At 35.9% G+C, this 72,089-nt stretch overlaps 1 protein-coding gene and 1 long non-coding RNA gene across 2 annotated transcripts; both read right to left on the bottom strand.

Moving 5' to 3' along the window:
• Positions 1-14,766: 14,766 nt before the first annotated feature.
• On the bottom strand, positions 14,767-17,338 carry LOC149811813 (homeobox-leucine zipper protein HAT4-like). Its single transcript, XM_089993234.1, has 4 exons — positions 17,050-17,338; positions 16,537-16,829; positions 15,806-15,885; positions 14,767-15,159 (listed from the first exon to the last, which is right to left on the bottom strand). The coding sequence occupies exons 1-4, from the start codon at positions 17,177-17,179 to the stop codon at positions 14,874-14,876; spliced, it is 789 nt and encodes a 262-aa protein (XP_089849360.1). The 5' UTR covers positions 17,180-17,338; the 3' UTR covers positions 14,767-14,873.
• Positions 17,339-26,371: 9,033 nt separating this feature from the next.
• Positions 26,372-27,867, bottom strand: LOC149811814 (uncharacterized). Its single transcript, XR_016428598.1, has 2 exons — positions 27,771-27,867; positions 26,372-26,947 (listed from the first exon to the last, which is right to left on the bottom strand). It is a non-coding gene; the product is annotated as an uncharacterized LOC149811814 (long non-coding RNA).
• Between the last annotated feature and the right edge of the window lie 44,222 nt (positions 27,868-72,089).

A 72,089-nucleotide genomic window follows, 5' to 3' on the forward strand; every position in this document is an offset into this window, starting at 1 on the left:
CTCTTGTATCATAGGGAATATGACCATCGAGTATGTATTGCTCGATCTTAGGGCAAGTCTGAATATACTGTCAGGTTTCCTTTATGACACTTTTGGGATTGGGGATTTAAAACCCACCACGACCATCTTACAGTTGAACGACATGTCTACCACGCTTCATTGGAGAATCTTAGAAGATGTGTTAGTCAAGGTCAAAGACTTTTATTTCCCTGTTAATTTTCTCGTTCTGGACATAGAGGGTAGTGATATCGCTTACTAGACCCCCATTATTCTTGGCAGACCATTCTTGGCCACTGTCAACACTCATATTGATAGTTGTACTGGGTAGATGGATGCTTCTTTTGACAACAAGCATTTGCGCATAAACATTTTTTATGTTGCCACTAGAGCGATAGAAAATGATGAATGCTTCCATGTGACGGACGTCAAAGGGAAGCAATCTGATCCATAGCTGGATGCTTGTATGGGTAGATGTTTGGTTTATGACTCACCATTAGATGAGAATAGTCTCCACTTGAAGACTAAGCTCATTCTTAGCATATGAGAGAGCGATTGCAGGGTTCAGAGAGGTAGAGTTGGAAAAAATATTATAGGCAGGGTCACAGATGAAACCATTTTTCTCAGACCTCCCGATTGAGTATGACTTCACGTCCATTGATCTCATGGATGTTGAAGGGTCACCAAAGATCCGTTTGGTTGAAGACATAAAATTTAGCACTTTATGGGAGGCAACCCATATTAGTGTTATAATATTAGTAGTTTTTTTGTTTTGCTTTTCGTTTTGAGTTATGTGTGTGGAAGATAGATCATGTATGCATTGCATTTTTGTGCATATAAGATTCAACAGTGTGGATCATGTGACTTCTACTACTTTTCTTTTATTTTTTTTTGTTTCTTATGTGCATTCATATAGTTTCATGCAAGCATGGGAGAGTGCCACTGAGGACAGTGTCATTCAAGCATGGGAGAGGGTGTAGTTTGCACACCCAACTTTTTTGTTGTCTTTGTACTTGCACATTGATAAAAACTCATAAAAATTAGGCTTTAAGGAATGAGTTTGACCTTATATGAATGCTTTACATAATCTAATATTTTTAGAAAATTTTTAAGCACCACGAAAAAAATACATTTTTTCGACAGTAATCTAGAAAAACATGGTCACTTATCTAAGTTGATATTTGTGGCCTATTTTGTTTGAGCAAGTAGAGCCTGAAGGGTGTTTACACCAGGTGCTCTAAAGCCATCTACCTTGGGAGTCACCGGCCCAAAAGCCCGTTAAATGGACTTTATAGAGAGCCTAATAGATGTTGACATTGCACATGACAAGAAGCAAGCTATACGTAAACTATAAAAATGAAAGGTCTAGTGACTTGAGTAATTAAGTTCGAGGGATACTTTGTATCTGGTGCCCTAAGGTCGTCTGGCTTGAGAGTCACTGACCCAAAGCTAGCTACACGGGTCACGAAAACTAAAAATTTGAAATAGTGCGTAATAAAAAGCCAGAAAAAGTGTAGAAAAACTAAAAATCTGGAAAAAAGAAAAAAAAAATAAGAGCAAGAAAGAAAAAGTTCACTGCTTAGGAATAAATAATGAGAAAACCTGTGCAAAAAACATATCAATGAGAAGAAATAAATAATGATGTGTATATATTTGATTTCTTGAGAATAAAGCATAAATGATTGTGATATTTAAAAAAGTAGAAGAAAAAGTTTTATTTTGTGGTGGCATGTAAAAGTCTCTAATTATGTTTTGAAAGTGTAATGACATGAAATATTTGTGAAAACAAACTCCTCAATTACCTAATACTTTTTGAAGTTGATTTTTTATATATACATGACTGAGATATTTGTGTGTAGCATCGCTGCAAACCCTCACGAGACCTTACTCGTCCATTAGGGTAACCCAGGGGTTTAAAGGGTTTGTTGCATACGCTAAATGCAACCGTTATTCCTACAAAAGTGAGTTAGGTTTTTGTTCTTTTTAGTTTTTGTTTGTTTTTTTTAGGCCAGTTTGCTCGAGGACTAGCAAATGATAAGCATGAAGGATTTTGATCATGTATAATTTCATACGTTTTCATGCATGATCATGTGCAATAATTGATTAAAAATGCTTGTTTGTGAAAAGTTTTATTGTTTTTCATCAAATTATAATTTGAGCAAATTGAGCCTCTTTGGAGTATTTCAAGGAAAATAATTGAGTTTTTAGAAAATATTTTAAAAAGAGAGGTCTTTTGAAATATTGAAAACTTTTCAAACTCTTTTTGAAAGATTTGCTAAAAACCTAATTAGCAACTATAAAAAGGAATTTTTGAGCCAGAGAAAAATATTTTTCTCTCTGTAGCTTGCGTCCCTCTCTCTCTCTCTCTCTCCTCTTTGTGTCCCCTTCTTCCTTTCTCCCCCTTGTTCGATCGACTGGTTGCCTACCCCCGTCTTCTTGCTTCTTATGCTTTTTACTCTTTCTTTTAAACCTCATCGTTGCCAATTCTTCTTATCCCCTATGTCAGAGAGAGAGAGCAGAGTTTGTTTGGTTGCACAAGAGAATGTTCAGACGTGAAATAAGCCCCAAAATGAGCCCCCAAAGAGTCCTCTGATGTCTCGAAAAGGTCCCCTCAAAAGGCCCTTTAGGCCCCTTAGAGCCCTTAAGGGAGCCATTATAAAAATCATAACCGTTTAAGGAAAGGACAAGAAGCTCAAGCATAGGACATTTTTTTTCTTTATTTTAGATTAGGATTATTATTATTTTTTTATTAATTTGGGTCTATAATAAAATCATTTATTATTATTTTGTAAGCCCTCCGCAGAGGGTATCACTCCCTTTTATTTATTTTAATTAATTAATTAATTTTCTTTTCAAGGCAAAAAACTAGTATTGTGTGGGGTACAAAAGTGCTTTTCCCGTTCCCTAAGTTCAACCCAGACTTTACTACTAGTGTGAAGCAGTTTTTATTATTTGATGCACAATTTACACAAACATTTTTATCGAAAATATTGTTTAAAATGCTTTATCGAAAAAGTTGCATCACCTTTTTTTATTACAGCTATTATCATGACAAAAATGCTAAGGAACAGAGTGGACAGTCACACGAGTGACTGTCCCAGACTGTACCAGTATGCCCCAGTGATTGAGTCATAGCTGAGCCATCTTGACTCCAACAAACCTGATTTTTGTTTTGTTGTAACCAAAACAGTATTTTCTAAAACTTTTATGTTTGGATCTTCTACAGATTCCTTAAGAATCATCCTCGTTCTGGTGCATCTCAACTGGGTTGTTCCAGGAGTACCGGGTTTTAAAACCAGTCAATTATCCTCTTGTCAGAGTTGTATCTCGACTACTTGTGGTCAGAAAATTGCAAACTTAGGTTTGTTGGAAAAGAAAAAGTGTCAGTTTCATTTTTTGTGTTGTCACCATTAGCAGACTAAGCACATAACTAAGTCTAAATGACTCCAAACTGAATCCTATCAAAATATAGTTTACCTATTTATAGCTTCCATGCATGAGGATCCATTTGGATCTTGAACCGACCTGCAGTTGATACCCCATATATATATATATATATATATATATATATATATATATATATATATATATATATATATATATATATATATATATGGTTCTTAGTTGATTTTAGTATAGTTAGTCATTTATTTTTGAAAAGAACAAAAATTATATTAGTTTTCAAAGTTTATTTCTAATTTAAGTTTTATTAGTTCTGCATCGTACATGTACTCGTGTTTGTGAGACCGACTCTAGTTTGGTCTTGTCTATATCAGATGAGCTCAAAATAGGTATGAGATTGGGCGATCTAGGTCTTAGACTTGGCCCAATGTGGACTAGAACTAGGCTATACCGATTAGGCTAGGTTTAGTTCTACAAGGATTTCGACAGGGTGAGGGTGCTAGGAGAGAGAGTCTAGATCTTTTATAAGGGGTGGTCCCCTTCATAGTTTTTCTAATGGATTCAGATATGTTTTCTGCGTATCTGAGATCCATATGGATAGATGGTTCATATTGAATTGATTCAAATAAAGGGCTAGAATAAATTCAAGGCATGCTGCCTTGAATAAAAGTTTATTTTTGTAAATGGGATTTGGAAAAGTGATATTTCAATTTATTTTTGAAAAGTAAGTAGCACAGATGATGGTTGAATGCACTTTAAGAAAAAAAATGCTCAAAATCCGTTAACGACAAATGAATTTGTCATTAGAAAAGGCATATGATGATATATTCAGCATTAACGACAAACCGAATTTTGTTAACCCATTAGAGAATGACAATAATTTATGTGAAGTGATAGCCATTAACGATTGTGAATTGTGTCGTTAAGGGATGTTGATGTCACAACTCAAAAGACAGTGGATGTTGATGACAATTCAAAGTATGCTGACATTAATTTAAAGTGTGATAATGACAAATGAATATGTCATTTTCACCCTATAACTTGTTTTGGTCATAACTTTGGATTTTGATTTTGGTTTGACTTGATTTTTGGTGTGTTGGAAGTGAAAACTTGCTCTTTAATTTTTCTTTTGGTAAAAAACCCTTTAAAAAGTCATTTTAAGGGTCAAATCAGATTGAACTCAGCTTTTGTGGTGTATTTTTTAAGATTTTGACATAGGAGATATCTTGGTTCAAAATGGGGTGTCTATAGAATGCCCCTCTTTGTTATCGAGTATGTAAAGCTCGATCGATAACAAAAAAGTAGACACATCAATTTTGAAAAAAGTGAAAAGTTGACTCGGACAAAGTATTTTCAAAAAGAAATATTTTTGACAAAGACAAAATCATAAATGGCTTGACAATGCAGGATGATAGTTAAAGGTATATATGTAGCTTAATGCGAGGGCCTCTCTATGATGCCTATCATATAGGTAGAGAGGTTTGGCCAAATGAGGCCAGTCTGCAGACTAAGCAAGTACCTTATTTCATAGGAGAGTGTTTCCTTGAACTAAGTGATGCGAGCAAAAAGGTTTGAATGAGATTAGATAAAGACAAAACAAGTGCCTTATCACTTGAAATCACATGAAAGACGATTGATGATTTTGATAAAGATAAAGACTTTATTTTGAAAAAAGCAAGACAAAAAGGAGCTTTTTTGGGGCAAAATCATCGAAAAGGGACTTATGATATTTTTGGACTTTTTTGAAAGACATGAGATGATTCTACTTTAGAAAGGTGCCTTTGGAAAAAGATTGGGTTTATCATGGTTTATGCGCTCATTAATGGATTTTAGATTACTTCATCAATTTGTGAGACAATCTATGAACCTAATATCCATCTATCTAGATGATGCACCTAATATAGAATTGAGTAGGCTTTTTCTAATGGGACATAGGACAATTGGGTTCCTAAAAACTACGTTAGTTGCAATAAAACTTGTTAGTAACATACAAAAAAATGCATGACACGACATGATGAAATGCTTTGATTTAACCTACTTTGATCAAGATGATCTTGAAGCAAGTTCTTAAGACAATTTTTTTGACTCATGAAAGATCAACTTTTTGAGAAAACAATGCAAAAAATGCTTAACATTAGCTTCCGTGAAGTTACTATTGTCATTTTTTATAAAAAAAATGGTTATGTTGTTAAAATGCATTTCTAGACATTCCTCACTCCTCGACTTAATGCTATTCTAAGTGGGAGGGTCTTGTCGATGACCAACCATCAATCTCAAGATAAAAAAGAAACATTGTTTCACACGAGGGTCTTCCCCACGCAATGAGTAACTGTTCAATGTGGAAGGTCTTGTCGATGACTAACCATCTATCTAAAGATGAAACAAGCAAGACAAAATGTTGTATTTTTCTTAATCATCAGAAAATGAAAATAGTAAACAAGCAATCCCAAATATTTTCCAATGGTTATTCTTGACTTTTGGTGATTGGGTACATGCAAACCAGTATTAAAAGTAGTTGGGATAAAGCGTGATAATGACCTCTCTCTGACACAAGCTCGCACACGTGCGCACACACACACATGTCAATATTGGAGCTGTAGGGTTCTGTTTTATATTTAGATATCAAAGATATGTTCGTGGTCCAATACAAAAAATTTTGTAAAGCATTGGCATGCGCTATATTAATTATTCTTTTCTCCAATATACATTCTTTTCAAAAAAAAAATTATCTGAATGGTTGTAATGAAGTTTTTGAATAGGAAACTAAATTAGTAGCTTATCATTGTGCAGCTTAAGTGAGGTTTAGATTTTCAAAGTTGTCAGTTGTAAGAGGCTACTCTATCTATTCTTGTTTTGGCTCTTTGTGACAAGCTTCTTACAATTGGGTACTCAGCTTTTGTCTTTTATTCCTTGTCATTAAAATGGATTCTGTGAATGAGATATTTATGAACTCTAAATAATTGTTTAATTCTATATTTGTGATTGTTTCTCAATATTTGCTTCCGTTTGGTTGTTTTTGTTTAAAAAGATTGTGAGGCTTTTAGCAAACCATCAAAACTTTAGGATCACATTTATGACTGCTGACAGAAAAGCTGGTCAATCGCTTGGATCAGTGTCTCCTCACTTGATTACACGAGCAAGATACTATTGAAACTAAGCTTAGACTCACTTTTGTTGGGGCTAACAACCATGAATTTTACGTTTTTACTTTTTTTCCATATGTACTTCACTCGTTTTTTTTATTTATAATATTTATATCCTTTGTTTGTATGTTTATCTGATTGATTTCAAATTGTAACTTCTTGCTACTAGTGTTATTGAACTGCAGGCTAATCATTGTTCAGATGATCTGGTTGGCTTGCCTGTGTTAAGCCTTATAGCTTCAAGTAAAGGCATGATTGCGAGCAACAGGGGAAACATTTTCAATTATAAGCAATTTGAACTGAAAAGGAAAACTGGGAATTTATGCCTTCTGTTTTTTACATAGTGTGGCTGGAAACTGAGACCTATATTTTGGATAGGCTGTAAAGTATGGAGATTCTTGTAAGTTATGGCACACTCAGGACATTTGTCCTTTGTAGTGTATAAGCCACACTTGCATCATTTGTGCGTTATATGCATTACATCACCCTTCATTTCAACTAATATATTCTGATACATGCTCAAGCTTTCAATATTTATACATATGATAAATGTCATCTTTTATGAAAGTAATCAGCCTCATAATATAATTTTCTTTGACCTAGGGATTCATGACTACTCAGATCTATCACTTGAAAAGTGTACATCTTCATGCTTAAGAGAATAATACTTAGATACTTATTGATTAAAACTGCAGGACTTGCCAGAGCTAGTTGTTGTCAAAGATGCTAACTTCTCTGAAGTTGATGCTGTCAAAGATGCTAATTCACATTTTATGTACCATATTTAGTCGTACCACAGCATTCTATTCTTTTACATTTTTGTCTGGTGGTGAACACTGCGAATCTTATTTATTCTGGCTGGTAGGCTTGTTGCTTGAAAAGCTACTGATATTCTCTTTGTTTTGTTTTATTGGTATTGGTATGATTTTAATTATCATAAAGAAGTTGTATATGGATTAACAGAGATTTCAAGGGAAGAAATCTGAAAATCTTCCTTTGCTACAGGTTTTTAATTAAAATTATGAGAAAATTATCTTTACTGGCGCCATATTAGCGCCAGTAAAGATGTAAATATTTTTTAAATTAAATTGCGGGAAAATATCTTTATTGGCGCAATATTAGCGCCAGTGAAGAGATCTTCTTTACTGGCGCGAATAAATTTTTCATGCCAGTAAAGATGAAATATTTTTTAAATTAAATTGTGGAAAAATATCTTTAATTTCTGGTGCAAACATTTTTTGTGCCAATAAATATGATATCTTTTTTTATTAAAAATTTGATAAAAAATCTTTACTGGCACAAATTTCGCACCAATAAAGATATTTTCTCATATTTTTATTAAAAAATATCATCTTTACCGGCGCTAAAATTTTGCCCATAACCGGCACGGGGCAACTCTGGCGCACTTACTCACGTTTCGCCAGCACCAGTAAAGAAGCTTATTGGCACTTTCCCTAGCTCTACTGGTGCGATTTTAGCGCCAGTAAAGATGTTCTTTTTTGTAGTGTGAGAAAGACTTTTTGGTGCAATAACCATCCCCATACAGATGCATTGTTGATGGATCTTTAAGTGGAAGTCGTGCAAACTGGTGGCAAGCCAGATAAACATTTCAAGAAGTCAACAATGACCCGAGTAGCTGAAGAGATCCGAAATTGTTTGGGCTTCATGGTCACCACAGATAATGATAATGTGAAGAGTAGATATTGAAAACATGGGAGAAAACTCATGAAGTAATTAAAGAACTCCTTAATGTTAGTGGTTTTGGCTTTGATCCCGAGAAGAATCTAATCACTGCTGACAATGAAGCTTGGAACAACTATATAAAGGTAATCTTGTTAGAGTTATATTCTTTGATTGCACTTAATTTTAGGATATCAATTTGGAATAACTACTTGCATTTTTCTCTTTGTACAGGTAACTACTTACATTTTTCAAGAAAAGAAAAAGTAGGGACCAAAGCTGACCTGATGTTTGGGGCAAAACATGACCGACTTTAAGGAAAACTTGTTTCTTTACCTCTTGAAAAAAAGGCAGTCGGATGTCGCTGAGTATATAAGATAAAACATAACAGTGACAGGATTATAGAGAGATACAAGGCCAGGTTGGTGGCTAAAGGGTATACTCAGACTCAAGGTCTTGATTACGATGAAACATTTGCTCTTGTTGCCAAAATGAACATCGTCAGAATTCTCTTATCTGTTGCTTGTAATTACAATTGGTCTCTTTATCAATTAGATGTTAAAAATGCTTTCTTGCAGGGAGACTTAAAAGAAGTGTATATGAAACTTCCACCTGAACATCCTGAAGAAGGAAATACGGATAGAGTATGCAAACTACATAAAGCCATTTATGGCCTGAAACAATCTCCCAGAGCATGGTACCATCGAATGAGTAGTTGCTTGAAACAACATAAATTTGTCAAAAGCAATGCTAACAATTCAATGTTTGTCAAAGGAGAAGGTAATCACTTGGTTATTATCTTGGTATATGTGGATGATATCATTGTGACTGGCACAGATGATGAAGGTATTCAAGAAACAAAGAGGCTTCTGCATAACACCTTTGATATAAAAGATTTGGGCAAACTTCGCTACTTCTTAGGCATTGAAATAGCTCATTCAAGAAAGGGAAAGTTTTTATCTCAAAGAAAATATACGTTAGATCTTCTTAAAAGTGCAGGAAAAATTGGGTGTAAGCTCGTTGAAACTCCGTTGGAAAGCTGACAAAAATCTAGTATCTCTCCTAATGATGTAACCGTTAATAAGGAAGGATACCAGAGATTAGTTGGAAAACTAATCTATTTAACTATTACTCGACTAGACATTACATATGCCATCAACCTCGCAAGCCAATGTATGCATGCTCCTCAGGACTACATTGGAAAATCATAAATTCAATATTGCAGTATTTGAAAGGAACACCAAGCCAAGGATTATGGTACAAGCAGAACGATTGTCATCAAATTCAAGGGTTCATAGATGCAGACTGGGCAGGAAGTTGAGACAGAAGGTCTACCATGGGATATTGTGTTTTTGTTGGTGGCAATATGGTTACCTGGAAAAGCAAAAAGCAAGGGGTGGTTGCCAGATCTAGTGCAGAAGCCGAGTATAGGGCCATGGCAACTACTTCCAGTGAAATAACCTGGGCTAAAACTCTCCTAACAGAAATGAAGATGTCAGTCGATCTACCTATTTCCATGTTCTGTGACAATCAAGCAGTAATACATATTACAGCAAATTCAGTTTTTCATGAATGGATGAAGCATATAGAAATCGATTGTCATTATGTTCGTGAAAAGGTTCAAAGAGGGGAGATCTCTACTCTATATACTAAAAGTGCAGAACTTGCTGACGGTTTCACCAAAGGACTGAGTCGAGATCATCATCGTAACCTTCTCGACAAGTGGGGTTGTGCAAACATCTACACCCCACTTGAGGGGGAGTGTTGACGATAACCTCTCTCACCTCTCTCTCCTTGATTTACGGGATCTGATCTTGACGGTTATAGAAAATATCTCGCGTATCAAGTTGGTTATGGAAACTGTATATCGCACTGCTATGATTGTTTCCAAGTTAGTTATATGCTGTGTATTATAAATATTGTTTCCCTGATGATTCAAATAATAAGAGAAAAAAGGAGAGTGAGAGTGTTTGCCATGGATGTAGGTCTAATATGACCGAACAATGTTAATTCCTTCTTGTGGCAAATCGTGTTCGTGATCCATCTGGTACACTGTGTAAATCGTTACACAGTGATACCTGCAAATCGCTTCCTATCTACATATCACTACATGGTGTGTGAGTCATCTCAATAAATTGCTACATGGCGATATCTCATAAATCGCTACATGGTGATCTCTCATAAATCGCTACACGGCGATATCTCGTAAATCACTACACTTAATCTTTGGATGGAATTGCTAAGTGAATCTCTTGATTCATGGGTTCTATATATGAATAGTTTGTGTAGGTGTGGGGCTTAGTTTTACTGGATAGGCCAAGGTGGCCAGCACTTTTCAAAGCAAGTTGGCCAGCCTTTTGAAAATGTTGCAGAAAATGTGGTTTTTCGTTTTTGTCCATTTTAGCCCATATAAAAACTCAACACCATGGCCCATTAGATTCATATTCATAACGTTTTTATCCCATAAAAGACACGCAGTGAGAATTCTCACATTGATTTCATGATAAAAACAAACAGGGACAAGAGAATTTTCAATGGAATTTTGTAAGCGTGCTTGGGTTATCCAAACAAGAGAATTCTTACTATTGAGAATTCTCTTTGTTTATATTTCTATGGAATGATAACTCTCTTTCCCTAAGAATTCTTCTCAAGTGTATGCAAACTCACTCTTCATTTATAGATCGAACCCATATTGGGTCAATTCTAGCCTCCTCATATGTGGATGGCTCCTTAATCTGAGAAATGCAACTGATGTAGGCTTTGTTAGTCCTGCTAATTTTGTGATACCCAATATAATTTTCAATAGGGTACATAACTGAGAATGTAACATAATCATTTAAATGAGCAGGAGTTCTGGATTGACGCTCTGACCTTCTTAGCAAAGGTTGATTTTCTGTTTCAGAGTTTGCCTCTTGCGATAAGTCCAAAGTTCTTCCTATGCTGGTTGCAATTTCTTTATATGAGTCGGTCGCAAGCAGAACTACTTCTTCCTGAGAATAGTTTTTCTCAAATATGTCTATAGATGTTGTCTCCCCGTGGCATTGATTTTGCTGAAAGTATGAAATATTTTTGTTGAATTCGACATCCCTGGTGATAAAAAGATGTTGCTCTTCTATATTATAGCATTTATATCCCTTTTGAGACGCAGAATGCCCCAAGAAGATACATTTGGAAGCACGACTGCTAAGTTTATTTGATCCTTGTTTGGCTATGAATATAACACATCCAAAGGTTCTCATGTAATTTAAATTGAGTTTATGTCCCTTTAGAATCTCAAGAGGAGAGTGTTTTTCTAAAATCCTGCTAGGCAGACGATTTATAATATAGCAAGCAGTCAGAACAACATCACTCTAAAATATTTTTGGAACATTCATTTGGAATAACAGGGCTCTGGTAACTTCAAGCAAATGACGATTTTTCCTTTCGGCTACTCCATTTTGTTGATGAGTACCTACGCAGGTAAATTGATGGTTTACAACCTTTTATTTTTCAAATTCGTCAAACTGAGTATTCTTATACTCAGTGCCATTGTCAGATCTTAGGATCTTGATTTTTGTATCATATTGGTTTTCTACCATAGAGAAAAACTCTTTAAATTTACCAAGGACTTCATTTTTTGTCTTAAGTAAATAGATCCATATAGCCTTTGAAAAATTGTCAATGAATGTTAGATAATATCTAAAACCAGAGTAAGACGTCATAGGAGAAGGTCCCCATACATTGGTATGAATTAGATCAAATGGTTTTTCAATAATATTATCTGATCTAGAAAATGAAAGTCTAGTCATTCGAGTATATCTACAAACATCACATGAATGGCAATCAAATTGAAAATCCGGAAACAAAATGTTCAATGACTGGCTTGATGGATGTCCTAGGCATTTATGTCACAGACATCCTTCATATTTTTCAGCAAGCATGGCCCTTTCGTGTCTTCTAAGCACATAAAGACTGTTTGAAATTTTTTCTTCACCAATCACTTTCTTCGTCGCCCTGTCCTGAAATATCACATTATATGGTGAGAAAGTGATATTGCAATTAAGCTCATTTGTTATTTTTGACACAGATAATAAGTTGGCCGATAGGCTTGGGACTACCAGAACATCTAGTTCTTTTACACGATCAAACGACTGAAATCTATTAATACCTATTACCTCAACTTTTGTTCCATCTGCAATTACAACATGCTTATAGTCGCAAATTGGTTTTAGCCTAGATTTATCAATTATGGTCGAACACATATGTTCACTTGCTCCCGAATCAATGATCCAATTTTTATCATTGTGATGAGTAGAAATATTACCTGGATTTGAAGGAGAGGATGTGGAGGCCGTCATAGCTACTTGATCATTTTTTTGACAAACGATTTTAAGCAGCTCGGCAATATTCTTCAATTGAGTAGACAAATTTTTTGAGCTAACTTTATCATTCGAGTTTGAAGTGGTAGCCACATGACTAGATGGTGCGGCTTCATGGGGACGTCGAACTGAAGCAGTTCCTGGTTTACCGTGAAGGTTCCAGCATCTATCCCGGGTATGTCCAATTTTTTTACAAAAGATACAAGAAATCTTGTTTATTGTTTTGAGGCCTGATGACTCATAGTTTTTTGTTGCACAAGCTACAACATTAGAAAAAAGAGCTCTATCAGATGCTTCAGAGAGAGACTTCTCTACATTCATTACTCGACGGCGAGTTTCCTCTTTCATTATGATAGATCATATATTGTTAACCGATGGTAATTCGGTTGATAACAAGATCTGGCTTCGAACTTGATCAAATTCATTCCCAAGCCCAACGAGCAATTGGAATGTTTTTTTCTTTTCACGAAAGTTTTTAAAGGAAATCATATTTGTGTATGTGGATGTATATGACTCATATTCATCCCATAGACGCTTCATTTTCCCAAAAAAGTCAGAGAAACCTTGAGTATCATTATTGAGGTTATGAATCCCGTAGGACAATTGATACATACAAGCTATATTGTTTTGCTCGCTATACATTTCTTCAGCAGTGGTCCATATTTCTTGAGCGGTATTTAAAAATAAGAAACCCTCAGCAATTCAATTTTCCATTGAGTTAAGAAGCCAAAACATAACAAGGTCATTGACAAACCTCCAATCACGATATTTGGGTTCATTTATGCTTGGCTTAGTTATGTCTCCATTAATATATCCGAGTTTAGATCTACCGCTTAAGTATAAGAAAACCGATTTGGACCATGAAAGATAATTTGTACCATTCAATAATATCGATGTGATTTTTGTATTAGGTACCTGATCCTGAACGAGGATTCACTCTGTTGATGATGGAGATTGAGGTTGTACTGATGAGCTGTTTGCCATGAAGAGGAATCACACACAGTTGCTAGAAACACTTGACAAAAATGAGAGAAAGACACAACAGCCAGAGATCAACTATGCTTTGATACCATGTAGCGATTTACGAGATATCTCCGTATAGCGATTTATGAGAGATACCACCATAGTGATTTATGAGAGATCGCCATGTAGCGATTTATTGAGATGACTCACACACCATGTAGCGATATGTAGATAGGAAGCGATTTGTAGGTATCACTGTGTAACGATTTACATAGTGTACCAGATGGATCATGAACACGATTTGCCACAAAAAGGAATTAACGTGGTTCGGTCATATTAGACTTACAACCATGGCAAACACTCTCGCTCTCCTTTTTTCTCTTATTATTTGAATCACCAGGGATACAATATTTATAATAGAGAGAGGTGAGAAGGGTTATGGTCAACATTAAGACATGAATAATTTGAATGAGAAGTCTAAGCATAGCTACCACACAGGCACCAAAAAACTGATGGATATCATGTAAAAAAAGCCAAAAATAACCTATCGGAGTGATTGCAAAACCATAAATTACCATGGAGAAGTAGATAAATGGACACCATGCATGATACAAAATATTCAATAACCAAACGATTTTAGAAACCAACACGAGTAAAAAACAACAGAACTTGGGAAATTAAGACTCCTTTCTTTTACAACAGTTATTCATCGAGATATATATCAGTGGGTTTCCATTAACTTGCAACGTCACATCATGTGGTGACATGCACAAACTGCTCCTACAGACGACTTGCGCCCCCATCGATAGGTTTGGCCCCTAGTTGGAATTCCGATTTTCGTGCAGGGTTTTTTCACTAAACTCAAAAATCAACGGTTGACAAAACACAATTTTGTAATTCAAAAAATCATATTTTTTCTTGAAAAAAATGCAATCCAAGAGTCTATTCTTATTAAATCGTCCATGATGAATCCATTTATAGGGTTAAATTTGATAAAAAAACAAATTGCATTATAAGATTTAAGAGGGGTATGAAGATCGGTGATCACATAGGGGATGAGTGGAACTGAACTGTTTCGTGTGGCCACTAATTGGAACCTGGCTTTTGTGCTCTCTCTCTCTCTCTCTCTCTCTCTCTCTCTCTCTCTCTCTCTCTCTCTCTCTCATGCACATGCACAAAGTCGCATACTAAACATTATCTTCTTTTGCTATGGATTCCACAGATGTAGAATTTGAATTTCTTAATTGCACTCGAGAAGAAGAATTAGCAAACAAATTACAGAATGGCCGTATCTTGGTTAGTAAAACAACTAGCATTGAAAGGTGGAGGTTCATGATCTTATCTGCGGCCGAAACGCCTGTGTTTGATTGAGATTACTGTTGGCTAACTGCCATGGTGGCATCACCGCTGGTGGCCGGTTTTCCGGCATGGCAACTCGCTCGCAAGACGGACACATTGTGAGTGTTGTTGGGGGCATTTGCATGTAGAACTGTGGTGAGTGCTTAAGGGCTCTCAGTTCCAGCAGTTCCCTCTGAAGCCTCCTGTTTTCCTCTCTTAGATTCTCACAACAGCTTTTTAAGAACTCACAATCAAGTTCAGTCTGCTTCAACTTGGTCCTGCAGCAAACAAAGATTACTTGGAAGAAAATTGAAATTCTATTTGATAAAGCAAAAATTATGTTCTCTCAAGCATGTGGCATACAGTAGTCCTCTATCCTAAATCAGAGATGGGACTGCCAGTGTGATGAGTACAGATGCGCGCCTGATACATATAAAGACCAGACGCGGACCTGCCTGGTGGGTCCAACAATCTTATCTGGTCCGATCCATTAGAAGCCAACAAGATTATGTATGACGACATCAGAGACTATTGAGTTTGTTCCACTTAGTCTAAGTTTTCATCGCATATGATAACACTCGGGCATGAGCTGTCAAGGGTCCTACACATGATGCTTTTTTTTTATCAAATAGTATGCCAAAAGTCCCAACAAGTTGAGGCTTAAACCTTTGAGTTGAGTCCTAATTATTCAGTCAATCAATTCATTGGGGGCTCTTTAGCCAAATAGACCAAATTCGCACACAAGGGCTCTGCACATCTGGGTAGGTAGATCGGCATAAGACATTCAAATTGAAGTATGTCACGAGTTCAATATCCAGGATGTGCATCCCTTGCCTTGTGGCCAAAGATGCGTTGGACACAAGCAGGCAGTCAAGTACATGCCCTATTACAAGCAAAATTGATTCTATCTTTTCCTTTTCTTACCTTGCTCTGCGGTTCTGAAACCAGACTTCAACTTGGCGCGGTCGGAGATTCAGTTGCTTTGCCAATGCAAGCTTCTGCTTCTGAAAAACACAAAGATAATAGCGTTTCGGTTAGAACATTGGTCTTCGAATACCACAACACTTGGACGAGAACTCGAGTCACTCCGTTACTACAAGAAACTATGGGGGCCAAGTTAATGAACCCTTCCAGTGCATCTACTGGTATTATTTTTTCACTAGTAGGAGTAACCGGAAACATTAGTGGGGCATGAATTAACTGGGCTATGTTTCAAGTGAACCACTATACACCATTAAAGAGTAATTTGCCTGGAGGCAACCAAGCTTGAAAATGGATATGATTAATGACCATCCCCCTAGAGTGGAAGGATCCAAACATTGGCATACCCATTAACCGTCTGTGGTGCAAATGTCCAACATCCAATCCGTACATTCACAGGATGTGGTGGACTGCAAAGTTTTGTGGAACCCTCTCCTACAACTGAGTATCTATGTACAGACAACAGCTCAAACGATAAGATCGTGGATTCTCAGGAGATGCAATCTGAACCACTGATATATTAGATTATTTTTTTCTCATGTCATCCGAAAAAAACCCAAGGACTGCATGATCAGGCCCATCTTTGAAGCAAGCAAAAGATGTCTTTTTTACCATTCTCAAAACCAAGTTAACAAGCAAGAAAACAAACTAAAGAAATGGAGACTTGTACATACTGGATTGAGTGTTTGATGCTCCTTGAATCTCTCCTCTAGGATGGCCGACTGTTCTTTGGACAACCTAAGCTTCTTCCTCCCTCCTTCTTCTTCATCTTCGTTATCATCCCCATTCCTCTTGCATCTCTTTCCACCGCTCAGACTTAAGCTCGAAACCGCACTGTTGTTGGGAGATGAGACCGCCGCTTCTTCTTCCTCTTCACCATTCATCAACCACGGGATCTGGTTGACATCAATCCCTCTGGGTGATGATCTTCCCTCTCTTCTCTCGTTTTCAGATCTACTGCTTGCCGCTACATAATTAGCAATTAAGAAAAGAAAGATATAATGCCATTGATTAGGCGCTCTAGAACATACAACATTATCATAATGAGATTCGACTGTTCTTATCAAACTCAAAGTTTTCGAAATCATATATATATATATCAGCATGAGGGTCTAACTTTCCTCTCAAACTCAAGGTTTCCCAAATCGGTTTTTTCGCTTTGGCAACGAGAGAGAGAGAGCAATTACCAGTAGTACTGTAGGGCGTATTCCGGCGTTCGCAAAGCCCGCTTCGCTGAAAGATGTTTGAGATCGTCGTCGTCTTGGGCCTTATCTCCATTCCAAGGCTTAAGCTCAAACCCAGATCTTCTCGGTCCATATCTGCTAAATCCTGAGAGATGTCTAACTTCCCAATCACCAAAAAAACTTCAAACTCCAGTTACGAAGACCTATAAACGAGTAGGAAAAGGCCGGGAAAATGGCAGCAAAATGGTGGTGCTCCTCAAATTGGTTGATGAGCTAGTGTGTAGGTGCTCTATAGGGACACTATCCTTATCTCCTATATAAAGAAGAGAAGCCAGGACCCATTAGGGTATGTAGAGAGAGACGGATCGAGGGTGGGGCTGCTTAACCATGTCCACTGCCAGGGATTAGCAAGGCTAACCATGGCTGGTTAAGGAGGAGGGTGCTGTTGGTTTCCCCTCATGATTGAAGAGGATGAGCCCCGTACGGACGCCATGATTTCCAGGCTCCCCCAACATGTCCCCGGCACTTGCACGTGCGTCCACGTGGCCCGTCGTGGGCGGGGGAGGGCATCCACCGCACGTGAAAACAGCGTGTCGTGCCGGCAACGCGTCGACATGCCACGCATGTGATGACGGCGGCCAGTGGTGCCACGTTGGACCGTATGATGGGTGGGCAGCATCGATGATCATTCCGACATGTGGTGGCTCCAATCATTTGTTGTGCTAGTTAAAATTACCAATTACCACTCCAAAAAATAAATATAAGCCTTTTTCCCCCTAAACTGATAAATAACCTCCCTTTTGGCTTGAAATGGCCTTGATGCCCGTTAGCCTTCCCACCTTTTCAGTTTGGTTCACATACATAGGGGTTCCTGAATCACTTGTGTATGAACGAGTCATACACGTAGCCTGATTGCAAGTTGGATATGGACCATTTCTGGTGGGACACCACAACGCAAGGCCCAGACTTAAGATAAATATATGCTTGCACCAATTTAAGGTGTACTTCTAAACGTACGGTTCTCACCCATGTTGGAATATCAAGCTGAGTAAATATATATCTATATACTGGAAGCCAGAGGTTTGGATCTGAGTCGCATGTCTAACCAAATCAGATTCCATTTAGTTAGATTAGGCAGTGAAGATATCATCCAAATTATACTTGTATTCAGATTCATTTTAGAGTTTTGCATGGTGAAACTGAGTCCAATTACTTATAAAGGCATACAACTGGTTAGTTTTAAGCTAGACACAAGCTAGATTCAATAGTAGCTTCCACAATCTGAATCCAAATCTGATTAATTAAGTCATATCCAATTATCTAAAAGTCTTGTCTAGCTTGATCTTTATTGTACAACATGTTAGAATCAGCTGGGCTTGAGTGAGGATACAAGCTTTTAATGCCCCATTTCATTAGTCATAGTACAAAAAAAAAAAATCTAATTAGCGACGAAAATTTGTGACGAATTTTTTTCGTCGCAAATTTACGATGGATAAGATAGAGAAAACTATCTGTCGCTAACATTTGAATTATTTGCGGAATTTCATCTGGAATCCGTCGCGAATTAGCGATGGATTCACGACGGAACAATTCCGTCTGAAACTCCATCGCAACTTCGCGATGGCTCAGCAGCAAAAAAAATTTGTCGCTACTCCGCCGCACATTTGTGATGGTGTTTGCGACAAAATTTTGCCATCGCAAATTTGTCGCTAAATTTCTCGTAAATCCCTAATGTAAGCCCATTTTCCCTTTCTGTTTTATCAGTCGCCCATCCGTCGTCCGTCGACCTCTCGTCGCCCCCCCGCCACCTGACGACCTCCCATCGCCTGCCCGACCAACGCCCGTCGACCTCCTCTCTCTTTCCCCTCCCGTTCTCTCTCTCGTTGCTCCCCTCTGTGTTTTCCGACGAACCCCGTCTGCAGGTAACCCTCCCCCTTTCCCCTATGTTGTAGCCTTTCCCTTCCCCCTATGGTTGTCGGAGGGTCAGCAAAGGCCCAACAGCCTCTATCGGGCCCTCCCCACCCCTCTGTAGTCAGTGGGGGCTGGCAGAGGCTTTGATCGCCTCTGCTAGGCCCTCTCCTGGCCCCGATCTTCGGCAGAACTGGAGACTTCACCCCTGTCCTTTCGAATGCCGACAGGGGGGGGGCTGTCCTCTTGACTTCTTCTGCAGTGGGGCTCCGCCCCGCTACTAGAGAATGATCGGCTGGGGGAGAAGCTCCCTGTCCTTTTGTTTTCTCTGGCAGGGGGTGGCTTTGCCTCCTGTCCTTGATAATTTTGACAGAAGGGCGAAGCCCCCATGCCCCCTTGTCTTTTTTGCCCTGCAGGGGGCGAATCTCCCTGCTAGAAAATTTTGCATGGCAGGGGGCGGATCCTCCTGCCGAAAAAATTTGCCTTGGTAGGGGGCGAGACCCCCCTGCCTCATGATTGATTCCCGGCAGGGGGCTCAGCCCCTGCCTCCCGATGCTTCCCTTCGAGGGGTCCCACCCCCTGCCTCCTGTGAATGTTTCGGCAGGGGGTTTCGCTCCCTGCCTTGACCTTACTGTCGGTAGGGGCAATAAAATATTTCATGTTATTTGTTTCATGTCGTTAGATTTCAAGCTAGTATGAACATGATTTCATCACATATGAGCATGATTTCATCACTATGAAAGTTTGGTTGTCTTATAACATATATATGCATGATTTCATCACTTTTAAAGTTTTTTTACTACATTAGAATACATATAAGTGTGATTCTATCACTATGAAAGTTTTTTCACTACCTTAGAACACACATATGCATGATTGAATCACTATGAGAGTTTTTTTATAACCTTAACACATATTTGCATGATTGAATCATTAGGATTCTTTTTCTGCCAGCCTTAGAATACATCTGAATTTTGTTAATATCCTTCACTTTATTGCTAGCTAGACTATGTGTAATTCACTTATGTTACTTTGATTGCCTTAGCTTAGGTGCATTGCATATAATTTATTTCATTATATTTTGTTTATCAATACTAACCTTTCTTTTCTCTTGTAGGATGCTGGAGATAATCAGCGTAGAGGAGCTGATAGAGGCATAGATTAAGGGGCAGATCGAGACAATGAAGAAGATGACACACAGAATCTTGGCGATGATTAGATTCATGTGTTGAATTTATTGTACCTTTTTGTTGTTTCAAAAGAAATTATTCACTTGTATCAGCCTTCAATTTAGCGATGAATTAGGGGCAGATATTTATCAATTGCAAAACTGAATCAGTCGATGTTTTATATGACAGATTGTAATCCATCATGATTTTGTCGCTACAATAGCAACGAAATTAGCGCCAGATTCATATATGTCGCAAACCCAAATCTTTGCAGATTAACGACGGCCTTGCAACGAATTATAGCATCTGCTAATTCATCGCAATTTAGCGACAAAAGTAGCGACAGATACGTTCCGTCGCTAATTAGCGACTAGAAATTTACGATGAAAGTTACCCATCGATACTTCATCGCCAAACTCTACAGTGAGGGATTAGTGACAGAATGCGATCGTCGCTAATCCACAGATTTCTTGTAGTGAAACCAGTTATCATATATCAGTTGGATATTGCCACAAGGTCCACGAAGACCATCCTGCCTAGGACTATTAACATAGTGATAGATAGGTAGGAAGCTACCAACTATAATTCATTGGTGTTGCACCCCTCAAAAATTTTGGAATCAGTATTGGGCCTGATTGTTAGATCTGGATTGAAACAAAGAGGTACTTTAATTGGAGTAGCTTTAGGGAGTTTGGGTCAAGGAGCTGTAACCGGGGTTCAATGAAGTTTGTCAGGTTTGGTGATAGTGGTTTAGTATGTGGTATATAGTCTAGACAAGAGCTGGTCTACTGGAAAGGTCATAGACAATCTAGAGATGTCAGATTCGTCCAACGGGTAAGTCAGGTTCTCTGCGATTTTGGTTTTCAGGTTCCAAAAAAGAGGTAGAGGCTTAGCTATGGTTGAGGATATGAGTTTAAGATTAAAATTATCTATCTTAGATTTGATGATGCACCAGGTGAAATGAACCAGTAGAACCACAACTAGAGATCGACACCATGCTACGCTTTTGTAGAAGACTAGGTGGCATCAAGGTAGCGCCAGGGGTGAAGCCTAGGAGAAAGAAGAGAAGATGCCAGGGGGTGAGGACGTATGAGGAAAGAGAGGAGAGATAAAGAGAGATCTAGATAGAGAGATGAAAATTTTATTCATGAATTTCACAATTGCATAATACCAAAACACGAGACCCAAACCTCTATTTATAGTGCTTGACATGGGTTTGGATCCAGCTCCATTCTAAAAGTAAAATCTAAACTATAAAACTCATACAACCTCTAATTGCCAAAATAAGATCTAACTAGTAGTCAAAACTAGACTAAGAAGGGAGTCACTTGAACTGACTAGAGTCTCTCCTTAACTAGATCCTAACTAGTAATTATTCCTAAAAAAAACTGAAAAATAAAATTATTGACTTTTGCTAGACCTTATTTCCAATTCTCATAATTTGAAAAGTTAGTAAAGTAGAAGAAGTTCCTACCTTCCTTTTCTTTCTTCTTTCAAATTGGTGCCCCCTATGGGCTCCACTAGTTTCATTTTTCTTCCTTCTAATTTGGCACTTCATGGACCTCACTTCCCCTTTTCTTCTTCATTCCAGTGTGAACACATGCCCATTAACTTTTTTTCTTGGGAATGACCTATACATCACCTCTTTAGGTTCTACTTTGACTTGAGGAGCCCCTTGACTGGATGATGTAGTGTTCGGATCCTAGAGCAATGGATTGGACCGTAACAATTGAAAAAGAAGGTATGACATTTCTGCAGCCCAAAGATGTTGTAAACCCTTGATTGGGTTAACTTTATCGACCGTGAATCGAAGAACTACGACTGAGGTACTCTTTCGCAAGTGTTTGTTCAAAGCAACAAACATGAATCACAGGTTTGACTTGGTTAGTATAGGCACACCCTAATGATGAGTATCATAATCGATATTTTAAAAAATAACATGCAAAAGTGATATTTTGCTGTCGATTCTAAATTTTAAATTTACAATAATAAGTGGAAAATATCATAGTTATTGTTAAATGAAAATAACATGATTGACCTATATATATATAATGATGTGTAGCTGCTCACTAGTTAAGTGCTCAAACGAAGGTCACTCATGCTTAGTGTTAGCGCTAAAATAGCACTAGTAAAAGTTTAAAAGTGTTTGTTTAGACTTTTCATGAAAAATCTTTTTATGCAAAACATATATATATATATATATATATATAGAGAGAGAGAGAGAGAGAGAGAGAGAGAGTAATGGGTCCATGGTAAACTCATTTGGGGTTAAACCACATGCTAAATGGGTTTTTTAGCTTCTCCGGTGCTTTTTATGCGGTTCCGACCCTATAAATGTGTTGGCCATGGTCAATTTACCAAGATTCTATATCGAGATAATGTGTTTTCGATAAAAAAAATAGTGTTTGTTGCCTCTAAAATTTACAAAAAAAGATTTTTGATTGTTGATTTTTCAAACTTTATGAAAACCCACCCATGTATTGGAATCAAATGCTTCAAGAGCTGATCTCTATAAAATTAATTTATAGATCAGATCTGTACGTTCAGAATTAAAAAAAAAAACAAAAAAAGCCCAAAAAAACCTATTTAGCATGGGGTTTAGCATCAAATGAGTTTGTTACTATATATATCTATCATGATTGCGTATGACCGTTTATATTCTTATCAACAAAATCTCACCTCAATTAAATTCTCATAACTTTTTGTCATTATGAGGTTTGATGGTCCTTTAAGGTTATTTTTTTATCATTGAGAGCATCCATGATTCTGCTCATCTAGGGACTTCATGGTCTTTTCATTATTTACTAAAAACAAGTGCTGTCTATCCCGCCTGGAACCCTAGGTGGACTCATGACAAATTATTTCAAAGAATGCAATATATATTAATTAATTTTAGATTTATTTATTCTCCACAAATTATGGCAAATAATTGGCCGACAAGTACATGATACTTGCTTGAGGATTTGTGCTCCAATTGCCAAAGGATACTCATTGGACACAAGATGGACGGTTTTGAGCTTTGAACAAAGTTCAACTATGCCTTATCATCCTATGAGGTACCCAAGATACCCACCCACCCTCGGCTTCAATCCATAGTCATGTTGACTTGCTGGCTCCATTCTCATTCACCCAACTGACTCAAACCAAACCGAACACGTCAATATCTGGCTCGATTCTATTCATAATTCGTGTCCAAAGTCCAAACTTGGGAAAACCATAATATCTTTAGTTAACCTAGTCTTGGTTTGGATGAACCAAGATTTTAAGTGGAAGTTGTGATTCATGGAGGGCTCTAACCAAAAAACAATTAAGCCTTCATCAAGTTACAGCTTAAGGTAAGCTTCAATTGCCTAGAACCCAGATCTACCAAGTCTAACAAGATCTTAGTGTCATAAGATTGCTTTTAGAACTTAGGGCTTGGATTCGGCTTGCAACATTAATGTTGATCCACTAGTCAACTATGAGTCCACTAAGTCTTGATGCTTATCTTCCCTTGGGCAGTCAAAGGGTACTTATACTTATCAATGTGGAGGGAATGGAGGCTAGAATAGTCCTTTGCTCTCTCTCTCTCTCTCTCTCTCTCTCTCTCTCTCTCTATATATATATATATATATATATATATATATATATATATATATATATATATATATATATATATATATATATATATATATATATATATATATATATATATATATAAAGTTCGTTTACGTGAGAGGTTTGGTAAATTGGGTTTCTAAGCATCATTATGAGTTCATCGAGTTGCTTGCCACTCAGCTTAAATAGTTTATATAAGAGCGAGGCACACGTGCGTCCCACTTCTTGTGAGTGAGCATCAATGGGCGCGCCCGTACAACTCATGCCACCCGTCCCCACGTGCGTCCCCTACTCAAAACACACGGTTGAATTAATTTTATATTGCATCTTTAATGTAGTGATTATTCATGGGCGATTTAATTAAAGGATCCTTAATGACATGGGTGATTTAATTATAAGATCCTAATAATGGATGTCCACCTCAAGGACATGGATGAGTTGGCCCTCATGCCAAGTGGGTTCACAAAAGTGACTTTAGACTTTAACCAACCTTATGAATCCAAGCTCAAATCATTAATCAACCAGCGCACACTAATTAAGGCACAAGGACTTTCACTATTTTGGTTTGAAGTAGTCAAATTAAGCCACCGGCCTAGCTAGTGCAGGTTTGACAAAGCTTTTACAGACCAATACTTCTCCAAAACAAAAGCTGGACTTGTACGCATCCCATTTCTTGGCCAATGTTTCATTGACCTTGACAACCTGAAATTTGAGCCAACGCCAAAGGCTCATCAGGTGCGTGTGCCAAAAGGGGTGGCCTTGTCATTGACTTGGAGAGGTGAGGAGGTTGTGGTAATTGTATCTTGATCAACTACTCCACGTCCACGTGTGAGGTATGAGCAACGAGGCCCCCCACAATCATTGGGTTCCTTGTGCACCAGTGGAGCACTTACCGTGCATGAGTATACGTGCCCACGTGGGACAACTTATCTCCACGTGCACACCATCCCCTTTCCTTCACCATTAAAATAGCGATGCCAATCAGGACTCAATATTTGAATCATTTTTAGGTCCACCAAACTCAACTCAATTTGGAAATGAAAACGAGTTAAAAACTCAACTGCTGACCAAACTTTTTGTTAAAGGGCGCAACTACAAGACCATGCACCCATTTTCAGTGCCTTTAATGTTAGTTTTAGGGTCGTTCCTGCTTTTGGATTAGGAAAAAAAAAATCTTTTGGAATTTGTTTCCTCGCTATGCCAAAACCACTGGAAATAGAACCCTCAGCAAACCCAAAACAACCCAAAAACCATCGGTTTCATCATTCTTAAATATGTTGGATAGGAAAAAAACAAAAACATGATTCTTTCACTTTCATCTTGTTCTTGATCAATATTAATCGAGGCATCTTTTTCTCTTGTCTTCAACAAAGTTTTTTCTTTATTTTCTTGAATTTTAACTCATTTTGAATTTTTTTTTTTTAAATTTACGAAACATAAAATATGAGAATCAATTCAAGATGAGAAAACGATTCACATTGTGAACCGATTTTGACCCAGTCAGTGAATGTCCTCCACCGGACCACACCCCCTCAAACGCATTGCAATCTCTCCATTATTATTACAATGACCATATATTAATAACTGCAATGTTACGACAAAAAAGTGACCATATATAATAAAAGCCATGTTGAGTATACTTTTGTATTGATAATTGGGACAGATAATTAATATTGGGGGAAGGTAAGGACGATGGGGGCACATTCTCCTACTTGGGTGTGGTCAAATTAAGCCTCGGGTTTGACATCCCATGTGGGTGGGCATGTGCACCCTGTAGTGGGAAAGAAAGAAGAGACAATTATGAGCCCTCTCCACCCCGGCCCCATTTTCACTAGCAATACCTAATTTGTTTATAATGTGTGTACTTCATTCGTATTCCATTGGTTTCGATGGTTTGGGTGGACATGTTGACAGATCAGAGTTGGTTCTGATCGTGTCAAATTGGATCAGATCCAAATCCAGATTCAGATTACAAGTCCTAATTAATGTAGACATGACCATATTTACCTGTAGCAGCTGCAGATCATTTTTTATTTAGTGGAGCAGACAGCTGTGGCCCAACATAGGCCTTTATCAAATCCAACCAATTATTAGTGATTCCATAACGTGGAGCATCCTATATTGCAGTCATTACACTACTTTGACTCTATTACTTATATGGCAAAAAATGTGTATCAACGGATCCATGCCTATTTATTGCATCCAAATGCTACAAAATGTAGATAAATGTATCTGACCATTAATTATATATGGACGTGTCATCACATCGATGAGTGGAATCTCACCTGTTCATGCATTTCTCAGTTGTACATAAAACCATTCATTTGGACGGTTCGTTTAGCAATTTTGATTAAGCTTTTTTTTTTAGGTTAAATTTTGGTGTAGTCTAGATCTTTCTTTTTATCCTTCTTTGAAATATATTTTCATATTTAAGCTTGTAGGACAAAATATATATTCTAGAATATAGATAAACCATAATAAATGTAGTGCAATCAGAACATCAGATTACTAAAAAAAGTATACGAGTTATAATCAAACTTTTCTTATTGATAGCAAATTGTGGGGTACATATCTCACTACAACAAAGCAGTAGATTAGCGACGACCACATTCCGTCGCTAATCCGTCGCTAATCCGTCGCTAACCATGTTAGCGACGGATTAGCGACAACGCGGCGACAGTATGCTTACGTCGCGAATATTTCGACGCTAACTGGCGACGGAATAATTTCGTCGCCAAGTCCGTCGCTAATTGCGACGGAATAACGAGCGCTATATTCCGTCGCCAATCCGCTGGTACTAAACGGCGACCACGGCGTGGCGACGGATTTAATTCTGTCGCTAAGCCGTCGCTAGATTAATATGAATAGCGACGGAATCATCCGTCGCTAATCCGTCGCAAAAACGAAAAAAAATCAAAAAAAATTTATTTAAAAATTAATTACCGAGAACTGTACAATTTATATTTCCTGTACAATTTATATTTCCTGTAAATAAAAAACAAACCACACAAAAAAATTCATATAACAAGTATCTATAATAATTAATCGTTCCACCTTAAAACTAAGAAGTTTAATTATTTAAAATTCAACAATTACAATTAGGAAAAATAAAAAAAATAGAACTTCTTCAACACAGTCCTCTAATCATCGCCAAGATTTTGTGCGTCTTCTTGTTCATTGTCTTTATCTGTCCCTTCAGCTCCACTACCCTGATTATCGCTAGCAGCCTACACAAGAAAAGAACAGTCAGTATTGATAAACAAAATATAATGAAATAAATTACACACTATATGTGATTCTATCATGTGCTCATGTGTGATCTAAGGCAATAAAAAAACTCTATATGTGATTCTATCATGCTCATATGTGTGCTAAGGCAGTCAAAAAATTGAATATGTGATTATAGCATGTTCATATGTGTTATAAGGCATATAAAAAAACTCTATATGTGATTCTACCATGCTCAGATGTGCTTTAAGGCAGGCAAAAAACTATATATGTGATTCGATCATGCTCGTATGTGTGCTAAGGCAGTAAAAAAATTGAATATGTGAATATAGCATGCTCATATGTGCTCTAAGGCAGGCAAAGCCAAAAATTTTATATGTGATTCTATCATAAATGATATATAACATGTTTATATGTGTTCTAAGGCAGTTAAAAAACTTTATATGTTATTATAGCATGTTCATATGTGTGCTAAGGCAGTCAAAAAACAGAATATGTGATTATAATATGCTCATATGTGTTCTTAGGCAGTAAAAAAACTGAATATGTGATTATAGCATGCTTATGTGTTCTAATGCAATCAAAAAAACTTTATATGTGATTCTATCATGCTCATATGTGCTCTAAGACAGACAAAAAGTTAAATATATATATATATGTGATTCTATCATGCTCATATGTGTGCTAAGGCAGTAAAAAAATTGAATATGTGATTATAGCATGTTCATATGTGTTCTAAGGCATCTAGAAAACTCTATATGTGATTCTACCATGCTCAGATGTGCTTTAAGATAGTCAAAAAAACTATATATGTGATTATACCTGAGAGGGACCTGGAATCGAAGATCCCCTATCCTGAACAACGGCCTTGATCTCATTTCGGAGAAAGGGGGCGACGGTGTATTGGAAGTAGTTATTCAGTGATTCATTAATGATCGCTCGTACATCATCACCGGAAAGAATAGTCGGCTGCTTGGAGCTTATGTCGGCGCAAGAAGTTGGTGAGCCGTAACTGGAAGAACCAATAACTGGTGAAGTGTTCATATTACTCCCAAACCTGAACACGCGACCTTTTTTGGGTTCACCTGCTGCAGTCACCCATGCTGTAGGATCAAATGATGGATGCTGAGTAGCGTCTTCGCCATATCGCTCTACCATTTGTTGCTCATATGCCTCCTACAAAATAATGTTTAAAGTATTCATTAATAATTAATGATAACATTATGATGACTTGCATATATATTGCAATGATTATTAATAGAATTAATACATACCGTTGTCGTTCTCGCCTTCTCTGATACGAAGACTCCCGTGGTCTTCCGTTTATGTGTTTCTACAAACACATCCTTATATGGTACACTGCCTCCTTTTTCTGCTTCCTGCGAAGTTAAATGACAAAAGATTTAGTACACAAATTTGCAACTATACTTATAAAATTAATATTATATATTGATGAGTTACCATTTTCTTTAGGTGGCTCCCAAATGTCTTAGATCCACCTGTGTGTAGATGGGCTTCGGGCATCTTCGATCGATTTTGTGAAGCCTTCGCAGAGCGATTTTTAAATGCATCCCCCGTCCACATATCACACATTTCATCCCAGTAATCTCTCCTGATAGTAATAGGACCATGGCCCTTCCACAGTAATGGATCATCTACTACGCCAGATGCTTTTTTTGCTGCAGTCTTCATAGTGTGCAGCATGTCTGCAAATCGATTGGCAGCCACCTTCTGCCACACCTTCCTTGCATCATTTTCTTCCACCGTAGTTGCAAAGCGATTCGAAGCCTACAAATATTTTCAGAAAGTTAGTAGACATTGCTTAAATAAATTAAATATGAAACACATTAACTATGAGGAACAACTGTATACCATGAATGAGGACCACAATCTGTCTAATACCTCCTTTGGGTACTCTTTCCATTGAGCAACTGGTCCTGGTAGATGTTGAAGAAGTGAATTCTTAATCTCCCGTACTACTTCTTGTGGCTCAAACCTCGTGCTGCACATGAATTGTTACACAGTAAATATTAATATAAAATATTTAAAAGATATGCAATAATTGAAAACAAAATACTTACGGTCGATTATCGATATACACTATTCGAATGAGTCTTCTTGTGCCAGCCTGAGAAGATCCTGTTTCCTGTGTTGGCTGTTGACTTGTGCGATCAACTGGTGTAGGTGGGTCGTGTACAGGCGCAACATCATCTGTAAAAAAATACACACCAAGTTCTCAGAATGTGCATTTGAACTAATCAAGCATCTAATTAGTTATATGATATACCTATCACAGGAGCCCGTGAAGATGAAGGTTGAGCCTGGCTACTACTGGATGAGCGACCACTATAACCTCCACGAACCATATTCTAACAAATAACATATGTCATATAATACATTCAAATAATTCACATCAAGTATTACAATGCATTCAAGTCATTCACATCAAGCATTGCAATGCATTCAAATAATTCAAATCATTGACATCAAGTATTGCACTAATTCAAATCATTCGTTAATTGCATAAATTATAATACATTCAGATAATTGAAATCATTCACATCAAGTATTACAATGCATTCGAATCATTCGTATCAAGTATTACAATACATTGAAATAAAATTTTTAATCATTCACACCAAGTATTGCAATACAACTCACATCAAGTATTACAATGCATTTAAATAGAGGTTTGTAGTATAAGATTTTGCTCACTAGCTTGAGAATTCTTCCTCGTCACTAGTTTGACTTTCTTCTTCTTCTTCTTCTTCTTCTTCTTCTTCTTCTTCATTGTTTGCCCATCCACTTGGTACATCATTTGGATCACATTCCTCTATGAATGTTTCATCAGCCAATGGAGATATGACATGCATATCATGCGCAACATCGTGACCATAAGCGAAGTCACAGACATCATCTGATTGATAGCAATCACTGTCTTCAGCTAACTCATCTTCTTGTAACTGATCATACTCGGGGTATAGTTTGGATTTCACCTTGCAAACTGCCCACCATTCATTTCTATCTGACTTTTTTATACTCGGATATGAAGTATAATAAACTTGTTGAGCTTGCGAGGCTAATATGAATGGTTCATATGTTCCAAACCTGGATTTATGATTCACCTCCACAATGCCTGAAGCTTTGTCGAGTCTTGTTGCAGTTGGATCAAACCAATGACACTTGAATACCGTAACCCTGTTATTCATGCCTAAGTAAGTCAACTCCATTATTTCCTCTATAACACCGTAGTAATCATGTTCATTTTCACCGTAGCTGCTACCCTTGACACACACGCCACTATTTATCGTTGATTTGTTTATACCGTAGTCTTTTGTATGGAATCGATAACCATTTACGATATACCCGTTGTAGCATTGCACAACTTTGGTCGGACCATTTTCTAAATCACATATTCCTTGATCTTTAACATCACCATGGCGAACCTACGCACAGACATAAACAATTATTGTGATCACGATCAATTAAGTAACTTAGTGTTGTTTATAAGTACAAAATTTATGTTAGCTTCTTTACCAACTGTTTCAACCACTCCACAAACTTAGTTTCATGTTCTTTTTGTACTTCTGCATTAGTGAGATGTGAAACTTTGCTTTGCAACTCCAGATCAAATCGTCTGCAAACCACAAATACTTATATTACCGAGCCATGTATCCACATATAACTGTTCATCGTCAATCTTCACAGCCCGAGCAATGTTAGAGACATATCCATCTGGAAATCTCAGTTGTCTCAACCATTGACATACATGTTTTATTTGATCAGGTCCGAGCACGTACTTCGCCTTTGGTTTCAGTACTTTGCCATTATACTCTTTGAGTTCCAATTCTGGTCTTTTACATATTAATTTTAAATCCATACGGGCCTTCGGATTATCCTTCGTTTTTCCTTTAATATTCATTACTGTATTGAACACATTATCAAACACATTTTTCTCTACATGCTTCACATCCAAATTATGTCGTATCAATAGGGTCGGCCAATACGGTAGTTCCCAAAAAATAGATTTTTTCGTCCAATTGTGTTCCTTCCCAAATCCACGGAAGGGTGTAGGACTGCGGGCATCTGTTAATACATCTGGAAAGTATCGCAATCTTCTTAAAATCTCTATGCCAGACAATCTTGAGGATGGACCTTCCATTTCAGTTGTGCCTGCTGTAAATGCATTCTTTTGACGTCGGAACGGATGATCGCTGGGTAGAAATCGACGATGGCAATCAAACCAGCAAGGCTTCCTTCCATGCCTCAATCTAAAAGCTTTGGAATCCTCCATGCAGTACGGACAAGCCAACCTCCCATGTGTGCTCCAACCAGATAACATACCATATGCAGGGAAGTCACTGATTGTCCATAGAACAACGGCCTTCATGTTGAAATTTTGTTTTTTGTAGGCATCATACGTGGTAACACCATCATCCCACAGTACTTTTAATTCATCAATCAATGGCCTTAGATATACATCAAGATTTTGGCCAGGTGAGGTCGGACCAGGGATCAACAGAGACAAGAAAAGATTTGGACGTTTCATACACAAGCTTGGTGGAAGGTTGTATGAAGTTACAAATACTGGCCAGCATGAGTATGGAGTTGATCTACCCCCAAATGGATTAAATCCATCTGTACATAGACCGAGTCTAACATTTCGCACTTCCATTGCGAAGTTCTGATGAGTACGATCAAAGTGCTTCCAAGCTTCAACGTCAACAGGATGCGTGATCTTGTTTTCATCGTGTCGAACTTTATTTGCATGCCATCTCATGTGTTTAGCTGTCTTTGAAGACATATACAATCGCTGCAATCTAGGAGTGATAGGAAAGTAGCGGAGCGACTTGTATGAAACTTCCTTTGATCTCGTGCTACCATTGCCTCTTGTCTTTGGCTTGAACCGAGGATGCCCACATGACGGGCATGATATGTCATTTTTCTGCTCCTTTAAATACAACATGCAGTGATTTGGACAAGCATTAATCTTTTTGTAACCCATACCTAGAGCGTTGACCATAACTTTCGCACGATAGAAATTTTGTGGCAATTTCTCATCTTTAGGCAACATACTCTTCACAATCATGCACAAACGGTCAAAACATGATTGACTCAAATTATACTTGGACTTCAAATTCATTAGTTGAAGAACTGCAGACAAGATAGTGTGACTCTCACAACCGTTCCAAAGTGGCTCATCAGCATCTTTAAGTAAATCATAAAATCTACTAGCTGCATCGTTTGGTGATTCTTCATCTACGACAGTTCTTACATCACTAGAACTCATAGCAGAACCCAGTTCTGTTCCTGCAGCATCAAATATCAAATTCGTATATGGATTATCGTGCACCACATTCACCCGTGCATCAAAATCGTTTCTAAATTCTTCTCCATGAAACGCCCAGTTCTGATAATCACTCACAAAACCCTTCCTGTATAGGTGATGTCTAACGCCATGAGGTTCTACAAATCGATTATTCTTACAAATCTTGCAGGGACACCTAATCCGACCTGTGGGATCTACCGTACTGACACTCGCCGTTGCAAATTCAATAAAACTATCGACACCATCCATATATTCATGCGATAACTCATTGTCCACTATCCTACGGTACATCCATTCACGGTTTGCAGTCATTCTGTCGTATGATGTTACGAATAGTATCCTAACGAATTAAGAAAAAAACAATCAGAATGCGACGATGAAGAAAATATCAAATTTATCATGCAATATACTATGTCAAACAATAACAAGAATTTTGATGCATGCATTGATAACTTAATATTTTCATGTGCAAACTATTAATGACATGATACAATCATTTGAAGCATGCTTTTATTATAAAATTTCACATGGAAGTCAAAATCAAATTGAAAGTAACTACATGCAAGCATGGATACAATTACATCAAACATTGCAATACATCATAATCATTCATATCAAATAAATGGCAAACATGTACCTGCAGCAAACACACTTCAATATCTCACTAACTACTACCATGCTTAGCATGGACTCCGTACTCCAAAAATAAGAACACTTCCATATTTCTACATTAAAATCATGCTCAGCATGATCTCCGAACTCCAACAAAGCAGTCCTAGATATCAACAACTAAGTGAGTGTGTGAACAATAAAGTGCTGCATTCAATAAATTAAATAACATGTGATACGTTTGCATCACTTACTCACCACGGGTATTTACCCGATTTGCATTGTTTTTGTCATTTACTTACCACAGGTGGCCGAGCACGAGTTGGTTCCGTTGAAAAATCTGCACAAAAACAAAACAAATTAAGTAACAAACTAACTAATCATGAAACAAGATGAAACACTAACTAAAAAAATTAAAACAAATTAAAACAACTCTAACTAATTGAAAGAAGAGAAAAGAAAAATAGTATATATGTTAAGCCAAATCTAACTAGAAGATGCTAATTTAACAAACCAGCTATAACATGTTGAACCAGTCGACTAACATAAAGTCATAGACAATTTCTAATCTGAACTACTTAGCAAAGGAATAGTAAATCAATCAATTAGTTTACTAGAAAAGATGTGAACTCCGTTTAACCACCACTATCATAAAGAATTCAAATAGCCCTAATCTAACTAACTGATTGTGAGAACATTAAATACCAATCTATCTAAGAAAAATATAATTATAAAAGACTAATAGATTGAAATACTCTAACTAACCAGATTTCAAGAAAACAAATTGAAGTAAAACTAACTACCAGTAGACATTAACAAACTAACAAATTGAACAACATGGACAACTTGTATATATACATTACAAAAAAAATTTCAACTTAAAATCCATATGGACAACATATATGCAAACTACACTTAAAACCATATGGACATCTTATATACACATATTACAATTTTTTTTTCAAGCTAATCACATGGACAACATAGGGATCACATAATAACTTTTTTTTTTTTAAAAAGAGATCACATGGGCAGCATAGGTATCCATAACAAAAATTCTTTTCAAAACAGATCACATAGGCAACGTAGGTATCTCATAACAAAATTTTTTTCTTCAAACAAACACATAGGCAACATAGTATTCCTACTAAAGATTTTTTTTTCAAACTGATTTACATAGGCAGCATATGCATTAAAAAATAGATTTTTTTGAAACCAATTCACATAGACAGCATAATATATCTCATAACAGAATGTTTTTTTCAAAAGCAATACACATCGGCAGCATGTTATTCCTACTACAGATTTTATTTTTCAACGATTCATATAGGCAGCATAGGCATTCAAAAACAGAAATTTTTTATTTGACAAGTCACTTAGGCAGCATAACGCAGGGGGTCGACCCCCCCTGCCGGAAAGCACGGCAGGGGGTTAAACCCCCTGCCGGAAAGGCAGTTCCGGCATGGGGGGTTGACCCCCTGCCGTGCCTTTACGGCAGGGGGGTCGACCCCCCATGCGTTTCCGGCAGGGGGTCGACCCCCCATGCCTTTCCGGCAGGGGGTCGACCCCCCCTGCCGGAAACGCAGGGGGTCGACCCCCCCTGCCGGAAAGCACGGCAGGGGGTTAAACCCCCTGCGTTTCCGGCAGGGAAGGGGCGTACCCCCTGCGTTTAGAAGAAGAAGAAGAAGAAGAAGAAGAAGAAGAAGAAGAAGAAGAATATTACCTGCGCTTCGCCGGACGGTGGCGGGAGGTTGACGGGGAGCGGCAGCTGGCGAGCGCCGGCTGGCGAGCGGTGGACGGGGAGCGGCGGCTGGCGAGCGGCGGTGGCCGGACGGTGGCGAGAGCCGACGGGCGGCAGGAGGGAGCAATACAGCGAAACAGGGAAAAGAGAAAGAGGGATGGGATTAGGGATTTACGCGACATTTAGCGACGGAAAATTCCGTCGCTAAGCCGTCGCGAAACCCAAATACCAAAAAAGCAACGGAATATATTCTGTCGCTACTCCGTCGCTAATTAGCGACGGATTAGCGACGACAGAGTTCCCTCTCTAAATCCGTCGCTAAAATGGTGTTCTTGTAATAAAAAGTAGCGACAAAAACATGCAGTCGCTAATCCGTCGCTAAGTAGCGACAGATTAGCGATAAAAGTCGTTTCCTCGCTAATCCATCGCAAATTAGCGACAGATTCTATCTCTAGCTAATCTGTCGCTAAGTAGCGACGGGAAAAATCCGTCGCTAATTTCCGTCGCTAATTAACAATTTTCTTGTAGTGTCTCTAAACACCCCAAATTTTCACTCTCATTAACAAACACCTACCTCTCGCTACTGGGACCCACTCTCTGCAGCTTTCAGGGAACCAACTGGTCGATATCTGAGTCAGGGATGTTCATAACCCAAATTTTACAACAAATTCCAATATTTCATCTTGCAATCAAGATTCAATCTCCTTTTTGGCTCAATTTCAATCGTCAAGTTTTGCCTTCAGACAAGAATTCTTAATTTTTTATCTCTGCCAGGGGTCCGGGACTTCAAATCCCTTATTCAGAGTTTGCATTTTGCATATCATCGCATGTCATTTCTCATCATTTCTTATTATTTCTCATCATTTTATAGCATTTCATTGCATTACATGGCATTGTATATTTTTTTCGAGATCCAACACTCTAATTTGCCAAAATTTTCAATCCAGATTCGAGTTTTAAAACCTTCTTTTTAAGATTGATTTCACAAACCTGGGTTTTGAATCAATATTTTTTATTTGTTAACCCCTAGGATCTTATTTTCTTTAAAAAAATAATCTGGATTTATTTTAAAATCATTTTTTAACTGATTTCGATCCTCAGATGAGACCCAGCTAGGTGGTGTCGCTTCTGGATTCCTTCATTTATCAAATTTTACAAAATGTTAGAGTCCTAGTTAGATCAGGACTCCATCTTTTCATCTTTTTAAACATTTTCAAAATTTTATTTTGATTTTAAACCAGATGTAATCATATCCCTTGTCCACTTCTATCATTTTGGCCAAAATCTCAGAGTCTCAGTCAGATTAGGACTCTTTTTTAGAGCTTCAGTCGGATCAGAACTCTACTTTTCACTTCTATTTTTATCTTTTATCGAGAAAAAGCTTTGAAAATCTTTTATTTTGGCTAAAATTTTAGAGTTTCAGTTGAACTAGGACTCTATCACAGACTTTCAATCGGATTAGGACTCTATCATGATTTCATCCTTTGCTCTTATTTTTCACTTGTTTTCGAAAACCTTCTCACTTGACTTTCAAAAAGACAAAAATTCTTAGAGTTCTAGTCAAATTAGGACTCTTTCTCAAAGTCCTAGTCGGATCAGGACTCTGAATCTGACTTCAATTTTTATCTTATTTTCACCTATTTTTTAAAACCCTCTCATTTATTTTCTAGAAAACCCAAAATTTTAAGAGTTTTAGTCGAATTAGGACTTTGTCTCAGAGTCCCAGTTGGATCAGGACTTTAATTCTGATTTCAGTTTTCACCTTATTTTTATCTATTTTTGCGAAAAAGCTTCTAAAACCTCCTTGTTTGTTTAAAATTTTGAGAGTTTTAATCAAATTAGGACTCTGTCATAGAGTCCTAGTTAGATGAGGACTCTAATTCTGATTTCAGTTTTCACCTATTTTTGCAAAAAGTTCTCAAAATCTTTTTGTCTATTTTAAGAAAAATCAAAATTTTTAGAGTTTCAGTTGAATTAGGACTATGTCTCAGAGTTCTGATCTGATCATGACTCTGTTCTAATTTCTGTTTTAACTCCCATGTTTACCTATTTTTAAAATCGTTTCGCTTGTTTTTCGAAAAAAATCCAATTTTGTAGAGTTTTAGTCAACTTAAGACTCTATTTCAAGAGTTTCAGTTGAATTAGGACTCTGACTCTAACTTCATTTTTCAGCTCATTTTATCAAATTTTGAGAAAACCTTTTTAAAATTCCTTTATTTATCTTTCAAAATTGCCGAAAATCTAGAGTTTTAGTTCGATCAGGACTCTGTCCCAGAGTCCCAATCCAGTTAGAACTCCATTTTGATTTTTGTTTCTACTTCCATTTTCATTCTCTTCACTTGTTTTTCAAAAATTAGTCCATTTCACAGAGTCCCAGTTGATTTAGGACTCTATGCTAGAGTTCCAATTAGATTAGGACTCTGACTCTGGTCTCATATTTTATTCATTTTCGCCAATTTCTTAAAAGATCTTTCAAAACCTCTTTGTTTTCTTTCAAAAACCCCAAAAATAAAGAGTTTTAAATTTTTAGAACTCTGTCCCAGAGTTCTAATCGGGACAGGACTCTATTTTAAAACCTCTAATTCTCATTTGGTGATCAACTCTGCTTCAAAACTCTTTTCAGTCTTTATTTCCACTTTTTCAAAACCTTGATGTGGGGCCCACACAGTTGGCGCCACCTCTGGAAGAGTCCCAATCCATTTATAACTCTATTTGGTTTAGAATCTCGATTTTATTGTCAAACTTTCCTTTAAAAACTTCCCTTTTTAAAATCCTTCATTTCAAAAACCTGATTTCCAAATCAGCTTTCAACCTTCTTCAAGCGAGACCCACCCTGTAGGGATGAAAAATCCTAATTTTTAATCTCATATCATTTCATGTCATTCATATCTCAAAAATACAAAAAAAAAATACTTAGCTTAGATGTTCTTTTGAAGTTTCTAAGAAAAAAATCATTTTTAACCCTTTATTTTCAAAAATTTCAAAATCGTTTTCTGAAAAATCAAGTGGGGCCCACATTGGTTGGCGTCACACTTGAAAGTTTTGGTTAGTTTAGGATTAGCTTAGTATCCTAGCTAGGTTAGAAGAGTCAAAATTGATTTTAAAATCTCATTTTCACTTTTCATTTTAACCTTGGTTTTTGAAGTTTTAAATTAGAGTTTTAAAAACCAAGTGTAGGCCCAGAGGGGTTGGCGCCATATTTGGATTGGTTTTATGGTTTAATTAGGACTCAAATAGGTTATTTAGAGTTGAATTAGGTTAGGATCCTTCAAAAAAGTCATTCACTTTAATTGATTTAATTAGAAAGAGTTTTAAAAAATAAAAACTTCTTAATTAACCCAAATTATGGAGGTTTTAAAAAACTATAAATAGGGGACTCTAGGGGGGTCAACCCATGTTTTTTCTCTCCTCTCTCTCTCCAAAAATTTGTGGTCCTTTCTCTTCTTCAAGTTCCAGTCCTTCCTCCATTGCTGCCCAAGGCAAGTTCTTCATTTCTTTTATTGTTTTTTTATCATTTTTTATTAAAAATTACCATTGTTGCCTCTTTTAGCATGCTTTTCTTTTGTTTTTATTTCAAAAAAATCATGTGAGAGCCTCAAGATGATGATCAACTGATGTTTGATGGTCTCTTACACATTTTTGATCCATTAATAATATTTATTTTTCATTTATTATGTTAAAGGCCTGAAAAAGATCGAGATTTGACCGTTCGATGGTCGAATCCCTCTTTTAGAGGCTAAATCAAATTCTAACCATGTATTCCCTGATTTTTTTTATTTATTTATCATGTTCATGGTTATTTTACTCATTCAAGCATTAAATCCAAATTCGTGATATTATTTGCATGTTTTTTTTATTATTTTTCATGTTTAGATTATGGTTTTTCATGTTTTATCGATAATATGCGATTCTCGATCCTGGGCATGCGGAAACAATGTTATTTTATATGCATTTTTTTGTCAAAAAATTTGATTTTTTTTTAAGGTTAAACCGTGAATATGTCAGCGTCATCTCATAAAAATTTTGTGATATTTTGAGTTTTGTAGCCCTGATAAAAAAATCGAAAACCGAACCATGATTATTGAACCATGAAAACGCTATGTGGAATCAAGATCAACTTGTGTCAATCATATCTCTCCCATCAGAGATTCGATCTATGATCCGTAAGTTGCAGTGGCTTTGTCTTGATGTCTAGTATTTCTTGTAGAAAGTTTAGATTTTTTTATGATGGATTTTTATTTTTCCTCTGACAGAAAGTAGAATCAGTTTTACAGAGCCTATTATGCATTGCCTAAACACTAGATCAATCTGTGCAGATCGTATCTCCCTAACCGAAGATCTGATCGATGATCCGTAAATAGGAAAATATTTCTCTGTGTATATACTGTCATATTATAAAAAATTATAAATTTTGAACACAATTTGATATATTTTCCTGTACCCAAAACTGGATGTGTTTATTTCAACTTGTTATTTATTCACCAGAATCAAGCGTATATTGACGAAGCGATATCTCCCTAACTGAAGATGATTTTTCTGATCTGTAAAAAGGAAAATCCCTATTTTTTTGTCTAGTATTTCTCTATAAATACTATGGTGGTTTGATACCCAATTTGAGTATGACACTGTGATAGATACGTGCCCACAAGCAAAATCATGTGTTTTAGGGTTTTATTTAATTTTTATATTAAAATAATATCAAAAACATATTTTTTCGATTTCAGTTTAATTTTAGGGTTATCAGAACTATTCATGTCAATTTTTATATATTTTTTAATTCATTTGATATATTATTTGATTAAATCATGAAAACAGGGTGCCCGCGGAGTCCCGATTTGAGTAAAACACTAATGATATTTTGATTTTTTTATAAAACATTTTATGTTTTTAATGTTTGATCATGTTTATATTCATGCTATGGTACTTCATACCTGATTTGGCTTTGATTTGAATCCATTTGAGTCCTAAATCCATAGTTTTACCAAAATCTTTTCTGAAAACCCTGATTTCAAGGCCATAGTCATTTTTCTCCAAAATCCAAATTTCAAAGTTGTTTACTTTTATTATTTATTCTATTTTACATCATATTTTATTATGTTTATCTCAGGAAAATATGAAAAAAGGCTTATATCTGGATAAATCCAGTAATTTTCAGATATTATTGGATAAATTCAGAAAAAATGACATATTTTCACTAACAAGTTTTCTAGTTTTGCAGAGATATTCAAAACTGTATTTCTTTTTATTTTCCTTTATTTAAATTAAAATTAGTGATATAAATTAAATATATACTTTAGAATAAGAATTTACTTTTCCTGCTTAGAATAGGATTGCATTGCATATAGTTTTATTTTTCAATAATATTAATGTGTGATGGATGATGATTCATGCATATTCAAACTCACCATGGTCTACACGAATGACACGTGCACTAGATTATAAGAAGTTAATAAACTCGATTGAGTTCGTATTTATTGCCATGATCAGAATATAAACAAAATCCAGATTTATCTTCTTTTAAGTCACAATCGGCCTACACTCAGGCTATTTTCAAAAACCACTGCATATTTCAAAATTTTCTAAATATTTTTCTCCTTCTAGAATCAAATGGATTAGATTCAATCCATATCTGTGGCCATAGTCAGGGATATGAGGAAAATCTATTTTTATTAAAATTCTATAAGGCACAAAAAATTTCCTTTTTCAAATAATTTTCTCAAAAGTTCTTCAGAAAATATTTTCTCAAATTGCATTCATTTATTAATCTAGGATAGATTACATCATGAAAGGATTTTCATAGGGCCACACGTCCATCCCTTCTGATATATTTTCCAAATTTATCTAAAAAAAATTAATTTTCTCAAAGTTATTTGAATTTCTCCAGAATTTAATTTTTTTCAGAAAGCGCTCCTTTTCTTCAGAAATCGATTTTACTTTCTTCAAATTACTTCTCAAATCCTGATTCACGATTTTTAAAGCTTCTACTTTTTCAAATATTTCAAAGTATTTCAAGCATACATCATGTTTTTCAAGTCAAAATCTTTCTAAGTCATAGCACATGCCTGATTCTTTATGCATTTAGAAAATAGAATATCGGTTTAGACAAGTTGAGCAAAGCAAAGCACTCGATTGATCCTTGGTTCAATTACCTCTGGTTATAGTACCAGGAAAGGTTGAACCTCGTACCGACAGGCGAAGCCCATTCTTTGGAATTATCTTGCATTTTAAAACGGAGGCGAGTTATTTTCAAAATCTTTTTCAAATGTCAGTTTGACTTGCAAAAGTAAAATTTTTCAATGATAACAGGTTGGACGACCGTGATGAGATCTGTCATCGTCTGATCAATCTTGTGCTTTGCTCTATTCAATTTGTCAAAATCATGTTCTACAATGTCAGCTCTATTTTATATGAACCTAGGAGCCTAGAATCATACCTAGCTGACATGGATTGCATGTAGACTTAGGCATGGTTTGGTAGAACCAATTGAGAAGACATTATTTATACTCATGTAAACTTAGGTCTAATACAATCCTCCTCAATCTAGGATCTGATTGAAAACAATGTTTGCTTCTTATAAATTTTTCAAAAATTCTACTTCTTTAGGTCATTTGAGCCTTCTGTTTTCTTGCATGTTGATCATATTTTAAAAATAACTCCACCTACTTTTACCTGGCCACCACGTTGCTGAGCTTTCTTCCAAAACCATAGTTCAAGATAAAGCCTCACAATTGGGCCACCTATTTGGGTTGAACCCCCCTGCCACGTACTGAGAGATATAGTCCAAAGTATATCGACAAGCGCTCAAGGATGTTGGAAAATATGAGCCTAGAACCGGAGAAAATATTTTTATGCCACGTACATCGAGCCTCGACTTGAGTATATTGGCATAGCATGATTGGACACAAATGATCTAAGCCTTAGAATTAGGATTAGGATCCTACATTTATTTCAAAATTTGTGCATCTAGAGTCAGCTTTTAGGGAATGTTGTATGTACATACTTGTTTGTGCAGGATATGATTAAATGTACTTTGGTTATTTCCTTTTATTTTCTCATATTTTCCATAATTTAAAATACTGAACAATTTTTAAAATTCCCTATTTTTCATGAATAATCAAATATTCCTTCTTATTTTTCAAACCCTGGACGATTTTCAGAAAACTCCTCTATTTTCTTCGAAACTCCAAAAGATTTCCATCCTCCCTTTCCTCTGGATCTCAAAATTCCAGCCCTGTTTTGATCCTGCCTGCAATTTCTTCAAAAAATCGTGTAGTTTTCCTCAAGTCCTGTCCTTACTTCTTTTGTATTTTCCAGCCTATCCTGATGGCATCCAGTCAACTTGATTTAGTATTTCCTAATGGTCATATCTCCTATGAGGTGTGGAAAGGTCGCCTCGATCATTGAACTCTAACATCGAACCTTTCATTCCCCGGTGGTACTATTTTTAGCTCAAGAACTTCTCTCGTATGTTCCCGGACCATCTGAGTGACTGCAGATTGGAACTGGCATCAACAATGAGAGAACAGATCATCAACGACAGTTTCATTCAAGCATTAGTAGAGCGGTGGAATCCACATACCTGTACCTTTTGGTTCTCGTGGAGAGAGATGACTCTACTACTGGATGAATTCTCAGATATCATGGGTCTACCTGAGCCAACTAGTTAACCCGATGATTCCATAGAGCAACAATTTCTGATCAATGTTAAGAAACTTAACCCCCGAGATGCTTTAGCCTGTATGACTAGACGCAGATCTTGGCCGCTGACAGAGGTCTATGAGACTCAGTGTGTTGACTTGTTTAAGTTATACCAACAGTATGGAGCATTTAAAGAAGTTGACTCCTTATCCCGAGCAACACGAGAAAGAATTCAGCATGTGATGGTCTTGTGCACAGTACGGCTAGCCTTCTTCCAAGACGGACATAACTACATTGATATCAGAATAGTACAACTTTTGCAAAGATGGGAAAGTTGGTAGACCAACCATTTCTTGATCGCCATGGCCACACTTGTCTTCTTATACCGTGGATTGACCTGTTTCGTGCTTAAAGATTCTATCTTAGTAGAAGGATGCATCTACACACTATAGTCTTGGTTCCTTCGGCACGTGCCATCTCGAGCCACCTCATTCAGATATAACAACAAGAAGCCAATACCCATTTCTCGGTACAGATTCTTGATCGAGAACCTCTATGAAGAAGAAATCGTGTAGGACTACTTCGACCGTCAGGAGTGACCCCCTCGGTACACTTATGCATATGGCAAGCGATTCAAGTTACTTAGACCTTTCTTTTCCGTCTATTACCAGTTGGAGCGATGTGTCAGACAACTCTCGCAGACACAAAAGCGCATCAAAACTCGATTATTGTCAAGCATTGTGCCAGAGTTTGATTTAAAGTCCGCTCAATGGTCTGAAACATACCATTCTGCCAAGCATAGTTGGGATTCTTTTATCATTTTTATTGTTTTTCCTGGTCCTTAAGTGTCTTCTGATTACCATGAGTGGTGGCAAATTGTTTGTCTGCCCCCTCTTTCTCAAGTTTATTATTAATAAAATTATTTTCCTTCAACAATTCTTCTTTTGTCATGGTTTGACAACCTCGCCTAGGTAACAAGGCATATTTTAGTTGTTATTCTTTTTACAAGAATATCAACACTATTGTCATGATTCTAGCGACGACCTAATCTCTGATAATGGGATATTCTTCAAATTGTCAACCTGATTCTCATCAAATATTTTTCCTCTATTAATTTTATCATGAATCGTCATCCTCAAATTCTAATCATTCATCTCATTTTGCAGTGAGTATCAGTATTTCCATGTGATTCAGATCAGATCAGGCAAGAAGACGCCACCATATCAGTGCATCAGTGATTTCAGCAGCAAGCAAAAAGAGATGAATTCTCCAAGATCTGCCAGAGGACAAAGTCAGACTGACAGGGATGACATCGATCCCGTTGCATATCAGTTGTTCAAGAAAATGATTAATAAGATGATGTCTGAGCAAGCTGAAGACAGTTCTAGAAAGGCTCCCATAAAAAAAAGACATCTGTCACCTTTTCCAAAAACATCACTAGCAACATCAGCAGTATAGGAGGTCCTAAGCCTGACAGAAGCAGCAAGGGAGGCAAAAAGGGAGATATCTTCAAACAAGCCAACAAGCCTTTCCAGTCAAGTTCTCACCAGAAATCCCAGTAGAAAGAAAAGATAAAGCGGGATGGCTGGGGTTATGACCGACAGTTTACTCCCCTAGAGTAGTCACTCGAAGAAGTCCTTGAATACATGCTGACCAAGGGACTAGTCAAGCTCCCAAGAGTTACGAACCCTCCCACAATCATGGAAAAATTCATGAGTCAGTTTTGCAAATTCCATTGGGCAATAGGGCACGATACCGACCATTGTTTTGTCTTTAAGAACATCGTCCAAGGCTATATTGACAACAATCTCTTCGTTGATGATGAAAAAGAGGACCAGTCGACTGTCCTAGCCAAGTCTTGACAAAAAATCAAGCACTCTGCAAAAGATACAGCGCGACAGTTGGAACCATGATCGCAAGTTTACCCTATTAGATCAAACACTCGAGAGTATTCTTGCACACATGCTCGCAAAAGATATGGTCAGACTTCCGAAGGCCGCTGATCCTTTTGTCACTATGGAAAAATAAAAAGATCAATTCTGCAAGTATCACCGAGCATTGGGGCATGACATAGAACATTGCCCTGATTTCAAGAACATCATGCAGGATTGCATCAACAAAGGACTTCTTGAGGCAGTTAGAGAATCAATCAGCTATCCTGCCAACATCCTTTCGGGATGCGACGAAGAATAATAATGCCAATGCTATATCATTTCTTTCATTTTGCTTTTGTCATTTTGAAGGGGCAATGTACTCTCAGTTCTCTTATCGATTTGTTATTCCTCTTCTCTATTGCATCAATAAATTTTCCTCATAACTTGGCGTCATCTTTTGTATTTCTTCTTCTTTACAAAATATCTTTTTGCAAAGAGTAACCTCTTTCAGAGTGCCTCTCGAATCCATCAAGAAGCACATCGTCAATCTTTTCATTGTTATTTTTAGAGAGCATTCTTTAAATATCAATTATTTATCCTTTCGTCCAATATCTTACTCCCTAGTTACACAGGCATTTTTTTTGAAAATTTGTCTTTTCTTCAAAATGTTCTGTATGCAGGCAGGATCAAACAAAATCTTCCACCATTCATTTGCATAAATCTGCATTTATTTGCAATTGTCTGCATTCATTTGCATCAATTTGCATCAAATGTATTTACTCATTCAGAATAAGGGATAAATCCTGAGACCCCGACAGTTGTCCAAGTCATCATGAGGGCGAAGATTGAAAATCTTCCATTATAAATCAACAAACACTTTTTAAAAAATACCATTTTTTTCGTAATTCGACCTTCGGGTCAAGTCTTTTATCGAAACCATTTTCAACAATCTTGCCAAAATCAACCTTCGGGTTAAGCCTTTTTCTAAATCCAGTTTTTACGGGTCGAACTCTCTAAACCTGAGTTTTTTTGGTCAGTGTTTTTGAACCCAGTCCACACTGGTCTAGTTTTCCTTTGAAGATTCGAGTTTCGACTCAAATTTTCTAGTTTCCTTTGGGATTCGAGTTCCGACTCGAATCTTCTTTCCTTTAAAACCTAATTGGTTTAACTTTCCTTCGGAATTCGAGTTCTGACTCAAATTTTCTTTCCTTTAAATCTGAATTGGTTTTCTTTTGGGATTTGAGTTCCGACTCAAATCTTTTTTCCTTTAGAACCTAATTGGTTTAATCTTCCTTCGGGATTCGAGCAGAACTCGAATCTTCTTTCCTTTAAAACCTAATTGGTCTGATTTTCTTCAAGATTCGAGTTTCGACTCGAATCTTTTTTCTTTTAAAATCCTAATTGGTCTAGTTTTTCCTTTAAAGATTCGAATTTTGACTCGAATTTTCTTTCCTTTTAAATTTTAGAATTGGCTTAGAAAGTCTGAGTTTCGACTCGAACTTTCTTCTAAATCCAATTCGTCTAGTTTTCTTTTGAAAAATCAAATTTCTACTCGAACCTCCTTTTAAATTCAGGAATTGGTCTAGAAGATCCGAGTTTTGACTGGAATCTTCTTTCAAATCCAATTTGTCTAGATTTCTTTTGAAGACTCGAGTTTTGACTCGAACTTTTCTTCCAAACCCAGCTTTGTGTCGCTACTTTTTCAAAATCCAGTGTTCGTGCTGGTACTCCTTCAAAATCCAATGCTTGTGCTGGTACCTTTTTTAAAATCCAGTGCTCGTGCTGGTACTTTTTCAAAATTCAGTGTTTGTGCTGGTACTCTTTCAAAATCCAGTGTTTGTGCTGGTACCTTTTTTAAAATCTAGTGCTTGTACTGGTACCCTTTTTTAAAATCCAGTGCTCGTGCTGGTACCTTTTTCAAGATCCAGTGCTCGTGCTGGTACTTTTTCAAAATCCAATGTTTATACTAGTACTTTTTTAAAATTCAATATTCGTACTGATACTTTTTTCAAAATCCAGTGTTCGTGCTGGTATTTTTTTCAAAATCTAGTGTTCGTGCTGGTACTCTTTCAAAATCTAGTGTTCGTGGTGGTACCTTTTCTAAAATCCAGTGCTCATGCTGGTACCCTTTTAAAAAATCTAGTGCTCGCGCTGGTACCTTTTTCAAAATCTAGTGCTCGTGCTGGTACTTTTTCAAAACTCAGTGCTCGTGCTGGTACCTTTTTTAAAATCCAGTGTTCGTACTGGTACTTTTTCAAAATCCAGTGTTCATACTGATACTTTTTTCAAATTAAATCCAGTGTTCGTGCTGGTACGTTTTTAAAATCTAGTGTTTGTGCTGGTATTTTTTTCAAAATCCAGTGCTCGTTTGTTATCCTTGCAAAATTTCCCCCCTCCCTTTGTGTGAGAGAGAAATGATTTTGCGAGTCAAACTCGACCAAAGTTTTGAAAATTAGTTTTGAAAATTACTCACCTCCGTTTTTGAAAATTTGCGAGAAAATTTCGTAGAATGGGATCCGCCTGTCGGTACGAGGTTCAACCGTTCCTGGCGCCTTTATCAGAGGTAATTGAACCAAGGATCAAATGTGTGCTTTAACTAAGTTAAATTATCTAAATTATGTTCTATTTTCCTAGAATGCACAGAGAATCAGACATGTGCTATGAAATTTTGAAAAAAAATGCAAGTTAGAGCAATATGATGTTTGCTTGGAAAATTGAAATATGTTTGAAAAAGTACTTGGAAAAGGGAATTCTCGGGAAAATCATTGAATTTCATTAGAAATCAGAAATTTACATTGGAAAATAACTCTTGAAGGGAAATTGATTCTTAGGAAAACTTAGACTTTGAGAAAATCGATTTTGAGATTTGGACTACTTTTCTGAGAAAATGGATTTGAGAATTCTGAGAAAAAATGATTTCATAAATAATTCAAGGATTTTGAAAAAAACAATTTTGAGATTTGAAAGTGAAATTGAGAATGTGGAAACCTTGAGAAATCATGATTTGAACTTGGGAAATACTTTGAAATACCATTTGAAAACTCAGAGTTTTTTGAGAAAATCACTTCCTGAGAAAGACTTAGAAAATCTTGAGAAAATCGATTTCTCTAAAATGGAATTGGGAAATGAGTTTGAAAATGATGCAAATTGAATGAATGAATATGAATTTGAAAGATAATTCTTTGAGAAATTGGGAAAATTCTTTTGAAATTTTGAGAAATGTAGTGCATTTTTGAAGTTAGCCTAAGAGTGTAGGCTGAATGTGGCTAATACGAAGATCACAAATCTGAGTTTCCTTCATATTCTGACTATGGCCATACATACGAATTTTACCGAGTTTATAAACTTCCTAAGAGCTTGTGCACGTTCCATTCGTGTCAACCATAGTGGGTTTAAAAAAATATGCATAAATGATACATCAGATATTGAAATTTGCAGAAATTAAACTATATGAAATGCAGTCCTATTCTAAGTAGAAAATGTAAATTTTATTCCAAATATTACAATTTTGATATTACATTGAATTGAATAAAATAAATAAATGAAAGTCTTCTTCTTGAATATTCCTGCAAAACTAGAAAACATGTTAGCATAGAAATGTAGGTTTATCTGGATTTATCCAAAAATATTAGAAATTATTGGATATTATTTAGATATAAACCCTAATTCATACCCCCTTTGATATAAACATGAGAAATAAGTAATCAAATTTGAAAATAAACTTGGAAATTTGAAATTGGAGTAAAAATAATCAAAATACCCCTAATGACCTTGAAATCAGGGTTTTCTAAAAGAATTTTTGTAAAATTTAGAAATTTGAAAATCAAATGAAATAAAATGAAACACAAGATGATGTAACATGATAATATGCATGAAAATATGGAAAATTAAAGTTTGGAATTTCGAAATGGAGGTCAAAAGGACCAAAATACCCCTGATAACAAGACTATGGCCTTGAAACCATGGTTTTTTGAAATAAATTTTGCAAAAATGAGAAATTAAAATGCAAATGAGACTGAAATTAGCCTTAATATAACATGGTATGCTTATTATTATGATAAAAACCCTAAAATTATAAAAATATCACAAATTACTGAATTTAACTTGATTTTCGCCTTTGAATTTAAAAATGAACTAACACAAAAAGTAAATAAACTCCAAACTATACCAAATTTATCATGGACACCTAAATTAACTGTATAAACTGAATAGAACTCAAAAATCTATATTTTTGATATTTTTTAATATAAAAATTAATTAAAAATCCTAAGAATCAAGATTTTGCCTAAAATTCTAAATCTAACCTAATGAAAACTGAATTTTGGGTACTAACATACCATAGAAATTCCCCAAATTTTATGGGGTGATAGAAGACAGCTAGGCAAAGATTTTTGCCTTTTACAGACTCTAGAACTTAGGGCAGGCTGACAAGTTTCAAGAATAATTATAGAAAAAATAACAAACAGTAAAGACAATGACTAAAATTTTGGGAGCATGTCTCTGACAAACAGAATAACAATTCTTATTTTAACTGTTTTGGAATTAGATGAACGGATTGGATGTACACAGAGGTTTATCAGACCTCTAATTCTGATAAAATCTAACTAATAGGGATTTGGCTAATGGATTTGTATAATCTGAAAAAATAAAAATCTGAACCCTAAAAATTATGAAATTTTGGGAAATGATAGAGGAGTTCACTAGGAACAACTCCACTGTTAAAGATTTTGACATTCGACCTACGGATTGAAGCTTCACAGCCGATTAGGGTCGGTCTACACCCTGACAAGCAGAAATCAAGATTTTCACAGGGGGGTGAAAGATCCGATTTTTAGAAGAGGCTGGATCTTTTTATAAAAATCTAGTAAAATACTGGAAAATAATAGGTTCTAATAGGAATTCACTTTATTTTTTTGGGGAAGAATCAGAACATCCATCTGGGAGATCTCGGATGTTCTTGTCTGCTAAAGGGAGGTTTGGAAATTCCAGAAGGGTAAAATCCCAGTTTGGGATTCGATCTATTTGATGGGGTTATGGAACCCAAATAAGCTCAAATTTTGGTAGGAGATTAGTAACAAATGAAGGCACTCATAAACGAATTTTCAAGGATTTATTGACAATAAAATAGACATAGAATATTAGCTGGATTAAACACCTAAACTAACAACATGATGAATTACCAATACCATTATAATGAAACTAAATTACATGATATAAAATAATGGAAACAAAGCTAAATGCAAAGAAAAATAATGAAACCTATCTAAAATGATGAGAAAACGTTCAGGAAGACAAAATTTTAATTTGATGTATGTTTTTAAAGAGGGGGGATTCGATCCACCTATCGGATGAATCGGCCCTTTTACGTAGCATCATTATGAATAAACTAATGCTTTATATATATTTTGAAAACTCATGAGTGGGATTTTCTTTTCAATCCTATAAATTCAGTCTTGAACGGGCTTCAAACCACATATTATAAGAATATCCTACGAAAAACTTGTCTCAATAGAGTCAAGATTAAAGATGGAGACTTTTACCTTGGGGATCGGTTGGTAACCGTTGAAGTTTGTTGTAGCTGGAGCAAGAGGGAAGGCCTGCCCTAGAGATCTGCTACACTGGATACATATCTTGAAGGCTGAAAGTTGGATCCGTGGGGACTGCAGCGTGAAGGTTGAATGAAAAAGATAGCCACTTTAGTGATGGCGCTGGTGGCTGCAGTCATGGCTTGGGGCGATGGAGGTGGTAGTTGTTGCTGGCTATATGAGCTGAGGAGGAGGGCTGGAAGTAGTTGTTGTGCCTGCCAATGGTGGAGATGAAGCAAGGGAGGCTGGAGTTGCTTCAAAGTTGAAGGTTGAAGAGGTTGTGCAAGGAGGATGCTATGTTGTTGAAGGTCTTGAAGGAGAGAGGTCATCCCACTGTGAGATGAATGGGCTGAGAGAGAGAGAGAGAGAGAGAGAGAGAGAGAGAGAGAGAGAGAGAGAGAGAGAGAGAGAGAGAGAGAGTGTTTCCCTTTTTTTTTTTAAGAATAGTAAAAAGGGGTTTTAAGGGTGTAGACTTAGGGAAAATAGTAAGTAATATCTAGGGTTTAATGAGATGAGTTTTGGTGAAGAAGGTCCAGCCGTATGGGGTTAGGTGTTTTTTTTTTTTAGAAAATGGAAAGAGGCTGGAGTTATAAGGAGGGAAAGAAAAGGAAGAAAGGAGAAGAAGGAAAAAGAAGGAAAGAAGAGAGGGAAGAAAGAAAGAAATGGAAAGAAGAAGGAGAAGAGAAAGAAGAAAGAATGGAAGAAGAGGGAAATAGGAGGGAAGATGGCTTACGTGAATGAGAAGGAGAGGGAGAAAAGAGAAGAAAAAAAAAAGAAAAGGAAAGAAAGAAAGAAAAAAGAAGGAAAAAGGGAAAGAAAGAAAAGAAGAAAAGAACGAAGAAGAAAAGAAGAAAGGGAAGAAAAAGAGGAGGGAAAAAGAAAATCTGGAACATTTTTCTTTTTTTTTTCCTTTTTATTATAATTTTTTTTACATGTGGCACCACCTTGGAGTGAGCCCACATGGTTTTTCAAAAAAAAAAAAGGTTTCAAAGTGGGTGCCACTTTGGAGTGGGCCCACACGATTTCTAAAAAAAGAAATTTTAAAACCCGAAAAGGTTTCGGTGTGACATCACTTTAGAGTGGGTCCACTTTTTCAATTTTGGAATGCATTTTGAAAGTCAGAGGGGTAGAATAGTCTTTTTAGAAAAAATTCGGATAAAATGAGCTATTTTTGGTAGTTTTTGAAATGAGCTCTGAATTTGAAGTTTCATACCCCGTTGCGAAGCAAATGCAGTTTAGAATTTGAAATTTTGAGTTTGAAAAGAATCCAGATTATTTTTCTTGGGAAAATATTTCCAAATTTAGAATCCTAGGGGTAAAAATGTTAATTTTGAAAACCCAAGGTTTGAAATTGATTTCTGAAAACTTTTAAAACTCAATCTGGATTGGAATTTATAAAACTAGAGTTCTAGATCTAAAAAATGAAATGAAATATGATGAAATGTTATGAAATGTTATGAAATGATATGAAATGCCATGCAAAATGCAGACCCTGAATGAAGAATTTTGGACATTAGACCCTGATTGATAGTTGTACTAGTTCAGAAAGTGACAAAATTGATAAAAATGGGCAAAATGGTTCAAGAAATGATTTTTGTCTCTGTCGGGCCAAAGCAACACTGAAAATTGAGGTGTGAGCTGGATTGAACTGAAATGAACTAGATTGAGCTGGGTTTTAGGGTTTCAGAACTCAACTGGACTGACAAAACATTGACTCAACTGAACTCCCAAACTGAACTGTCAAGAAAAGTTGCCATTTTTAGAGAAATGGTCACTAGAGTGAAGTGAATTGTAGACCAGAGCTAGGTTTGAGCTGGAACAAGGATCAGTAACACTGAGATGAACTAAAATTGAAGCTCAGACACTAGCTCAACTGACTGGACTTAGCTCAATTTCAGCTAAATGAGCTGAAATAGGCTAAAATGGGCTCTTGGACACTTGGAAGTGGTTTTGAACTGAAATTAGAGCACTTGAACTCCTAGTGAGCTCAAGCTAGACTCAGGGGAATGTGACTGACTGAGAATGACTGACTTGGAGACAATTGGATTGGATTTAAGTGAGAAATGAGCTCATTTTTGAAGAAATGATCCCATTTTGGCAGAAATGGTCAGAAATGAATGTGGTATGTTCATCATGAGCTCAGGTGAGCTAGAAGTGAATGACAATCTAACTGTTCTGAATTGACCAATGAGCTTGACTGACTCTGACTGACATGGGATCTGAGATGATCTAGGGGTAAAATGGTAATCTTCCTAATGAAAGTGGGTAAAATGGTAATTTCCTAAAACAGACTCAGGGTTTGACTCCTACACTGATCTATCAGGGTTGGCATCCACACGAGGGGGTCTGTCTGAAAATAGATGAGGAAAATTTAGGGTGTTTACAGATGTCCTTCTTTGCTACTAAGCCGGTTTAGAGCCGAGCTTAGTGGCAAAGAAAAACACACCAAATTTGAGCTATAAAAATGCCTCATTTAGAAGGATCTGACTGGATATAAAGATTAGCCTTAATGAGAATGGTAGATATGAAGTGGAGAATAGAGAACAAAATTTGCTTCATAAGAGTGAAACTCAGGTTTTGCCCTTAACCTGGATAGGATGGAAGATACCTCGTGTTGAAACGAGGCTCAGGTTTGACCCTTAACCTGACTGGGAGATGAAGTTCTTCATCAGAATGAAGCTCAGGTTTAACCCTTAACCTGATCGGGAGGATAGAAAATGGTAAGTTGGATGGCGAATAAGACAACTTTTTTGAATAAGAATAAGGCAACTCTTTCGACAACACGAAAAATGAATAAGGCAATCCAAAGGAGCAAGGCGATTCTTTCGATACTATGAAAGATGAATAAGGTGATCCAAAGGAACAAGGTGATTCTTTTGACAATGCAAAGGATGAATTCTTTCGACAACGCGAAAGATGACACAAGCGATCCAAAGGAACAAGGCGATTCTTTTCGACAACGCGAAAGATGACACAGGCGATCCAAAGGAACAAGGCGATTCTTTTCGACAACGCAAAAGATAAATTCTTTCGACAACGCGAACGATGACAAAGGCGATCCAAAGGAGCAAGGCGATTCTTTCGACAACGCGAAAGATGAATTCTTTTAACAAAGCGAAAGATGACAAAGGCGATCCAAAGGAGCATGGCGATTCTGTTGAGAAACTATGTTTTGATGACACATAATATGATATACTGTCATATATTCTTTAATATGATATGATGATATGCCTTCATGAAAAATGTTATATTATGACTAGATATGATTTGTCATGCATTTAACGAGTATTTGATGCAAGGTTATTTCACCTAAGAAGAATGGAGACAACCTGCTCAAGTATAACTATTTGGTGCAATCATACTCTCTAAAGAAAAAAGCTTATGGGCCATACATTCTTAAAGATCATCCAAGGAGATCGGCTACTTCAAGATGAAGATTTTCTTCTTCTTTAGAGTCATATGTAACAGAACCTTCAAAAGCATGCATATTTCATATTTCATATTACATGCTTTATCATACAAGCCATCCATTTACAAAAAGCTATGTTTTCATAAAAGGATACGATATTTCAAAAACACCTTTTTTGAAACAAATCATTGTACTCTCTTACAAATATTTATGAAAAAGGTATTTTGACAAGATATAATAGCTCATTATTTCAAAAGCATTAATTGTACCTTCTAACATGCATTTATGAAAAAGACAACTTGAAAAGAAATAAAAGCTAATGATTTCAAGTATAAAAGAAAAAGACAAAATGAATTTAATACATAATCGTCTATCTTGAATTGACAATTTGAGAAAACAAATATTATTTTATATACAAGACAATTGTGTTTGGAAAAGACTTTATTTATTTTATACACTCAAGAATGTTGACTTACTTAAAGTCATCATTATTTCTGTAAGCATTAAAAGCCACCTCAAAAGCATTTGAGAATGACTATTTATTTAATAATAAAATCCACACTCAAGAATGTCGACTTACTTAAAGTCATCATTCTTTCTGTAAACATTAAATGAAACCTCAAAAAGAATTTGAGAAATGACCATTTATAAATAAAGTACTCAACAAAGCATTTATTGTACTTATATGCATTTACTAAAGAAGTGACGATTTGTAAGAAAAATACTAATATACTACAAATCATTAAATTAAGTAAAGACAAAACTACATGATAACTTACACTTCAACGTTCAATGTACTACAAATCATTTAATATGAGAATAGACCTTTTACAAATTATATCTCATTTAAAATACAACAACGAATAAGTGTACCCCAAATGCTACACTTATGGAAAGAAGACTTTTTGAAAACGCAAGATAGTACACACAAAGTTGTTTTTGAAATGACCTAACACCTCATATCCCAAAAGAACAATCATTTCAAAAAGGCAAAGACTATTTTCTTGAGGCTATATATACACTAACAAAATAGTACTTCAAATAAGACATGTGACCTTACAAAGAGAAAAATTCCTATTCAATATTCGAAAAAGAGAGCCTAGAAAAAGAAAGAAAAAGTCAAGAAAAGCTCTTTGATAAAAAGAATCATCTGTGTGAAAAGAAAAGAACATTCTGAGAATCTTCATTCGTGCATTCATATCATTCTGAAGGTTCTATAGAAAAGTATTGTAACTTTCTGTTTCCTGTTGTTTCCCTTCTCTGTTGAGAGAAGTAGATCTCTGTGAAAGAGGGTGTTTCCCTTCTCTGTTGAGAGAAGTAGACCTCTGGGAAAGAAGGTGTTTTCCCTTCTCTGTTGAGAGAAGTAGACCTCTGAGAAAGAGGGTGTTGTACTATTTATCCGGTAACTCGAATTTTATAGTGAAAGGCTCAAGTGCTTTGCTTGGGGACTGGATGTAGGTCAGTAACTCGACTGAACCAGTATAAATCTTGTGTTTTTCTGTGTTGTGCCTTATTGCCTTTAAATTTTAGATTATCGATCTATTTCATATTTCACTATTCACCCCCCCCTCTAGTGGAAGTTCATTTGGTATCAGAGCAGGTTTTGCTGGTTTCGACATAACAAGTCTTTCAGCACAAATGGCATCAACCTCTTATGCTCGTGACATTGAAGGACAACACGCATCTCGCCCTTCTTTATTCAACGGCTCCAACTATGTATATTGGAAATGCAGGATGGCCATATTTCTAAAATCTATAGATTTTACTGTATGAAAAATTGTAGAATATCCATACACATCTCCATCCTCAGACTATAACTTATGGTCTGATGAAGAAAAGAAGATGGCCAATCTAAATGCAAAGGCTATGAATGCTTTGTATTATGCCATTGATCAAAATGAATTTAACAAAATATCAATTTGTGAATCTGCTTATGATATTTGGCACTCTCTAGAGGTTATTCATGAAGGAACCAACAAAGTGAAAGAAGTCAATATCTCATCTCTGGTTCGAAAATATGAGATGTTCAAAATGAATAAAGATGAACCCATCACAAAGATGTTTACAAGATTCACCAACATCACCAACAACCTTAAATCTTTGGGAGAAACCTATTCCCAGACCGATAAGGTGAAGAAAATCTTGAGATCTCTCACAACTGATTGGGAGAAAAAGACAACAACTATTAAAGAAGCTCAAGATTTATCCAAGCTTACTCTGAATGACTTAATAGGCAATCTTATGGCCTATGAAGTTCATATGAAGGAAAGAAGGGAAGAGGAACAACCTACAAAGAAAAGTCTTGCCTTCCCAGCCCTTTCTGAGAATGATGACTCAGAAAAGAAATCTGAAATTGCGCTGCTTACCCGAAAATTTCAGCGCTTTATGAGAAAAAACAGGCTATCAAATAAGCACAAGGAAAAGAAAGATTCTAAGGAAGATACCATGTGCTATCAATGTAATAAGCCAGGTCACATGAGACGTGATTGTCCTCTTCTAAAAAGAAAATCTAAAACCGAGGAACCAAAGAAAAGGTTCTTCAAGAAAAAGGCTCTGCATGCTCAATGGGATGATTCAGAACCATCCACAAGTGAAGAGTCAAGTGATGATGAAGCCGAAACAGCTAACATGTGCTTCATGACAGAAGAAAGCTCTGTAAGTGAATCTTTTGATTTTTCTTTTAAAGAACTTTAAAATGCTTTTTAAGAACTTTTTGAAGAATCAAGAAAAATGATTCTCAAAAACAAAATTTTGAAATCTGAAAATCTAAAGCTTCTCCAGAAAAATAAAGAACTCAGTATTGAAATTTCTGAGTTGAAAAAGAAAAATTTTATTCTTACTTCTAAAATCAGTTCTACTAATTCCAAGACAAAAAATCTTCAAGTAGAAATTTCAGAATTAATAAGCAAAACTGAAAACCTTATGAAAACGGTTTTCAAGTTTACCAAAGGGAAAGAGAACCTGGATAAACTCCTATCCTATCAAAAAATCTCTTTTTACAAGAATGGTATTGGTTACTCTAATATAAATAAACCTTCTTATATGAATCAAAGGACTACTTTTGTTAAAGGTTCTGCCGAGCCTAAACAGGAGTATTACAACTTCAATTTTAATACTATGTACTCCTCTAAATCTGTAGACAAACCCAAATCTAAATGGATATGGGTTCCAAAGTCTAACAAAAATGGACCCGATCGGGTACCAAAAAGAAGTTTTACTTGATGTTTTGCAGGCTCTAAAGAAGAAGAACAGATGGATACTAGACAGTGGATGTTCAAAACATATGACAGGACATCCAGATCTTTTTGTTGTTCTTCATCATAAAGAAGGATGAACCGTCACCTTTGGAGATAACAACAAAGGGTTGATAATTGGTATTGGCAATATTGGTAATATCAATAAACCTCTTATCAAAGATGTTCTCCTTGTTAAAGGCTTAAAACATAACCTCTTAAGCATAAGTCAAATGTGTGACACAGGTTATAACGTTAGGCTTAAACATGATGCATGCCTCATAGCAGACACTAACAAAAATATTATTTTAAAAGGTATAAGAAAAAATAATATATATGAATTATACCTAGAGAATATTACTGAACATTGTCTTATAGCTAATAATGACTCTCAAAATTTATGGCACATGAGAATGGGTCATGTTAACTCTAAATATATATCTAAATTAGCTAAGAACAACTTGGTACGTGGGTTACCTAAAATATCATTTAAAAAAGACTATTTTTGTGATGCATGTCAATTAGGAAAATTGTCAAAATCATCTTTCAAATCAAAAAATATTGTTTCAAGTAAAAGACCTTTAGAGCTTCTCCACCTGGATCTTTTTGGTCCTTCTAGGGTAGCTAGTCTTAATCATAACAAATATGCTTTTGTCATTGTAGATGATTACTCAAGATTTACTTGGGTAATATTTTTGAAAAACAAAAGTGATACGTTTTGTGAATTTGAAATTTTATATAAAAAATTACAAAATGAAAAATCTTCTACTATTATCAAAATTCGTAGTGACCATGGAGGAGAATTTGATAATGACCTTTTTGTAAATTTTTGTACTTTCATGGTATCTCTCATAACTTTGCCTTTCCTAGAGCTGCACCACAAAATGGTGTAGTAGAAAGAAAGAATAGAACCCTTCAAGAATCTGCTAGAACTATGCTCCAACATAATAATCTTGCTAAATATTTTTGGGCTGAAGCTGTTAACACTGCATGATATATCTCAAATAGGGTTCTTATAAGGTCCTTATTGAACAAAACTCCTTATGAACTATTCTATGACAGAACTCCAAGAGTAGACTACTTCAAAGTCTTTGGGTGTAAATGCTTTATCCTTAACACAAAAGATAACCTTGATGCTAAATCTGTTGAAGGCATATTCTTAGGATACTCAAGTCATAGTAAAGCATACAAAGTTTTCAATAAGAGTACAAATACTATTGAAGAATCTATGCATGTCAGTTTTTGTGAATCTATTGATCAATCTGTTCATAAAGCAGACTAACGATGATGATCTTGAAAGTACAGATTTTCTCTCAGGTAACATAGCTAAACCAAATGAAGATGATCTTCAAAGAACATTTGTTGAAATCAGAGATCATCCTCAAAAGCAGATTTTGGGAGACTTGTCTAAGAGGGTTCAAACTAGAGCTCAGCTGAAACAGATTGCAAATATGGCATTCATTTCTCAACTTGAACCAAAGAAGATTGATGAATCCATCATTGACGAGTTTTGGATGCTAGCCATGACCAAAGAACTGAATCAGTTTCAAAGAAATGATGTATGGGATCTTGTGCCAAGACCAAAAGATCATCAAATCATTGGGACAAGATGCATCTTCATAAACAAGCTGGATGAAACAGGTAATGTTATAAGAAACAAGGCAATGCTAGTGGCTCAAGGATAGAATCAGGAGGAAGGTATTGATTTTCATTAAACATTTTCTCTTGTTGCTAGACTTGAATCTATAAGAATGTTTTTAGCATATGCAAGCTATATGGATTTCAAACTATACCAAATGGATGTCAAAAGTGCTTTTCTAAATGGTTTTATAAATGAAGAAGTTTATGTAAAACAACCTCCAAGTTTTGAAAATGAACAATTTCTGGATCATGTCTTCAAACTAAAACGTGCTTTATATGGTTTAAAACAAGCACCTCGTGCTTGGTATGACAGGCTTAAAACTTTTTTATTAAAAAACGGATTTTCTGTAGGCAAAGCAGATTCAACCTTATTTGTAAAAATAGTGAATAATCATACCTTAATCGTTCAAATATATGTGGACGATATCATCTTTGGATCTACTAACAACAGTCTATCTGAAGATTTTTCTAAGTCCATGCAGAAAGAATTCGAGATGAGTATGATGGGAGAACTCACCTACTTTCTTGGACTGCATATTAAGCAAACCAAGGATGGAGTCTTCATCAATCAGTCTAAATATACTCATGAACTTCTGAAGAGGTTCAACATGAACTCAACTGCTTCAAAGAATACTCCTATGAGCACAACTACTGTATTGAACAGAGATGAAGATGGTAAGACTGTGGATACAAAGTTATTCAGAGGTATGATAGGATCACTACTTTATTTAACTGCTAGCCGTCCAGATATCATGTTCAGTGTTTGCTTGTGTGCTAGTTGTAAAAAGAATAATGAGATATCTAAAAGGAACAGTTGATTTTGGGTTATTTTATTCAAAGTCATCTACATTTGATTTAATCTTATACAGTGATGTTGACTTCACTGGAAGTAAATCTGATAGAAAAAACACAAGTGGAACATGTCATATGCTAGGGCACTCACTAGTTTCGTGGTTCAGTAAGAAACAAAACTGTGTATCATTATCAACTACTGAAGCTGAATACATAGTTGCAAGCCTAGCATGTACACAAGTCATCTGGATGAAACATACTTTAAAAGATTTTGGTTTAAAATTTGAAAATACAACTATTTTATGTGATAATACAAGTGCTGTAAAATTGTCTAAAAATCCTATTTTACACTCACGAATTAAACACATTCAAATTAGACACCACTTTTTAAGAGAACAAGTCTGAAACAACATAATTAAACTGAAATTTATACCCACTAATAAATAATTAGCAGATATTTTCACCAAACCTTTAAAAAATGAAGACTTCATACGAATTAGAAGAGAATTAGGAATCTGTAAATTAAGTGATTTATAAATTCTTGTGACTAATTGAGATATAGTAAAATCATTCTACACGAGTTCAACTTTTCAAATAATAAACTATAATTTAACCAAAAACTTTACTTGATGTTAAAAACTCTTTATGTCAATTCATCTTTTTGTCTTCCTACACTCATTTACGAATTGCATTTTAGTCTATCATCATAATTTACACTCGAGTGATTATATTTTTTATTCTTCTCATGTTTTGTTTTCATTCCTTTTTATCACCTTTTTCTTTTTTTGTTTAAAGCCAAAAAGAGTCTTTCATGTATTCACGCACACCACAAGCTTTTTGCTTTATGTCACTCTTCCTTTTAAATATCATATCTTTAAAGTACATTCAACTTTATGTCTAATCATATCTTTTACACATCTCTATAAGAATCCATACAAAAACTCATTCTCGACAAACATGTCTCTCCTCTTATATTTTAAATCAATTAAGTATTAATTATCCTTTTCATTGGTCTCACCTCTCTCTCTCTTCTACGAAACTTGAATCCACCTTTTGTCATCTCAAAACCGTGGTTTTGGACCCTTGAAAAGCCTTGACAACCTCATTTTTTATTCACTAAAACTATGAACTCTCTCATGTCGAGTTTCTTTAAAACTATGTCTTTCAAATAAACATTAATTCAAGACAATCATGACATTACTTTATGTCTTTCATCTCATGTCAATCATCAATTATTTTTGTCCTCTTCTCCATACATGTCTCATTCGAAAATACATGTATGTCATCTTTGACTACTCTTGCTCTCTTCTCTCATAAGTCTCTTTTGTCTCTTTCTAAATGCATCCCTTACGAATTTAGAATCTATCCTCTTTAAGTAAAATTTATTTTGATTGTTTGTTTTATTAGGCCATTATTCATCTCACATGATATTGCTCTGTAACACTCTTACACACCTTTCTTTTACGATATTTTATTTAAAAGACTCTTCACATCTCCTTATCTCTTTAATGGAAATCTTTAAAATCTATGGATCATTATTTACATCGTGTAACTCACCTCTTTGGCTCCATTCATTTCTTTTTTCTTTTATCCATCCGATTTCAATCACACACTATACTTCCAAAGAGCACTCCATACTCAAACCATGACAAATTTCACAATACGATAGACTCTCCTATATTAAAATTTCCTTATATAGAAAAACAATTTTTGAAACTATGTTCTTCCTGTCATCTATCATAATATAATATACTCTCATCAACACACTCTTCCAAAGAATGATTTGATCTATCATTCACAAGTGCCTTAAGTTACAATTCACGAGTTCTCAATTCAACTAAAATCTAAATTTCATTCACTTCAATTGTCATTCACGAGTTATTACAATAATTTTCATCCCTCTATTTAATGAAATGATTCATTCTTCACCAATTCATTCGAAAATTTCTATCAACCTACAAGCTCTCATTCTCTCCAAGCCTTTATTCTCTCAAGATTACTTGCAATGCCATCTTCTTCAAGATCTTCTGATGTCAACATGATTGAGGAAGCTGAATTGAGATATCCTGATCTCATTCACCACTTCCACTTCATTAACTCTCTACCGATCAAAACTGGTAAGCTAGTCCACTTTGAAGCATTCACCTCCTTCGACCTAGAAACCTCCCTTCAAGACTTTGTTTATATCTTAGGATCGTCCAACTCTATGTCTATTTATCCTCAGCTAATCAAAATTTTCTACACCAACCTTTCAGTCAACCATGACCAATCAACTATCACATCCATGGTCCATGGAAAAATCATTTCTTTCGACATTCCTCTGTTAGGAAGTATTCTTAACATTTCTTCTTATGACATCAAACTCCCCAACATAGTACATATAGATCGTACTGTGTTTAAGAAGGTCCTCCACTCCACTCGTTCAACCCACTTCCCGTGGCATACAAGCAATCTGAAACCTCATGCTCTGCTGTTGTCACAGATCCTCTCCTCCAATGTCTTCCCCAAGCAACCATCCAAGGGATTCATGGCAAACAAAATCTCCCTTCTTATCTATGTTATCTTCTGTAACTTCTCCATGAACTTGTCCAGCATCATTTTCAATAACATGATTAATTTTCGTACCTTCCGTTCTCTCCCATTCGGTTATTTCATCACCCATATTCTTCAGTATTTCCAAGTGCCACTTCAAAATGATGTCGTCTCTTATTCCATTCATGCATTTGATGAATCCTACTTTCCTGAGGAAGGGTCACCTCAACACCACTCTGACGACGAAGGCCATGGTGAGGCAGATCCAGCAACAACTTCTGAACTAGACATATTCTCAGCCCTTGTCGACGTCCAGAACTCTCAGGATCTCCTTCTGAGGAACCAAGCTTCTCTGCACCAAGCCTTTTAATCTTTGAAGATCAGCCAAGATGCTCTACTCCGAAAGTTTAATCACACATCCGATTCTGAATGAACTTTTTTATTTGGTCTGTAATAATATTTTTTATACTCTGATCCCCTCCTTTTTGTCTATGACAAAGGGGGAGAAAAACTTGTCTCCTATGTTGGAGAAAAATACTCTGATCCCTACTTTAAACTTAAACTTTTATTTTTTATGCATTTTTATGATATCATTATTATTATGCATATGGCTTTTTGACAAGGGGAGCATATATTGTCATCATAAAAAAGGAGGAGAATGTTGAGAAACTATGTTTTGATGACACATAATATGATATACTGTCATATATGCTTTAATATGATATGATGATATGCCTTCATGAAAAATGTTATATTATGACTAGATATGATTTGTCATGCATTTAACGAGTATTTGATGCAAGGTTATTTCACCTAAGAAGAATGGAGACAACCTGCTCAAGTATAACTATTTGGTGCAATCATACTCTCTGAAGAAAAAGCTTGATGGGCCATACATTCTTAAAGATCATCCAAGGAGATCGGTTACTTCAAGATGAAGATTTTTTTTCTTCTTTAGAGTCATATGTAACAAAACCTTCAGAAGCATGCATATTGCATATTTCGTATTACATGCTTTATCATACAAGCCATCCATTTATAAAAATCTATGTTTTCATAAAAGGATACGATATTTCAAAAACACCTTTTTTTAAAACAAATCATTGTACTCTCTTACAAGTATTTATGAAAAAAGTATTTTGACAAGATATAATAGCTCATGATTTCAAAAGCATTAATTGTACCTTCTAACATGCATTTATGAAAAAGACAACTTGAAAAGAAATAAAAGCTAATGATTTCAAGTATGAAAGAAAAAGACAAAATGAATTTAATACATAATCGTCTATCTTGAATTGACAATTTGAGAAAACAAATATTATTTTATATACAAGACAATTGTGTTTGGAAAAGACTTTATTTTTTTTATACACTCAAGAATGTCGACTTACTTAAAGTCATCATTCTTTCTGTAAGCATTAAAAGCCACCTCAAAAGCATTTGAAAAATGACTATTTATTTAATAATAAAATCCACACTCAAGAATGTCAACTTACTTAAAGTCATCATTCTTTCTGTAAACATTAAATGACACCTCAAAAAGCATTTAAGAAATGACCATTTATAAATAAAGTACTCAATAAAGCATTTATTGTACTTACATGCATTTAACTAAAGAAGTGACGATTTGTAAGAAAAATACTAATATACTACAAATCATTAAATTAAGTAAAGACAAAACTACATGATAACTTACACTCCAACGTTCAATGTACTACAAATCATTTATTATGAGAATAGACCTTTTACAAATTATATCTCATTTAAAATACAACAACGAATAAGTGTACCCCAAATGCTACACTTATGGAAAGAAGACTTTTTGAAAAAGCAATATAGTACACACAGAGTTATTTTTTAAATGACCTAACACCTCATATCCCAAAAGGACAATCATTTAAAAAGGCAACGACTATTTTCTTGAGGCTATATATACACTAACAAAATAGTATTTCAAATAAGACATGTGAGCTTACAAAGAGAAAAATTCCTATTCAATATTCGAAAAAGAGAGCCTAGAAAAAGAAAGAGAAAAGAAAGAGAAAAGAAAGAAAAAGTCAAGAAAAGCTCTTTGATAAAAAGAATCATCTGTGTGAAAAGAAAAGAACATTCTGAGAATCTTCATTCGTGCATTCATATCATTCTGAAGGTTCTATAGGAAAGTATTGTAACTTTCTATTTCCTGTTGTTTCCCTTCTCTGTTGAGAGAAGTAGAACTATGTGAAAGAGGGTGTTTTCCTTCTCTGTTGAGAGAAGTAGACCTCTGTGAAAGAGGGTGTTTCCCTTCTCTGTTGAGAGAAGTAGACCTCTGGAAAAGAAGGTATTTTCCCTTCTCTGTTGAGAGAAGTAGACCTCTGAGGAAGATGGTGTTGTACTATTTATCCGGTAACTCGGATTTTATAGTGAAAGGCTCAAGTGCTTTGCTTGGGGATTGGATGTAGGTCAGTAACTCGACCGAACCAGTATAAATCTTGTGTTTTTCTGTGTTGTGCCTTATTGCCTTAAAATTTTAGATTATCGATCTATTTCATATTTCACTATTCACCCCCCCTCTAGTGGAATTTCAAATTCTTTCGACAACGTGAAAGATGAATTCTTTCGACAACGTGAAAGATGAATTCTTTCGACAACGCGAAAGATGACAAAAGTGATCTAAAGGAGCAAGGTGATTCTTTTGACAACTCGAAAGATGAATTCTTTCGACAATGTAAAAGATGACAAGGCAATCCAAAGGAGCAAGGCGATTCTTTCGACAACACGAAAGATGGATTCTTTCGACAACACGAAAGATGACAAAAGCGATCTAAAGGAACAAGGTGATTCTTTCGACAACTCGAAAGATAAACAAGGTGATCCAAAGGAGCAGGGCGATTCTTTTGACAACACGAAAGATGAATTCTTTCGACATTGCGAAAGATGACAAAGGTGATTCAAAGGAGCAAGGTGATTCTTTTGACAACACGAAAGATAACAAAGGCGATCCAAATGAGCAAGGTGATTCTTTCGACAACGCGAACGATGACAAAGGCGATCCAAAGGAGAAAGATGAATTCTTTCAACAACGTGAAAGATGACAAAGGTGATCCTTTCGGAGAGAAGGCTAATCTTCCAACACTGCAAAAGACGATAAAGGCTATTCTTTCAGAGAGAAGGCTAATCTTCCAACAATGCGAAAGACGACAAAAGCTATCCTTTCAGAGAGAAGGCTAATCTTTTAACAACGTAAAAGACGACAAAGGCTATCCTTTCGGAGAGAGGGCTAATCTTTCAACAATGCGAAAGACGACAAAGGCTATCCTTTCAAGAAGACAAAAGGTGATGCCAGAATGTGTCAAGATGGACATCGAGCTCTTTACTTCATGTCAAGATAGTAAGAAAATATTGCCAAAATGTTAAAAAAAATTGTTGATTCAAAATACTTAAAACTGATGTATATTAGTATGAAAATATTTCTTCTTTTCTACCCAAAGTATTACCTCCAATTGGGCTAATTCCGTAGAATCTGAATTCAAGTTCAAATTGCTTACAATTGGCCTTCTTCAAGAAAGCTATCAATTTCCTTGATATGAACAAAAAGGAGAGTATTCTTGATATTGTGAAAGTGAATGGTGAAAGGACATTGATAAAAGAATTTCACAAAATTAAAGAAGATTCTTGGCAGATTCGGCAGTTTGATATCCTGGATTTTTCTCTTCTCATGATGATATTTTTGCATTGTTTTTGTGACATTGAGCTTTCTTGGGTTTTTGGGGAGTTTATTACATCATCCTTCATTTTGGAGATGTCCTGTCTTTTTTCTCTCTTCTCTTTTTTGGGGAAGGGTACGCCACAAACTCCTTCAACTTGAAGTGTTCTGATCCTTCTTTGCCTCAGGAATTATACTGATGATATTGTCTCTTTGGTAGGAAATCTCTTGATGATAGCAGAAATCAAATATCTTTTAGGGTTTGTCGGGAGGCTCATCACATTCACCTTCAACTTGGCGGTGATCTGAACTTTCCCTTGAAGGATCCGTCACCAACTCTTTTATCTTAGAGATGATCCAAATCTTCTTTGGCCCCGGGGGTCTAACTCATCCACCAGCCTTCAACTTGATGATGATTGAGAGATCCCTTTTACAGATATTTGATTGCAGCTTAAATGATTGAAGAGATATGGAATTTGAATGGATTTTTCTTTATTACCCAGGTGTGAACACACCAAAATTTTCAAAATCTTTTAAATATTCCCTTTTTTTGCCCCTGATATCATTTTTTGAGCAATTGAGTCTCTTTTAAATCTAAATTCCAATATATTTCTCAAGCTTTATTGAAATTAAATTCATTTTATATGTTTAAATTGATTTCGGGTCTGGATCCATTGTCCAGATCCAAATCTGAGTCTCATTGTCCCATTTTTAAATTAAATTTTTAGAAAATACCAAAATAGTTTTTTTAAATAGCTCGGATAATCCATCCGACATCCATTTGGATCCAGCATGTTGTATTTCTCGATTCGAGTGTCAAAAATCAAACATTTCCTCAATACTTGGGTCCAAACTCATTCTTCTGAAGAAATTTCTCCGAAATGGTTTGAAATTCTCAGGAAAATACTTTTGTAAATATTCTTTTTAGAAAAATACAAAAAAATTAGGGTTTAGTCTTTGTTTTCTCAGATTTTCATTCAAAAAAATGCAAAAAAATAAAAATTCAAGAAAAGAACAAAAAAATCATAATAATGAAAGAAAATTACAAAAAATAGTTTGTAAAGAAACCCGTTTTGAAAAATCTTTTTACAAGAAGACCTCTTTTGGAAAATGTAAAAACCGATTGCAAAACTAAATAGTCGAATTATGGTTTTGAGGGGGGGGGACCCTTTTGAGCTTTTTCTCGAGTCTTCTCCCTCAGCCACCTTCTCCCTCTCTCACTCTCGAACCTCCATGTGCACACCCTCTTTCCCCTCCGTTTATCTCTAACGACCCCATCCTTCCCGAATCCTCTTCCCCTCCTTTAAAAAGGCACACAGGGTTCTTCCTTCAGGATCCGTTTTCACCCCACCATGACCCCGTTCTCCTTCATGCATAGACCGCTTCTTCACCCTACCATTCTTCTCTCCTTCACGACCCATTTTTCACCCTTCCACACAACTCTAATCCTCTTCTGCCTTATTTTGTTCTAAAAAGAAGATTCACAGCCGAGAGTCGTTCCTCTCCTCTTTCCTTCGAAAAAAAAAAACTCTGCAAAACCAAGGTAAGTGGCCATTTGCCTTTCTTCTGTGATTTTTTTGAAAATCCCTCAACCACGATTCTTCTTCATTTTATTTTCGTTACTTTGACCTTTACCAAAATACCTCGAGGCACCATCTAGAAGATCGAACTGCATAGTTGCAGCATCGACCTAGGCGTGTGATATCAAAAGGAATGAATCATTCCAACAATTTTTTTTTCTATTATTATTTTGCTTGTTTTATTTCTTTCTTTCTTCTTCTTAGTTGTTTTTTAATCCCTTGATATTTCGGTCTGCTTTACTTAGTTTAACATTCCTTTTCTGCATTTCAGATGGCTCACTTTCTCTTTTAATTTTCTCTCTTGTTTGGGTTTGTTGCTTATAGTTTTGTTGGCCCCTCGTTCCTTGTTTTCTTTATCCTTCGATCTCAAGCTTCTGATCAGTCTTCAAAGTTTCAGTATACCCACAGAATATAGGGGACATCACCCCTCATTCTGAATTCCAGAAATCCTAAACCAGCAGATCTGTGACTATCATGAAAATAAGCCAATACAACAATCTGTCGAGAAAGCATTTTATGGGTCATTCGCAAGTGCCTTGTTCTGTTTCACTGGAAACCGAACCCCTCATAAGTGGCCATATCGAGAGCTTCTGTAGGTCTCCCTTGGACCTTTGATGGATCATCTCAAAATCCCCTCTCCATCAACCCTGGATCTGGAGCTTTGAATGCTCACAGTGCAGAATTCCATTCCATCGAATTGCTTCTGGACTGTTCCATTCACGAGTTGTCTTGCAGTTGCAATTTCGAGTTCATCTAATCTATGATCTGACTCTTTGGATGATATACGAAGAAATTATCAAGCACTAGTTGATACTATTGGACAAGGTAAGGAGGCTTCTAGATGTTCGAAGCTCAATCTGAGAAAGGAGGTAGCCGGCTGAAAGTAATGGAAATTCTGGAGCTGCTGGCAACACCATGCTGCAGTTCTACGTTGATGATACACCAGGGCTCACGAACATCTCCTAATATCGTCTTCATCATGAGCATCTTTTTCTTTTAGGTTGCGGTTCTGCATGTTAGTAAAACCCACTTCATTCCCCAGGACTTGGGCAGAGCTCAATGGTAATATTGCCAAATTTCCAGTTGCAGGTGGACTCGCAATAGAGGCGTCTGCTTGATTATCATTGGGCATTGGAGCCCAACAAATCTCTTAACCGTGGCAGCGAGCTCTTCATACCTAGTTGCTGTTTTGGATGGAGTTTTTCGTCATACAGCCTTCCAACTCATCAACAGCCTCAACATCTATTTTTTTTTTCTTCTTCTTCACTGTTGCATCATCAGCAACTATCACCTCTGCAGCGGCTGTGAGTTATATCTTCTGTATAACCTCCTCATTTTTTTTCTTCACTGTTGGTAAAACTAGTTTAGATCATGAAATTGTAGTTGCTGAAGCTTTGTCACATGATTGTTAACTTGTGCTTGGATGGGATTCCACGGATTAAAGCTTTTGCTTGTTGCATGCTCCAATATTTTAAGCACATTGCTGATTGTGATTTTCAGTTAAAAAAAAAAATGACATTGGTGATATATACCTTTTGTTTAGATCATACTTATTCAATTTGCTTTTTAAGATATATGCTGACTCTTGAATTTGATTAAGGCATAAAAGTGAGGCCTCAAATGTATATATCCACAACAGTTGTGGTTATAAAATATGAATCTTGGGATGTCAGAGGCCCCTAGTTCATTGGTCTAGCAATAGTTATGCTAACAATACTGAATATGTCGGTATAGTTCATATCGTGAACTTGTTTTCCTTTCATTTGTGATATATATACATACATACATATATATATATAATCTGTCTCTCTCTCTCATTCATATCACCCTTCACTGTCCCAGCTATACTTAGTATTTTCACCTACTACATCAGCATGTTATATATATACAGTATTCACCCTATATAGCATCCATTTGTAGTAAGCATACCCCATCTGTACACTTCTTACTCCCTACACCCACACCAGGGTTACCATCCTGCTCACTACACTTTGCCTTCCCCAACACCTTATGTTTGTTACATATCTGCTACGTAATGGCAGTTCTGCTGCACTTTGCCAGCGCACAGTCTCTCAAATGACCCTCACCCTGCCATCACGTTTCCAGCATGTGCAGCAGCTGCGTGCTACCATTCACCTACATAGTCCCTTCACATTCACCATTCCACCTATATACATATATATATATATATATATATATATATATATATATATATATATATATATATATATATATATATATATATATGTGCATGTATATATGTACATAGGGATGTATCCTTTTCGTATTCTTATATCCTAGACCTTAAACATCTTGACATTTTTACCATTAACATCCATATGATATGTGCAATTTTTCCTCTATTTTCATGCTAACCAAGTGTTTTGCAGGGAATATGTGGAAAAGGACATTAATTGGGATTTGTATTTTTAAATTCTAAGTGTTGTAATAAATTAGATTTTAATGAAAATTTTCATTTCCTGTTCTAGATTAGAATGAATGAGCATATAAATATCATTTGTTGCATCATTTTCCTTCATTTCAAAATTCTCACAATGGTGAAACACGAATGACACTTGCACCATTCCGTAAAGAGGTAAATTAATCCTAAGTTGATGATTTACATCAACGGCCATAGTCGGAAACAAGACTTAGGATTTTTATCTTTTACGAAATAACACTGGATCCACACTGGATCCGTTTTCGAAATTCATCATATTTTCCTTAAATATTTTTCTCCTTTTATTAGAATTTAACTTAAAATTGACTCAAAATATATACCAATGGCCATAGTCAGGGTATATTGAGAGTTAATTTCATTTTAAATTCTATAAAAGCACCAAATGTGTCTTATTCTTCACCTGAATTTAAATATAGATTATTATATAATACATTCAATGACCATAGTCAGGGATGTATTATATCTTCAATCTTATTCTAATTCAGTTCAAGAATAAGATAGCTTTTCAAAATCTAAATTCAAATTCTTTAAATTCATTCATCATTTAGGATAGAACTACATCATACTTTCAAAATCCCCTTTCCAAAAATTCCAAGTAATGTAAATATCTTCCTCCATCTATCTTCAATTTTCCCTTTCAAATTCAATTTCATTTTCAATCTCAAAGTTCAATTCAACTTTGAGATTTCAAAGTTATTTTCAAATTCAAATCAGATTTCAAAGTTCAATTTGACTTTGAAATTCCAAATTCATTTTATATTCAAAACTCTAATCAAACTCAAAGTTTAATTTTAACTTTGAGATTCTTGATTCGCCTATTCCAAATTCTAAAACTTCAAATTCAAAGTCCAATTTGGCTTTGAAATTCATTTGTATATCCAAATTCTAAATTCAAATCAAAGTTCAATTTAAATTCATCTTCTCATTTCAAAATCAAGTTTTATCCTCAAAATCCTCTTGAGATTGGTTCTGAATCTCAAGATTCAATTCTCTTTCTAAATTTAATCTGGGTTTTTCAAAAACCCAGATCCATCTTCAAAGCCCCCATTTGGACTTTCAAAAAGTCCACCAAAATTAGAGTTCAAATCTCAATCCATTTTAGGATCCAGAACCCAATTTCACTTTGGGTCTCAGACTTCAGATCCAAATCCATGTTAGGATCCAGAATCCAACTCTACATTTGATCTCAGACTTCAGATCCAAATCCATCTTAGGATCCAGAACCCAATTTTATATCGGATCTCAGATCTCCGATTTTAAATCCATCTTTAGATCCAATTCCATTCTCAATTTCAAATCCAATTCCATTTTCAGATCTCATCCAAAACTCCCTAAATCCATTTCTATTCTTAAATACCATTTGATTATCTCAGATCCATTCCAAACTTCAAAAAACTAAATTCAATTCCATCTCAAGTATTCATTTCCCTTCCTAAATCCAAAGTTCAAATTCAAAGTCCCTTTCTGACTTTAAAATTTTATTTTCAAAAGTTTCAAATCATTCTTTCTCATTTATTCTTCCAACTCTAATTTACTTCAAAGACTTAGAACTTCTCTGATCCATCTCAAAAGTTCTAAGTTAGATTCAAATAATTTCTTCACTCCCTTATCAAATCCATCTCAGAACACTTGGAAATTTTCAAAACATCTTTCAAAAGGAGCATACATTTTTGCATTGCACAAGCATGATTCTCTGTGCATTTAGAGTTAGAATAAATTCTTAGATTATATTTAGGCAAAGCAAAAGGAATAGATTCGATCCTTGGTTCGATTACCCCTAGTAAAGGCGCTAGGAACGGTCGAACCTCGTACCGACGAGCGAATCCCGTCTCTCCAATTTTTTCCGCAATATATTTCAAAAATGGAGGCGAGTAATTTTTCTAAATATTTTCAAATCAAGGTCAAGTGAGACCGCGCAAAAGAGTTCCTCTTCTCTCTTTCTTTCTCTTCTTTTCTCTTTTCTCTTTTCTTTTTCTCTCTTTTATTCTTCTCCCTTCAAAAAGGAGGAAAATAGAGGTTAGAAAAGGAAAAGAGAAGGAAGAGAGAGAGAAACCAAAGGACAGAGGAAAAATTTTGCGATGATCACAGTTTTGGCGACCGTGATGGGACAGGTCTTCGTCCGGTTGGATCTATGCCTTTGCTTTGCTTTTATATAATCTAAGTCTTTATTCTAACATATGTCAGCTATATTTCCATGCAAACCTTAGGAGCCTAGATCTTGTCCTAAGCTGACATCATTGCATATAGGATCTAAGTATGGTTTGGTAGGACCATATTGAGGAGATTATATCCATGTTCACATTAGACTTAGGTCTTAAATACAACTCTCCTCAATTTTAGGGATTGAATGTAAACAATGTATGCAAGTATATGCTTCTTCTTATTTAAATCTATCTCTTTAGGACTTGCATTAGAGCCTTCTGATTTTATTGCATGTTGATCATATTTTGAAAACATCCCTACCTATATTGTCCCGGTCTTCACGTTGCTGGGCTGTCTCACTGAACCATAGTTCGGGAGAGAGCCTCACAACTGGACCACTTATTTGGGTTCGCGCCCCCCTACCACGTACCTAAGGGCCATAGTCCGAGGTATATCGGTAGGTGCTCAAGGATGTTGGGGAAGCCTTTACCTTAGAACCGGAGAGATATCTTACATGCCACGTACTTCGGGCTTCGGCTTGAGTATATCGGCTTACCTTGATTGAAATCAGATGATCTAAATCTTAGAGTTAGGATTAAGATCCTATTTGCCATTTCAAATATTGCATATAGAGTCAGCTTTAGGGAGTGCTATTTGTGCATCCTTGCTTGTATATCTGTGATTGTATGATATTTTATATATATATCTTCCTTATATTTTCCAAAACCCTGGGTATATATTATTCAAAATTTCCTCTTTTAAAAACCTAGGTGCATTGCCTTTTCTTTCTGATTTCTTCAAAATCTTTTAGATCCTGCCTGCTATTTTTCAAAATTTTTAAATCCTTGTTATCTATTTTCGAAAATTTGTTTTCCTCCATCATGAGAGAA

This window comes from Nuphar pumila, chromosome 17, assembly GCF_984573655.1.
Source record: "Nuphar pumila chromosome 17, dmNupPumi1.hap1.1, whole genome shotgun sequence".
NCBI lineage: Eukaryota > Viridiplantae > Streptophyta > Magnoliopsida > Nymphaeales > Nymphaeaceae > Nuphar > Nuphar pumila.

What these genes read in the sequence shown, in the direction of transcription:
- LOC149811813 (XM_089993234.1), bottom strand. Translation starts at nt 17,179, where the DNA reads ATGGACCGAGAAGATCTGGGTTTGAGCTTAAGCCTTGGAATGGAGATA. An exon ending in TACGCCCTACAGTACTACTG is followed by an intron (nt 16,830 to 17,049) that starts GTAATTGCTCTC and finishes CTAATTATGTAG; the next exon opens with CGGCAAGCAGTAGATCTGAA. An exon ending in AGCATCAAACACTCAATCCA is followed by an intron (nt 15,886 to 16,536) that starts GTATGTACAAGT and finishes TGTGTTTTTCAG; the next exon opens with AAGCAGAAGCTTGCATTGGC.